We start from the raw sequence: 72,089 nt of genomic DNA, 5'->3' as shown, positions 1-72,089 counted from the left end.
AGCTGCGGAAGATGCAGCCGCAATCTCTGCCGCAAACCGCGCGACGCGCTGAGCTAGCAGACCGGTTGAAATGCGACTTGTGGTTCCGCTGGCCACCTCGCGGAACGCACCCTTGGCTTAATGCCTATTCGCTTTTGTTCTCTGCCTGTATATATTGGGAAAGAGAGGCTCGAGTTGGCGAGGAGGCGCTGTACAAACTTCGTCGAATGCATCGTTCCGGAATACCGTCTAGCAAGTTCGCTATAACGTTCAGAATGCTAGGGAGGTCAAAAGACCATAGTACGTGAATTCGGCGTCATTATACGGCAGTGTTGCGTAGCATTCCGTGTCCAGAAGCTCCGCCGCGCAAGACTGTGTCAAAAGCTTTTTGTTGCTGTTGTTGTTGTTGTTGTTGTTGTTGTTGTTGTTGTTGTTGTTGTTGTTGTTGTTGTTGTTGTTGTTGTTGTTGTTGTTGTTGTTGTTGTTGTTGTTGTTGTTGTTGTTGTTGTTTTCCTTCTTTCTTCTTTTGTAACCGACCTAAGAGCAAGTTGAAATAAGTCTGCAAACACTACGTGGCACCAAAATATCATGCCTCCAAACAAGACACAGTAGCAAAAATATTGGAATATTCCTAAAACCCAAAAAAAGTGAACATGTTCAACGACAGGGTAATTGTTGCTTTTATCTTTAAATATTATTTATTTGGGATATTGTAATTCTGGCATACATATATTTTTGATTACCTAGATGAATTTTCTCAACATTCCCACGCTTAACTTGTCTTTTTATATCTAAAGAAATGTAAACCTACTATAATATTTCATTTTCATCTGTAATATTCTTGTCTTCAGTGCCTGTTAGCAGCTTTTTTGTATACATTGTGATTAAGAAGCTCGTCATTCCTTCTCAATTATTCTAACACATTATTTCTTACTTCCTTTCTCTACGGATCATTTTCTGCCATACGGTTTTCTGGTTAACCTCCCTGCCTTCGCACTCTTTCCACTCTCTCTCTCTTACATATCTGCGGCCATTACAGCACAATTCATGCCTTATTTGCATGCATCAGCTCAGGATTCAATACGGGAGAAGCACGTGCTGTGTACTGCGATTAAGGGGCAGAACATTTGTCCACTGCTTGAAAAAAAAAATGCTTTCGAGCAGTTGCCCATTGCTGAAGTCTGCGATAAAAGTTTAGATTCTGCTATATTCGGGGTCTGACTTTATTGAGATGATATCAAAAATGTCATCCGCCAGGTTGCAGTCCTCAAAAACGGTGACCTAATGCCTGCAATCACCCCTGCCGTAATGCGATAACAACGAAAACTGCACGGGAGAGTAGGTTGGAGTGTGAAGGATAGTGTGTAAACTCTCTTTAAAGTTACTTGTCGATGTTATGGAATAGTTAAATTTTCTGTTATGAGTAACAATCATAAGCGAGAGCCCTCGCTCATCTATGCCAAATGGATCTTTCAGCCGATAACAAAGAAGCAACTGACTTATTTACTTTTTTCGGTTTCTTTCTTTTTTCGCTTCGGTTAGAGCCATGTTCAATGATCGTTTGAGAAAACAATCGTACTAAGAAACCAAGAAATGCGAAGTGGGAACAATTATCAGCCAAGCACGTCATGTTAAATCTGTGTGCTGCAACACATTAACCACCATATCGCCCTCGCACTGAGTGTAAAACATGTGGTTTACATACAAACTCGTCCTCACCATTAGACACGATGCGTTGAAAAAAATGGCCAGATAATGTTTCTCAATGTTAAAAGCATTTTCTACAATATTCTGCTTCCTTAACCGATGACGCCAGCCCCGTGGTCGCTGAATGAAGCAACGCGCATGACGTTTCTTACGTGGCCTTCCTGCAGACCGCGGCTGGCGACGTTCGCGTAAACAGTCTAACACGCGGCGGTGCCATCGCACTTAAGTCTTGCGTGGCGTGGCAGCTGCATGCAAACATTCAGGCAGCAATGTCGAGAACCTGCGGAAGTCAACGAGAGTCACGTCTCGTTTTCGCCGCTATATGGATGCAAGGCAGCGTGCCTCCGTTTGCTGAGCCCGGCCACAACAAACTTTTGAGCTGGAAGACGGTGCGAATCATCATGTTTCCCTCCTTCCAGAGCCGTTTCTTTTTTTCTTCTCTTGGCTCCCCAAGCCGGCAGCGCTGACATGCTCGCTGAACGTGACAACGCGAGAAGGCATCTCGGCGACAGCTATGAGTGCGTGCTTTCCTTCCACGACCTCTGCGACGAAACTTTTGTGCAGCGCTATGCTAGCTGCTCCTTGCTGTGGCCATGGCAGCGCGTGCAGAGAACAATGGCGAGTATGGGAAGCTATCATCGACAGCCACCATTCTAGGACGGCGTCGCACGTATGCGAACAGGCACGCATGCGCATGCATACAAAGAGAAAGAGAGCGCACACTAGTGAACTATATTTGCGCTGACAGCCAATTCTCTCTTGCATTTCTAAGTTGCTTTTCGCGAGTTACGACCGTTTTTCTTTCTTTTTCGGTATAGTCGCGCCGAACATGACAACGCCTCTCGCACGATAGCGAACACTTTTCGTGCAGAACGGGACAGGCTCACTAGATACAATGACATAAACAATGCATATCTAAACGCCAGAAGGATATACCCACTGCCGAATCCCAAATTGAACAGGAGGCAGGCCATCGCCTGGAGACAGCTCGAGACACCTTCCCTAACCCATTCTATCTGAAACGCATCTTCCCAGATAAGCATCAGGACGACATGTGCAAAATTGTGCCAGGAAGCACCAGCAACACTCAAACACGCGTTGTGGGAGTGCAATGTGATTATAGGAAGGATGGCAGTTGCTCCAGAGACGTTGTTGTAGAGGTGGGCCGCCACTCGGCGCCGCTCAGACCTCGGAATCCAGACGTGGACAGTCCAGCAAGTCCGTGAGGCGGAGTTGAGGCAAGGCCTTGACGTTCTCTCGCGGGAGACCTAAGCCTGGGTCGCGTTAAACCTTGCCGGATGTTCAATAAAGATGTATCCATCCATCCATAGTTTCACAACGTTTTGTGACTGCAAACGCTCACTTTTAAAAAAAAGCTACATTCCCGAACATTTTTGTTCCCCTTTGGACTAGTAAAACAGATCTCCACTATCTCTCGCAATTTTTGCTATAAAATTCGGCCATTGCAACGCCGGCTCTTTGCATCATGCTTACTTATTGTGTCTGTGCTTTGAGTCGCTTGTCTGTCTGTCTGTCTGTCTGTCTGTCTGTCTGTCTGTCTGTCTGTCTGTCTGTCTGTCTGTCTGTCTGTCTGTTCCTTTCTTCCTTTCTTTCTTTTTTTCTTTCTTTCTTTATTCCTTTCTTTCTTTTTTTTCTTTCTTTCTTTATTCCTTTCTTTCTTTCTTTCTTTCTTTCTTTCTTGTCTAATCTCTTCTATCTCACTACTCACGGCTACGTGCCTTCGTTCGGGACTGTCAACAGCAAGAATGCATGCCGGATTTCTGAGCCATATAATGGCCGCTTACACGGCGTTCAATGCTGCACTGTACGCGTGTCCTGTTATGCTGGCTGTAAGTGTTCGTACATGGGAGGAGCATTCCCAGCGCTTTCCCACTCGGGCTTCTACGATGAGCGCAAATGGAAGGATGATGCCGGTTCTGGCGCCGCCAGCTCCAGCTGGCGAGGGTCTGATGACGACATCCGTACGTGACCGACATTGACGAGCAGCACTGCGCTGAATGCGCGCCGTCATTTGTGTTTCCATTGCTTCGCGAGGGCGCATTCCGTCATACCCAACGAAGGTCACGACTACACGCCGCGATCTGCGCCGTATTTGGGCCCAGCATTCGTTCACGTTCGCTGCGACAAACATGAGCAATATCAAAGACAGGAGCCTTATATATATATATATATATATATATATATATATATATATATATATATATATATATATATATATATATATATATATATATATATAACAAACACTTTCTGCGTTACAAACATAGCGGTTCGAGCGACCCCTAGCGCTTTCTCATGGTCGTTCGCCACGTGGCATTGTCTAAGTGGCAGTGGGCAGTGCGTTTATACAACGAGCATTGGGCTTGGCGCGCAAGAAGGCGCGAATTGTGTGCAAGCTGGTAGACAGGTACATGACTTAGGGTTCCGCAGAGTTCTGTACGTACGCCTTCTGTACGTACGCCTTAAATGAGTATATATATATAGCTTCGAATTTATAGAAAACGAGCCAAATTCTTATCGAGGGTAAAATTATCACTCTATTCGGGAATGAACGTTTGGCAACGCCTACATGATCATTTAATTTGATACTAAAATTTTTGTCGAAATGCCGTAACTGGTGCCGTCGACACTACCATTACGTCACAACACATAACGTTATTTGCTGACGACATGTAGCAATAAGGCTGTACGTTTAATAGCGCCGCTCCTGAAAAAATAAACAAGAGTGGTACGCGTGCTTATTCTTCCTACGCTCGCGTATGATAGCGGCAGCGATCACAGGAACGAAGAGGGCCGCTGTACTGACACATCATGACACATCAACCTTTTGGCATACTGAAACCAAAACTGGCCCGTAGAACAAGTATGGTAGTAAATTATCTACGGCGTTCCAGACGCTTGTCAGTATCTTTTTCTACGGTCTAGAGCGTTGGTAGCTTTATTTAAAGCTAACAAGATAAAAGCCGAAACCATTATGTTAGTACTCCCTTAAAGTAAAGCTGTCTTTGCCTCTTGCCCCTACTTTGCGGTTACTGGCTGTTGTCTTGATGAGTTGACCCACTTACCAATAGGACATTTCGACTACTCGTGTCGTGTGCGGTTCGGAACAATTAAAGGCAAGAAGTGAAGTCGGCAACACGTCGGCGAGAAGGGTTGCTAGTCCGCAGTTCCATTGTGGCTACACTGACAAATACGTACAACACCTTTTTCCCGATGGCCCACGGCACAATACTGCGAGGCCAAGACTTGAAATTGATTTAACGTTGCTGCACAGTCGGCCATTCACTCTAAAAAAAGTAGTGCATAGATAAAGATCGAGTTACAGGAAGGAGCCCTTGTTATTTTTAAAAACTTCGTGCAAAATACAAAAAAAAAATATTAGGCTCATACTAAATGCTTGTGAATGATGCCAGTATATTTTATACCACAGCCCGTATATGTCAGCCCCATATGAACCCGTATATATGAGCCCCACCTATACATACTGTGGCGAGGAAAGCTTATGTCGCCTTGAAGGAGAAAAGTCTACCTGTCGAAACGCTGGCTCCTGATTTCACCTTGTTCTCGTTTTGCTCATCGTCTTGAATTTCCGTTTTCTGATTATGAGGCACGCTATAGTGGGGGACTCCGGAAATTTAGACTGTCTGCGGTTCTTTAATGTGCTCCTAAATCTGAGTACACGGGTGTTTTCGCATCGATTGCTGAGGCCCGACTTTACATCATGGAATTTACGAGGCTGAATCAGGAAGTATTTGCCCCAATTTTGTTTTAGTCAAATTACGGCTGTACATGCGAAGTCAACACATCCATTACCAGCGCTTCACCTTTCTTGGACCGGCCCTGCCTTATCTGCGGGTAGCTCTGCGGCACGGCGCTGTTCCGAGTTGTTGTGGATGGCGGTTGTGCTTCACACGTCCATGGCGTACCAGCAACGAAGCGTGATTCGCTTTCTATGGAGCAAGAGGCGAACGTCCATCGAAATCCACAGGGAAATGCAGCACACGTATGGGGAAAGGTGTCTCGCTTTGAGAAGTGGGAAGTGGTGGTGTTGCGAGTTCGCAAAAGGCCGTGAATACTTGCATGGCAATGAGCGCTATCTTTCGTTGCTGTCTTTCGACAACATGGCATAGGGGCATCTCAAATTTTGTTCTGCGATGGGACAAATCTCTGAACCGGTGTGGGGACTATGTGCGGAAATAGTGTAAGGTACGTAGAATAGTATGTATGTTTGCAATTACTCTGTGTACCTTACTTTTAGGTAATAAAATATGGGGACAAAGACTTTCTGACGCGCCCTCGTACTTACCCATGCAGGAATTCTTGAGATATCTCGCACTTCTGTTTCTCTCGTAATGCGTAAATTTCATTAAAAATTGTTAGTCATTGTTCTGATGAGAAGAGAAATTACGCTACATGCAACTTGAGTGAGTGTTGTGACAAACTACTGATAATTCAAAGCCTGTCAACAAAAAAGCGTCAAAGTGTTCTGATGTCTACCCCGGTGGTAAGAACGAAGAACTCATTGTTTGCATTAGCCTTCATCACATGAAATGCACGTTTAGAGAGTTCATTGCCACTTTTATAGCAAGTGCGCCAGCTCTTATGGAACAAAAATGAGCTTCAAATGAAACGCACTAGACGGGAAAAAGTGTTGGGAAGTTTATGCAAGCCTTTGCTCCCAATCGCCTGTAACACCGTGGTGATTGTCGCGTGCGATTATGGACGAAGGCTATGAAAAGAGAAACTGCTTCTTTTTTATTTGGTATAGTTGTCAGTTACTTTCGTTTTCTTTTTCCTCTGTTGGTTTCTTTTTCTGTCCGTCTTGTTTTATTTCGTTTTAGATTTTCTAAATGGCGGCCGCTTGTTCGACAATGCGAGAGATAGTCGTCATCTTATTTATTGCCTCTTTATTCAGCTGCAACAGGAGCGGGAGCTATCACGGGCACAGCTGGCACCGAAGAGGGAAAACTCGGCAAATGCAACGCGCGGCACGGCGGCACCGAGTGATCACCGAAATATGGAAATTTAAAGAGCGCGCCCACGTGTTCCTGCCGAGCGGAATTATGCGCAAGATCGAACACGCATAGCTGGCACCCGAGTTTCTGCAATCGACCGTACGGTGCTAGAACAAGCAAGCACACACAAGCTCTTCACCATTTCGCACTATCGCGCCACGAGCTTCAATTCGCAGGGCGCATTTGCTACCACCGCTCCAAGCGGGTCCGTACGCGCCGTTTCATTTGTACATACCTGTTCGTAAATTGAGCGTGCTAAATGGGCGCCAATTTGCACGTGAAATGAGCAGAACACTGTCCGTGCTGTAGACAACTGTGAGGGCCTAGTATGACATCATAAACTAAGCAGCGAGGGACGGCGAATAGACCTTAATATTTCGTCATCGTCATCATCAGCATATTCCTTGCCCATAGTTAGGTGTAGCGCAAACGGGAGCAGAAGACACGACAATGGATGGGTACAATCGGTAGCTTTCACCTATAATGTATTCCAACACGTGTTCGCGTTACCTAGGCAGACAACTCTCGCTAAAAAAAATCGCATCTGTCGCTTCTTTTTTTTTTAGCGATAGCAATTGCGGCCATCCTGCGTCGCAATAGCCCATATTTAGAGCTTGTGTCCGTCCGCTCTATCTATCGTCTTGTTCTCCCGTCTGCGCTACGCCCAGCTATCGATTAATAACAACTGGTTCACTGGCATTGCTTGTTTATTTCATGCGCACATCACGAAGAAGGCCTCTGGCAGCGCTCTGCGATTATCCCTGTCTTCCGCAAGCCAACTCCATCGTATACGTATGCATTCAGGTTTTGTAATCTCTTGACCGCCTGTCTTTTTCCTTGCCACCCCATTAAGTTAATTAACAAGCAACCGGCTGTCCGCTGACGCATTACTTGACCTTCCAGCTCCATTTGTTCCTTCTCATCTTCACTCGAATACTCGCTGCATCCGTTTCCTTTCTAATTCATACTGCCCTCTTCCTACGTCTTGACGCTACAGCTATGCTTCTTGGTTTAATCGTTCGTACCACACTTTTTAGCTTTTCTTTTAGTTCCTTTGTCATCCTCCATGTTAGTATTGAATCTTCCATGTTAGTATGGGTAGAATGGTAGTCGATAAGACGTAATGCTCGTTGATACTTTAAAGCAGTTCGCGCCACCCCTTCCGAACTTTTTCCCTAGAATCCTATCGCAGCAAAAGTTGTCGCCCCACTAGGAATCCACTTTCACAAAGACGAATGAAAATGGATTGTTTATCAATGCGAAGCATTGTTTAGTACCTCCCTGTGCTTTCGGCATTTTTAGTCGTCGGCGTAGCCTCCACGCTGCAAATGTTGCTGTGAGCAAGTGTTTCGCCACAGCATCATACATTATCTCCTCTCGTACTCTACAGATAGCGCATCTAGCTTAGTGTTGTAGAATCGCTGTATATCTAAGCGTTTTGAATTCTACGCCAGATGGCTGGATTATTTTCTCAATTCAACGGGCTCACCACAAGCCGTCGTTCTATTGGTGAATTTCTAATTCGCACCCCCCCCCTAACAAAGCCTCAACGCCCCACCCTAGGCCACACATGCATGCATAATCATCTCGCGCCAGCATCAACTAGCCATGTGAGACGATATGCGCGTGCGTCACGCGGCATAATAACAATTTGCTTTAATGATGTTGCAGTTTCTGTTGAAAGGCAAATAATTTATAGCGATAGCAAAATATTACACAACTACACAAAGCAAGACTCGTAGTTTTACCCGACCTGCATATTGCAGTAAAAATTCGCTTAATATTTAAATCAGCACGCATGTTGTCATGCTCCCAGAGTCAAACATGAACTGGTCTCACTCGATGACCGCGGGCATTCGCTGTAACAACGCTGGTGTGATGAAGAGCGACGGCAGCGGGGAGCTAAAGCTTGGCGCTGCCTCTCCCTTCGCCGCGTCTCCAAAATTTGAGATTGCGGCAATCCCATCTCAAGACGCGCGGGAAGACGGCGCGCATAAAGCAGCCAGCGTTCTCGGCTAGCCACTAGTCCTTGCACCCGCTGAAGATTACCTCCGAGATAGGGCCGCGTGTGCGCTGTGCCGCGCGGACCTCAATGCGCAGCCATGACAGGGCTACAGGAAACGCCCGCTCTTCTGCCCTAGCGCGTGCGGGAACACAGCGAGAGTCAAGCCACCATCCTTATCGGCTCACACTCGCGCGCTTTCCCTCGCACCCAACGCACACGGCGCGCGAGGCGCGATCTTATCACACTTGGATTTTACGCGGAACATCGTGGCGATAACGGCGACGAAGTGTCGATGTCGTAACTGAGACCGAGAGAATGCGTCCCAGTTTTCATGAAGCCACAGATGCCGGAAGAAAATATTTAAATATCTATTGACTTTACCATAGTCCTTCACGTGAGTGACCACGCCAATTTCCCCCTATTCCACTTGGCAGCTAGAGTTATGAAACGCTATGTGGCATCGTACTGCCTTGATGATCAGGTCATAACGGAACCTGTTGCAGCGTTTCTTCTCCGGATGTAACCGTGGCATGCTATTGTATTCGCCTTGATGCCCAAATGCTAGCCTTACACAAACATGTTGATTCATTTTGTAACGCTCTTCAGAAGCACATACGTTGTTGGATAGCCAGTGACCTCTAAAAGTTACCGTAAAACACTGGCTCCCACAGTGTCTGGGTTCCACGCAGTTTCCTTACCGCAGAAACTGCCGCTTTATTGCTAGGTCTCCCGAAGGCTGCTTGTGCGCAAATAGTGCGGAAATGCGGCATAGTCCAACATTGCGGCACGCTTCAAGCCAAACGTATAGACCAGTCTGCTTCTTTCGCGGGAATGGAAGGTGTTATAAACATTCGGTACCATCTATCTATCTATCTATCTATCTATCTATCTATCTATCTATCTATCTATCTATCTATCTATCTATCTATCTATCTATCTATCTATCGATCTATCTATCTATCTATCCTCTTATCTTGGGCCAACCCAGTGGCCCAAGCTCTCCACTTTCTTGCGCCACTAGATATGTGCTCCTGGTCGTAATGCCTTCGTGTTCGTTTCCTTGTAGTCGCTCTAGCTTCGTGATCTTTTAGTCATGCCATCATCTTCACGCCGGCTCACTGACCCAGGCTGTCTAATAGCTTGGCCCACTAGGTATGGACTCGGAGTTGATGCCGTCATGGTCGTGATGCCGTCGTGGTCCTCGCATCGCCGTCATTCCAGCTTTGTCATCCGACGCTCGTCATGCCACCGCCGTAATGCCATCATCGTCATACAGCTAGTTGTCACACATTCATTGTCACACAGTCAGAATGATACCAATGTGGTCGTTTCATCTTCACTTTCCAGCTTCGTGATCTTGCTCTCGCCAAGCCGTCGTCGTCAAGCCCTTTACACCGACCCAGTGTTGCAAGTTGTCTAACAGCTTGGGACACTAGGTATGTGTTCAAGGTCATGATGACGTCGTGCTCATCTCATGGTCGTCATTCCAACTTTCTCATCTGACATTCGTCATGCCGTCATCGTCACACTATTTGATAACGTGTCCTAGCGCGAACTTTTTTTTCACACAAACACAGGAAGGGACACACACAAGCGTTAATTTTCAACAGAATCAACAGAGTTACGTTGGACCACTGTTATTTTTAATCGACATAGACGATAAATCGACTAACTTGCAGTCTTCTATGCGTGTTTTTGAAGATGACTGCATAATATATAAAGAAATAGCAAACCAGAACGACACTTTAACCCTGCAATCTGACTTAACGACTCTTTCAGAATGGTGCAGCAAATGGCAGATGAAAATTAACATCGAGAGAACTAAACACGCTAAATTTGGTCCTAGTTTCAATTTATCGCCTAACGAGCACCTAATTAACAATTCTGCAGCTTAAATAGTTTCGTCGAATAAATACTTAGAAGTCCTGTTCACTTACAATCTAAAATTGAATGATGATGTAGAACTAATCACTAGCAAAGTTTTTAGAAAGCTTGGCGTTCTAAAACGTCGCCTACGCATTGCCAATTCCGACACCAAACTTCAGGCAGTTGTTTCTATAATTAAATCATCATTAGGGTACGCTTCTAACCTATCGCATCCACATCAAGCTTACCTTACTGACATGCTGGAATCAATTCAAAGTAAAGCCGCTAGATTTATCTCGTCCTCATATTCTCGTTATCACAGGGTGTCACCCATGAAAAGAACACTTGGCATTTTACCTCTCGTAATACGCAGAAAATAGTGACGATTATCCTTTTTTCGCAGTGTTTATTACTGTGACAGTGCCTTTTCATGCAAATTCCTTCATCCAGCAGCCCACGTCTTCGCCCTTATTGACCACAAACTCAAGGTATACTCACCTATTGCACGAAGAAAAAAATATTTACACTTACATTTAGTCTTATGAATGAGTGGAACGCCCTTCTGCAATTCATTGCCAACATTAAGGAATGATCTTCTTTCCAATGAGCTTTACTAAACTACCTTAATGAGCAGAATGATAGAAAGATGGGCGAGTTGGTACGGCAACATATTCTTGGTTTGTGAAGAAGTGACACACACACAGACTGTGTTCGTCCTGTCTTCCTCTAGTCTCCGAGTGTGTCAGTTCGGGTTACAGACCAAGAATATGTTAATGAGCAAACCTGCCATACCAGGTGATCTCTAGTAAACAACCATGTTATCCTGCTTGAGCGCCTTATAACCATTGACCACTGTCATGCATTTGTTGCCTTTATCTAACAGTGTCGTAGTTCTATCTTGTGTTATTGCATTATGTAATCCTTATGTCATACTAATACTTAATCTCCTTAATGCTGTAAACAGTTATGATCTTAATTTTGTGTTTTGATCTTTTTTTTAAGTAAGTAAGCTTATTTTCCATGTTCAACTGGAGGGTTTTCTGGCAAAAAGCTGCATGAGCAGCTTGACTATGTCCAGAAAACCCCTACAAGCAGTAGCACACGAGTGGTACATAAATCAGACACACATACAATAGTTATAGTCAATAAAAAGAAAACATTCACCAGTTATACATACAGAGTATAACAATCTATTGCAAAAAAATATATACAATAAAATCGAAAATAGAGACGCTCAAACGGTCATACAAATGTTCAGAAAAAAATAGGAATAATCAAGCAAAACATAAAGGACATAAAATCACATTTCAACAAAATATTTCCGCAGCTCAGCTTTGGTATATCCTATTGTGTGTTCATATGTGTTTAGAACATGGGTTCATGCTCATAACCCCCTTCCGAAGTTTCTTGTTGTTGTTATCCCCCCCCCCCTTCGCAATGCTCAATTCTGAGCCCTTGGGGTAAATAAATGACATGAAAGGAAATCAAACATGTCGCACCAACAAGGCCAGAAGTCAATCCTTGTCACACATTCATCATGCATTCGTTGTCACACCGCCACAGTGAGGCTGTCATGGTCGTTCAGTCGTTGTCATTCCAGCTTCATGATCTGACTCTTGTCATGCTGTCGTCGTCACGATACCCACTCCGACTCAGAGGTCCAAGTTGTCGAATAGCTTGGACCGCGTTCAGGGTCGTGATCGCGTCGTGGTCGTTGTATGGTCGTCATTGCAACTTTGTCATCTGGCTCTCGCGATGTCGTCATCAAGCCATCGTCGTCGCACAGTCGTCGTTATGCGTCATAGTCACGCTGTTTTCTCATCGCCATCACTTCAGTAACGTCCTCCCATTGTCGGGATGCTGTCGTAATCATACCACCTTCTTTCTTTCTTCGAAATCAATCTTGCTTTGTCATTATTTTGTAATCATACTATTGTCATTCAATCGCGGTTTATGTCACCCTTGTCATGCCATCATCGTCAGACAGTCGCTATCATGCCTAAATGTCAAACAGTCGTCGTAATGTCATCGTGGTCGTGCCATCATCGTCACTCCAGCTTCGTCATCCGACTTTGGTCATGCCGTCGTCGCCACGCCATCGTCGACACGCAGCTTTTGTGATACATCGCCATCTTACACTCATCGTCATCCCATTCTCATCATGCCATTGCCATGCCATCGTCGTCACTGCATGGTCTTCCTACAGCCGTCGGCATGCATTTGTTGTCCGCTGCACGCTGTTGTTCCCCCATCGTCATCACTTCAGCATTGTCATCCCGTTGTCTTCATGCCGTCGTCGTTATACCGCCTTCGCCGACCCACCGACGTTACTCATTGTTCGTCGTTCTGTCGTAATTATGCTGGAGTCATTCAGTCGTGAATATGCTGCCATTGTCATGCCGTCGTCGTAATTGCGTCGTCGTCACACCAATGCTATCATGCATCTGCTGTCATACCGCCATCGTCATGCCGTCTTGATCGTGCCAACGTGGTCATTCCTGCTTCGTCATCTAGTTGTCGTCATACCACCATCCTCACTCTGTCGTTGTCATATAGTCGTCGTCATCACATTGTCTTAATGTCGTCGTCATTTTACACTTTTGTCGTTCGATCGATATCTTTGTTGTTCGATCGAAAGTCGCCCACAACATTAAGAAAGTGGCTGAAAGGCAAGGTGTAAGCGTTGTATTCTCCCCAATTTGCAAACTGGTTAGCCTGTTCCGAGAATTGGAAACGAGGGTAGAATGACAGGGGCTGGTAAAGTTAAGCACGTGGCACTCTTCATCGACTGCAAAACTGGTGTTGCTTACCACATTCCGTTGGCATGTGGTAAAAGCTATATAGGCAAGACAGGCAGCTGTTTTAATAAGCGCTTGCAAGAGCATAACAAATCCTTCAGCAGGGACCACGGAAGCAATTTCGCAGTTCATTGCCACGGCTGCAAGTAGTGCGAAAAACCTGTGCCAACTTTCGATCATGTGACCATTTTAGAGAGGGGAAAGACTGGATATGAGCGGTAAATTTTAGAAGCCTTTCACATTGGAAATCAGAGAGGAAACTGTGTCAGTGATAAATCTTTGAGTTTAACCAACAATGAACGTGCTTACCTAGCGGGTAGCTAAAAAAATTGGCAGTGGCTTACCTCTGCTATGCCAGTATATACGTAACGAAAGCTAAGACATAGAATGGTTAGCCTTGGTTTATCTTGATTGCAAGTCCAGGTTAGTCCGGTTGCCTAGCTATGTTGCAGCGTTTAGCCAGTCGTTCGGCGCGCTGTTCGTCTGTTTCCTGGGCGATTCGTTTCCTCTTAATATCGTTCCGATGTCGATTCCAGGCCTCCTCCTGCTTATCAGAATTGTCACCGTTCATACTGCCGCCTCAACTGTGGTTGCGGCGCACGCGAGCTCTCCTTTTCAATCCTCCCACATGTTATCAGGCATGCGACGCAGCTGGCGAAGCGAACGGAGGCGGGCGCAACGACGAAGAACGCGGTGTGACGTCATACCAAACGGCGGCGAGGGAAAGGCGCGGCGCTGCGCAGCGGCGGAACACCTGTGGCTCGGTGCTACTAGTGGCGCATGCGCAGTAGTGATTAGGGAGCGAGAGAAGGAGAAATATCCGCAGCGATGCGCGCGTTGGGACGTCATGTGCCTCCTCGGAGCACCGCCACGGCGAAATCGCAAGTTCGTGGCTAATAAAGCTTTCGGTTTAAATGTGATAAAACTGACATCGATGCGCGTGTCTTGGGGGGGAGGTGAACATGCGCATGCGTCGGAGGTTATGTGCGGCAATGTTAATTCCAATAAAGTACAGTTGAAAGTCCAGCGTCCGTCCGTGTGTAACGCCTTTTCCTTGTGTACGTGTCCTTGTGTATTCGCTGGTACCCACCTTTTTGAAGTTCATCATTCCTTCGTCATTCCATCGTCACTGCTTCGGCGTCATACAGTCGTCTTTAAGCCTTTATGCTCATGGGCGACCTTGGAAAGCGAGGGCTATGGTAGAGTGGGACGACGCCAGAGTATGGGGCGGAAGTAATGAAAGTCGCAGAATTATCACTACAAGTGTTAAATAAACGTGACTTTAGAATATTGTCTGTCGCTACATTGTTCGATTGCTATTCGCATTACCGTCGACAGTCATGGTGAGATGAGTTCTCCCGCGATTATTTTACACTGGTTCTCCACGTCGGGGCACGCAGCCCCCGATGTCGAAGACCCCGATGTCGATAACTCATAGGCGGCTCGCCACGTCACTGACAATAAAATTGTCGTGACTTCAGGCAACATGCGCCAGCACATGCTCTTCGTCATTCGTGGTACCTCGCTCCTTGAGTTTATAATGTTTATAGTTTTTGCAGTTTATAGTGTTTATAGACCGTTTATAGTGTCGCTGTGTATAGTATCCCTCCCACACGCATTCCGCGCTTACTCTCTCCCTTTTTTTCTCTTTCTATTCTCTTTTCCCTCACCTCCAGTGTAGGGTAGCAAACCGGGTGCTCTTCTGGTTGACCTCCCTGCCTTTCCTGTCCTTGCTTTCTGTCTCTCTCTGTCGCTCCTTGAGACGTACACAAACGTGTCAAAACGCTTAATTTGATGCAATAGTGCGAAAGGAAAGAAGCCATAAAGTCAGATGTCCCTCGTTGCACGCGCATTGTTCGACGCAGGCTATGTACTACAACCACCACAGGCTCTGGTGGTGTGCGGTTGACGTGTCTCTATATTCCTGCTTACTTCGCCCCATTGCATGAGTACTACTGCAAAGCGCTTGTAGAGGCAGACATGGCAGGCATACACGATGTTGACACTTTCGGCTTTCGTTTGCTCGCGTCTCGGGATGATTAAAGCGTTCCTTGACGTTCACAAACACATGAATGCGCCAGAGAGTTTTTATACATTATTCTCGGCTACTAAACACACCCTTGACATTCGGTATGGATCACGTTGGAGTTAGCGAAACTTCATGAGGTTTTCATATTAATTTAGTATTTCTGAGCCGTTGAGCAGCCCCTCGTTTGGTGGTGTTTCGCGACAACCTGCCACCCATCGGTTCGTCGTGAGAAAACGCTACATGACCATCAAAGAGCTCAACGGACTTAGTTACCTAGCACTGTCAGAGAAAGCGTCAGGCCCATGCCGAGGGCTTTTGAAGTGACGAGCAAGGATCTTGTGACCGCGCAACTTCCGCAGACTGGACCATCGCCAGCCACATGCTATTTCCACACTTATTTGTGATCACTTTCTTTGTTCCTGTAAAGCTCACTCCCCTGATTTTCTGAAGCTACCTAGTTCAGGGCAGAAATCAAATGACTCTTTGGTGTTTCCTTGTTTTCTTATTATTTTTTGTTTTTTGTTTTTATTTATTTGTTTGTTCGTTCGTTTTGTTCTAGGGACATCTCCCAACAAAATGCGATGGTGATGCATGCAACAACCTTCCTAAACGCTACTTGAAATATGCCTTGGAATTTATTGCCATAAAGCCATTCGCTAACGGGCACTATGTTTCGGTGGGGCTACACAGCATACTGAAAAGAAAAACAGGCCAACCAGAATTCCAGCAATGTTTCACAAATTTCATAGCTTTGTCGCTTGTCTAGTACAACAGAAAAATGAGACAGCATGGGACTAATGCTTCGAAAAGAATAATGATGCTAAATAAAAGGGAGCTTCTATTTCAAGTTTTGCTTACTTCGTTTATTTGATCAATGATCCGTGTTCCCCCGATCCGTCGGTGTGCTTACCGTTAAGCTGCTGCTCTCCAACGCTCGTAACAAGCAGCGGAAAGATCAGCAGTCCTGAGCTCTGCTGCAGAACTGCAGTAATTGGGCGGTCTGTCAAGAGCCTGCATTTTGCCCACTGCAAAAAAAGCATACGGACCTGCTTAGTGCACCTTTGCCGCTCGCACTCCTTGCGCACAAGAAAAAACACAAATACATATGATCTACTCAGAAGTTCGATTGCAAGAGGTATAACAATCTTTCCGAACATCACTGTATGTTTGTTTTTCTATTATTGCGGGCGGGCGATAATTGGATTACGCTTCATCTCCACAGCATAAATTGCGCACTGCAGCGCAGTGCATCTTCCATGCGCATCCTGTTTAACATATGAATGGAACGGGAGCTTGAATATATTCTACAAAAAAATGAAACCTTAGCCTGATACATCTCACAGCCCTGATGCTGCAATATATAAGTTTTGTACATGCATTATAGCGCGCAAGCTATTGCTCCATAGCATGTTGACGCGAACGCTACCACACAAAAAGACGCCCGTTGAGCCCCAAGCTTTCGGACACTTCGCCGTAAAGAATTTTACATCAACATCAACTTTCGGAGAGCTACAGCAGTCTCCATTCTAACAAGTCAAAGGTTCTGCAGGGAACTCGGTTACTGCAAGTAGTACTGCCACTTTGCAACAAGAGCTCATTATGTGAGAAATAGCTTTCTAATAAACTAAATGTATTGTTTGCTGGAATAGCTATTATTGAACCTAGGTTTTGGGGCAATCAGAGCAGTGGTACTACTGTGCACTTCCAGTTTATATATATATATATATATATGTGTATATATATATATATATATGTGTGTGTGTGTGTGTGTGTGTGTGTGTGTGTGTGTGTGTACGCTCGCTACGGAGGCATCCTGCATTTAGCGGCTCGTGCTATGTAAGTGATCCGGTGAAGCATCTAGTTCCTTGTTAAGCGGGTTCATCTTGGATTTGAGCTGGGTCTTAAGGGGATTCTCGAAAGTCTGCCCTGATCAATTTCCTTCTTTTGTCCTCCATTACTCCTTTCACTGGGTAGTTATTGCGCCTGTATGCTTAGCGTGATACATTGGTGCGTTGGAAACAGTGAGAGAAATTTTACAGGAATAATTAAAATATATAAAAACGAGAAAGGCTTGCCGTTTCAGCAAAGACGACTGTTACACCAGAGCCCTTCAAGTAGGAAAACTACTAGTTAGATTTGCTTTTCCGAATCCTTCGGAAGATTGGCGTCATTGACAAGCTTTACGATGATGTCATCACACCAATCTTGTTGTTTTGTGCGCTTATTTACCGTGGCGTGTCTTTCTTCTTCCATTTATTTTCCTTTCCCCATCCCCTCTTTCTTATAGATCATTTCTGTACCCGATCACTCTTCTTGCACGGAGTAGTCCGCACACGACTACACGAACGCCGCCAATTCATTAAACAACTTTCTCTCGAAAGGTCGACTTCAATCGGTCGGCGATCTCTTTCTGTCCTGTCAGGGAGCAAGCGATGAGACAAGCAAAGAATGGTGAGCAAGTACGGAGCGAAAGGCAGAGGGTCCCATTACGGGGGCCGCTTGTTGCCGCCGCGTCGAACGCGACCGCCGCTACGCCTAGGCGGCGCCACTGCTGCCAACACGGGCACGCCAGACACGCGTCGGCCGCGCGCTTCGAAGCCCGACTCGGGCGTCCCGAGCGAAGCCGCGGGCGCGCCGGAATCGAGGAGGGTCGGGCGAAGGGCTGCCTCCCGGTTTCCCCTTTCCCGACCAGAAGCGCTCCGATCCTCCTCCTCCCCCTCGCACCGAAAGGAAAAAAAGGGAAACGCCGCAGGGAAGAAGGGAAAATGCAGCCGCGGGGCGCCACGCGAGCGCTCCGACATCCGCTGGCTGCCCCATCACACACACGCCAGCAACGCGTTCGCGGCGGCACTGGGCAAGAAGTAGTGTGCGTGGTGCGCGCGATGATTGGAACGAACCCCGCCGCTGGGTCTTGCACCTCGAGGGCCCGCCGTCAGCGTGTGCCGTCGGGGGAATATCTCTGTTGTCGGTCCCTGCTGCTCTGGATAATCGCTCTTGTCGAAGGTGAGTCAGACGCAGACAAAGCGGCTGTCCAAAGGGACAGGTCTCTGCCTTCACGGCTAACTTTCTAGCTGACGACTTGTATTGGACCGCATAAGAGAAAAACGACGTGGCTAACCCAAAGATATTCGACCTTCTTTCTTGTCGGCAAGAGGTAAAATAATAGTGATTCAACGCTTGCGCGTGATTTCCCAGCGCCAGTTAACCGCATTAGCACATGCCGTGTATGTCGAATCGCTGGTCTTCTTTACCACAGCCTTCAGCAGCCATATGATAAAAGATAAAAGTCGAATGCTTGTTTTGTCTTGACAAAATCTGTAAACACGCGCATTTATGCTACTTCTGAGCAACAGCCCACAAGCCCAATGTCTCGCCAGCTGCAAAATGCTGTGTAGGCAATGTATTTAAATGCTATTTCTCCTGCGCAGCTCGGAAGCACTCGTCGTTCAGTCTTTGCTCTTGCGGCAAGTTAACAGCCGCTTATATTCCAGTGCGCGAGACACACTTTCCAACTTGCACGTACGATTAGGCATCGCAAGATTACTTTCAGTACAAAGTAAGCAATGTAACTTCCGTTCTTGTGCATTACAGTTTAAGCCTCTGTAGTATCACAGAAACCGGGTACTGTTTTCATTGCTGGCAATAATGAAGGAAACGAAAATACAAAACAAATATGTTCGTAATGAATGTACTTTTGTCTGTTATGAACAATAAATTGCTGAAAGCGCACATGTACAAGCGACAGAAATATTGAGAAACTTCTTTATTAATTTTTCATACTAGAAGTATAGCACATCGTTCCTGTTATATTATCTGAATCGGGTTCATATACAGTTTCGAGTACAACAAAGCTGACGCACAACCATGCAAATCGTCGTCTTGGCTTGGCACCGTAGGGTTTTCTTATGAACAGGCTGCACCCTTCGAACTGTCTCCGTCATATCTGACTCTCTACTCCTTCCACTTTTTGAAGCAATCACTCTAGTCAAAGGCGCACCGTTAGACAGGTGTGAATTATTTTAGTTGAAAATACTTATGAATCAATTTAATAAATAAATATTGACCTTAATAAAACAAAATAAATAAATAAAACGCCACCGTATAAAGAACATCGTAATTGAGCGCTCCGGATTATTTTTGACCAACTGGAGCTCTTAAACGTGCTCATTAATATAAGCACACAAGCGTTGTTGAATTTCGCCAACATTGAACTGCGACCGCTGCGGTTGAGAATCGAACCTGCGACCTCGTGCTCAGCAGCAAAACGCCAGAGCCACTGAACAACCACAGCAGGTATAATTAGAAGAGTCGTTTCGGCTTACTGGCGACGGCTACTTCTTTTAACTAGCTGATTATACAATATGAACGATAAGGGTGCGTATAAATTCTTTCAACAGGTAACATCTAAAATAAATAGAAAGAATGCGACAGCAAGCATGGAAATCTGTTTCGAAAAGTTTGAGTTGAAGCAAAGTGATTGCATCTTGAAGGTACACAAGTATGGTCCACGCAGACCCACAAGCTAGGCCCAATTCCACATGATGCCGAATCTTACAGCCTTGCTTCTGTTAAGGCCGCACAAGGCTGCAACGCTCAGTGTTGCATGAAATAAAATACTTAATGTGCCAGCTCATTCGAAAGTGCGTTGTTGCTGTGTTATATTATTTCGTTCTGTGCATATCCCGGCGCATATAGTGATTTGAATAAACTAATGTCATGACAGGAACGATCAGGAAGGAGTCGTGTCTCCCCGCTTCTCCCCCACCAGGGAGCGCCACCTACACAAACAATGACGACTCTAGCTAGAGGTATCACGGACTTCTCTTTCTAGAGGGGGTACGTTCCATTGAAACATAAGCCTTTAAATCTACATCTTCGCTGAAGAAGGCTGCCAAGCGTATGTGCAGATTTTCACTCCTACTGATAGCCTAAGAGACAAGGCAAAATTTACTGAGCATAACACTGCGCCGGCTGTCGTGACACTGCTTCGAAGTATCAACAAAACAGTAAACTAGAAATTAAAAGAAAATTCATTCTACCCTCATCGCAGCGCAGCTGCCAACTACCGAAAATTCAGTCCGAGGCTTTTTGCTCAACATCAGAAAGCCATGGCGTCTACACCACTTTGGGTAAGATGGCAAAATGGCGTATCTATACAATCAGTTGCCGCTGAATCGCGCAGCTTGGAAACCCGAAGACATGGGTGATAAGGCGAATTTCTTGCGCCGTATGAACGCTGAGCTTGTATTTACGTCTGTGTTTCGTTGGGTTTTCGCTTTTCTAAATAGAATTATTACGTGCTGTGGTTTGAGCATATGCTGCTTCTTACTTTTCAATTGCGTTCAGTAGTTTTATCAGAACATGAAGAAACAGTTTGGCAATACTACAGAAGTCCTTATTAAAGCGAAGCTTTCTTTGCATCTTCCTTCGACTTTCCCATTGCTGCTGCTGCTGCTGCTCCTGTCGCGCACACCGCGTCGGGGAGTGGTTCAAAGCGATGATAGGCGCCAGTAAGAAAGGAAAGGCGACGGGAGAATCTCGTTCTCCCCCCTCCGTGTTGAATGTGCACAATGCCCTCTGGAGCTCCCTGGCCGTCGCCACATTAGCAGCTTGACAGCTATAATTATCCGTGACTCCCCTCAGAAGCATTGCAGAAACTGCGGTGCTTCCTTTTCTACTAACATGCGAGGCCAGATGGGACGCATATAGAACTGTAGAGAGGAGAAGAGGAGAGGAAGGAGAAGAGGCAGCTCCCATATAAGAGGTGACGTGAGGAGGCAAGGAAACCTCACTGCTATACGATAGCAGTTGCCGGGAAACTGCATAAGCTTAAGTTCAAGGTACGGCACAGTACGTTGCTGCTATTTCTGAAAAAGAAGCGCCATGTATATGTCTGGCGGACAAATTACGCAGGGCATGCAGAAGCAGAGTCACATTAATTAAAGTGCACCGTAGAGTCCAGGAGACTGTACGGAAGCAGTCGACAGTCAAATCAACACTACTGCGCCCACCGCGTTATCATTGCGGCAAGGCATTGCTAGAGGTCGTGGATTTGACCTCAAGCGCGGCAGCCGCATTTCTACTGGGGCGAAATAGAAAGCGCACGTTCACTTAGATTTTGGGACGCGTTAAAGAACATCACGGTGTCAAAATTAATCCGGAGAACGCCACTATGGCTTGCCTCACAATCCGAGTGGGGTTTTTGCACGTACAGCCTCATAACCCAATTCAAATTTAATACTTCTGCCACAATGCGATGTGCCATGTGAGGAGATGACAACGCTCAACCCTCTCAGAAGTTATAAAATATGGCGCACAACAACACCTCAAGCAAACACCTCTCCCTGTGTGTCCTGTGTTCTACGCAGACAAACAGCAGTGGTGCACGCAAGGTAACGTTTAACATCAGCTCACCACTCTTATGTTAGCCTAAACATTGAATAAATTAAGTTTAGCCGTCAACGTTGTCGCTAATTAGCGTCAATCAAAACATCCAGCATAGAGAGTTTCACTTACATCGATTCCCACAGTACGTGGAATCTGCATATTTCTTTTCATCTCCGAAGCCGTCTAACAGTTTCAGTTCAAGTGTTTGTCGAAAAAAAAAGCGACGATCTGCAGATTGTGCCCTATATGTCCTTCAACTGCTTCAATCTGCATCTCATTTCAATGACCAAACATGATACTCTTCCACATGTGGGAAACCACAGTAATGCCGCAAAAAAGGAAAGAAGAAAGAATAGTAATATGAAGTATCTCGATTACTTATTCATTCAAATGTGGAAACGGGCTCTGTCCTCTTTTTTTGACAAATGTGTCTCGTCGTACATGACACGTTACAGGAATATTCTTTTAAATTCCTACCGTTATACAAAGATACATATATTCTCTCTTTGCTCCTCCCTGTGCACAACATGTGAACTTGGCGGAGTGCACAATCGCCTGCGCGCGATGACTGCGCCGTCAAACCTCTTACGGCGGCTTTCAAACACGGCTTCCTTTTTGCTTCAGATGGAGGCTTCGGACGTCAACATCAATCACAAACAATTTCTTTCACGAGAACTAGTCTGGCAACTAGACCTCGCTGGCGGGACTATACTCCGATGGCTATCTCAGTGAGTCTGCAACGCAACTAAAATAGGGAGAGGATAAATATTATCAAGAAAGATATGCTGCCTTGTTAACTGGATGAGCGTCGCCTCCGCTCTTCCCTATACAGACATGGAAGGAGGGAGGGTGTGAGGTTATATAGAGATAAAAGATCCGAGAATATGGGAACAGAAACCACGCAATTAAAACGTCACGTAGTCAAACACACAGGCTCGCACAGGCCAGTCGATATTTAAGAACGCAGAAGCCCGTTGGGAGCCTTCTGCGCCTGTGAACGCTGAGGTCAGCAGTGTCTTCCTCGTAGACAGTGATCAGATCACGCTACATCCATGGAGATGGATTGTCTTTGACATATTGACATGATTATATTGATGAAGTGAGTCGGCTGCCACACTACATGAGTCAGGAACGAACACCGTATACAATATGGGCCAAGGACTAAAAGGACAAACAGAGAGCTTATGCTGAGAAATTAGGAAGTTGAAAAGTCTGTTCATCTTGGGTGAAACATATGGGAAGGAACTGCAGCGCGTGAACAAAGAAGGGCCTGAGTGGCAGTCTTTCGCTTTTGTGTTTTGATCTATAGCCTTTCAGCCTGCCACCCTCGTCTATTTGTGCATTCGAGCACTGTACAGCCTCCAACATCTTGCACACGTCGACGAAGCGCGAAGATGTGCAGGTTGCACCATCAGCACCTCCAGTAGCCGCACTAGTACAATTCGTGCCTCGGTGAGCCGATAAGCCGACCACTGCCGCTGGGAATTGAACTCCAGGCTAATTGGTTTCCCTGGGGTTTTCGTGCGGTGCTGGCCGAACCGCGGGCACTTTGCTTTGCCAATACCATTCGCACGAAGCTGCAGCCTGACGCATTGTTCGACAGGCACCACTCAGACTGGCGAGGGCTTGGTCGCGTCCTTTGCTAACTAATTCGTAGGCGTTTATTTCCTTTTCTGTTCTTTTTTTTTTCTTTTTTTTTCCTTTATGTGAGTGTCTGTTTCAGTATCTCTGCTGCCTTATCTGCGCCTCGCGTGTCTGGAATTTCATCTCTTATACTGTCTTTCTTTGTTCCGCAGTACTTGCTAGGTATCTTATTACAGGAAAATGCTGCACTGCTTAAAGTATGTTTCCTTTTTTGTAACATCTTTTTTATATTATCTTTTATTCCCCTTACCCCCTTTCCTCAACACAGGGTAGCCAGCCGGTCTCCCTGTCTTTGCGTCTATTTCTCGTCCTCCTCCTCCTCCTTCTCCTCCTTAATGAAGTAAAAATTCACTTCGAGCCATGGTGGATGTGATCCTCAACTTGAGACGTTTTGCAAGCTCAAAAACTGCCTCGTAGGGCATTTTACCATATGTCATGGTACGCGAATTAAATTGCATGATGTCCTCAGACCGCGGTTATGTAGCCTCTCTACTTTGGGTGCTACGAAGGTGTTTCTAGTATTCGTGCAGGATGCAAGCCTTGGCAAACTCTGAAGTCCTCCTGACAGAAGTTGTTATTGTGTTTGTCGCTGTCTCCCGTCTAAGTGTGCGCCGATAAATAGTTTCCCTAACACTTGTAACCAGCTAGCCCATATGCTTGGCTTCATCTGAAATCATCTCGATGGCGCGTATGGGAATACGTGTCCTCTCTCTCGTTCACCACAACAATATACGTAAATATTGCATCCGGAATATCATACCGAAACTGTGGCTAAGCGACCCCCTCGGCTAGTATAAACCTTCTCTCTCCTTATTTATTTATTTGTTTTTTTTATTTACTTGCTTGCTTGCTTGCTTGCTTCCTTTTATCTCCTTATTTGAAAAGGTACGAAATGACGAAATGCTTTTATTGGTGATGGCTTAAAGCTATTTCACAATCATTTTGCTGCGTTTAAGAAAAATTCTTCTATAGTTCCTATAGGGCGGCATACCTTTCTATTTAGTCCCCCAATCTTTCTCAATATTCAAGAAGTTGCACGTGTTAATAAAAAAAATACTAATGAGAGGAATCATCAAGCTTACAGCTCTGTAAACTGCAGAATTACGAGTATCGAAAATCGGTAACCAGTTCCTGCTGGCCCGGCACATCCTAACATAGTAGCCATGGGATATGTGGCGACCGAAAATACTGCTATTCTGTGAAAAATCTCTTCGCAAAACTGCCATAAGCGTAACAGCAGTATCGCGTAAACTGTGAATTAGCACATTGGTTTTGTCAAATTTATTAGCTCTGAAAGGCGTGCAATGAAAGGCGTGAAATGAACAACCGACGGAACAACATCCAGTGCGAACGAGTATGTAAGAATTGGAAAAGAAGTTTTTCTGCATCTGGTCAAGCGAAAACTATGTTTTTGGAGAGCCTAGCAAGACAGGGCACTAGAATCGCAAGGGCGGTGCTCGTTACCGAGCGGTAATTTCTGAAAAAGTCGATGTCGTATAAAGCTCTGCTCCGGTGTTTTACACGTTTTAGCAGATAAACTTACACTTATGCTAACGAATGACTTAGTAATGATACACGCTTTTGCATATGAATGGGATGCCGTAAGAGGCTAACACGAAATTCATCAGCATTGCTGTCTGTATATTTGCCCGGCAGCCTAGTGCTACGATCGAAGTGAAATGTCGTGGAAAACGAATCGATGTGGCTCCTTTATTTTTTTCCCTTCCTTTCATTCTTTATCAAAACGGTGTACTGCACATTTCGTTGCCGTTCGTGCTATCTGTATAGTCATGCCTCCTTCAGACCCCACAAATTTGTTCCCCCAACGTCGTCGTGCGATGCGGGCAACGCCGTGCCAGTGTCAAAAGTGGCCTCCGAAGAAAAAGAGAAAAAAAAAACACGGGAACAAGGCGATGCCATTTATTGCCGGCAATTCAAGACCTCGCGGCACCGAGGGTCGGAGAGGAGATACGCGAACCGCCGAAGGGCCACCAGCCGGGTCCTTGCAATGCTTCATGTATGCGGTGCAGATTTGAAGGCGACCCATCCGCCCTAGCTGTATTGGCTCCAATGGAACGTTGCTTTGATGGTGGCCTCCATTTGCTCGTTGACAGCGATTTTCAGCCAGCCCGTTCTGCAACCTTTCTGTTTCTCTTACTTCGTTCGGATCCCTGATCCTGAAAGGGAAAAATTATCTGTTGGTACTTCTGACTAGCTCAATTAGCTTAGGTGGCAGCGCGACCACCCCGGAAAGGATTTGGTCAGTTGCCAGACCAAGAGAACGCTTTCTTATAAACTGTCCTACGTTTCAAAAACAAAGGTGTGCTTTGATAACAACAATGAATCGCAATCGTGATCGTCTTTCAAGCATATAAAGTTGCTTTGGCCATCGGGTAAAGCCTCATTGCTCATCTCATCTAAAGGCTGTAATAACCTTCTCTATTGGAATTGATATTGCACCTATGTAATGCTTAACATAGCTTTGCCTGGCTTGATTCTTTGCGATACTTGATTTATTAACTAGTCTAATTGCATAAAATGCAGAATGTGCCGTTTTGTGGCTGCTTATTTCTATATTGACTGTTTAATAACATTTACGAGATGTCCCTTATTATCATATAGAACGTTTTTTTTTTTTCATCTCACCTCATGTCATCCTCCTTTGATCATTGTAGAGTTCATTGTTTTGGAAGAAGCCGGAGACACAATAGTTGCCATCATTTCCACTTTCATTCATATAAACCACCCACTCAACAATTTATCTTCCACTGCGAAGCATTCTTTCTGTGAAGTTTGCACGAGTATTCTTGATAGCTTCGTTATATTGTGGAGTGGATGACAGTTTCATTAGATAATTTTTTTACTCAGATAAAAATAAAGGAAAGAGATGTAGTCACCAATGTATAAGGGTGACGGCTACCGCTATTTATGTAAGAGTAATAATATTAGGAAAAATATAAGTGATCTCACAGTAACGCGTAAAAGTAGCCTCACACTTTCGGCACATCTAGAGCGGAGTTAGAGTAATAAATGGAGTTCGATTATAACTATTTCTAATGACCAAATAATCAGCTAACCTGCGTGAACTAGTAGGGGCTTACTACATTGATTTTGCATCGATTGTTTTACATATCTCTAATTTACATTATTTCTTATCGTTAAAACGTCTATTTCTATATTGCACGTATGCCTGTAATAGTATGCATGTATAGTATAGCTATATATGCTTGCAACTACCCCGGTTTTCATCGGTGTTCTACCACCTCACGAATATCCACGGAACTGATTTGCCATCTCTGAACCTGACCACTGAAAAACTACGCTGAAGAAGTCTCAAGAAAGTGTACAGGTAATATAATAAAACATAGGTCATTTATGCAATTTCATGGCATGATTGCTATGTAACAACTAGCCGCATAGAAGCATACGGCGGCCATCTTGGTTCGATTTGGTCAACTTGAACATTCAGCTTGATGTAATTGGCTTTTAAGTGTTTGTCGCTTTTTAATTAACTACAATAATGTAATCACTTGGGCCGATGTTTTTTATGTGTGTTTGATAGCATTGACCTAACGTCCGAGTTAAATCCTGCTGATTTTAGAACTTCCAGAACTTCAAAATTAAGAAATCGCTCACAAAATGAATGCATATACTGAATGTTCCTACAAAAATATTTAGAATGTTTAGAATCACGCAAGCAGGGAAGATATAGGCCCATTTAATCAGTTATTATGAACTCAAAGATGAATTCGATTATTACTTTCTACTTGGTAAGCTTTTCCTCGCGGGTTATCAAACAGTTCCTGCCTGAATATATTAAGTTTACAAGAGTTGTTATAAGGCATAACACGATTTTGTGCCTTTGGTCACAACACGCGTTTCCAGAAACATATTCAGGTCGAACTCGTCTACTATATTGACTATATTGTAACATATTTCAATCAATTAGCTGCGTTAGGCCAGAGTTTACTAAACTATTTCATAAGGTATGATCGTAAACCACTTATGTAGATGTCATTGTGCTAATCGGCGGCTGTGCCCCGCTTATATTAAATAGACGTTCTCTAGCAAGCCTATTGAAAATATTTATTGTATGCTTGCACGCTAACAGCAAAACTCATCACTGACTCGAAGTTCACGTACTGTGCTAGTCAGTTTTCAGGCTGCTTTTTGTACTATTTCGCTATAAGAATTATAAATTTGTGCTATCTTCTGAGCTTCTCTGCAGCTTTAGATATCATATAGTCATTAAAGGCCTTCCAATTTGACACATTTGTGTGTTTTAAACCGTGATAATAATAAGTATTATTATAATAACCAATCATTTATTTAATGTGTTCAGGAACAACACTGAGATCTGAGAACTGGCGCACAGAGAAACAGAAAAAGAAGGTAGAAATGTCAAACAACTACTGCCAGAAGTTTTGAGGTAAAACACCAATTAGAACAAAGGGAGATAAAGATAACGAGATGATCAGCTACATAATGCTACATAATAAGCAACAATACAGCCGTAACGCATAAATGAGAGACTGAGTAGATATGCGACCGAAGAGAGAAACTACGAAAACCGTGGAACTCCAGACTATACTACAATTGTGGAAGTGAATATCAACAAATGCAGAGAAGTCTGCCCATCTATGATTACTGCTATTCTCCCTACTGTCCTAACAGCCCCTTGACTGCCGTGATCTAATATCAGGTTATGTATTCATGCGACAGTAGACCTAACTCTAACCCTTTATACTGTGCACATCATGAACAGTACTAATCAACCTATCGATTACTTTTGTCGCAACTCTCTTAAAGTCTCTTCTTGCTTACACTCGATTCTTTATGAAACGAACTCGCTTAAAACCACAAGACATGCCAGCATGTGACTCCGGTCGCAAACTTTAGTTTCTATTCCTCCCATGCTATCTTTTCACTGTCTTTTCACTAGCGTTCTCGACGTTCATGGCAAGCCGAACCGCGGCTTTCTGGCTTTTTTTCTTTTCTATCGTGCTCTAAGATAGATTACTTAACATGTTGTGCACACCTTGTGAAGCAAAGTAACTCAAAACTCAACGCGTCAAATTGTGCCGTCAGACATGACCTCTAATAAAGTAGACGCGCTGCCTTTTTTTTTCACACCCATTCGCGTGCAAAAGAAAACACACACACGAGTGCGCACACACACACCAAAACTACCCGCAACCACGCGAACGCGCGCACAGAAGGCACGCACGCGCCGTGGCACATCCGGTGGGGGAAAAGGCAAGTACAAAAAATAACGATGACTGAAGCCTAATAAGCTGCAGCAGCTAGCGCGACATGATGAATGGAACGATGGGGACAACGGCGCTGACTCATTCGTCGCGACCACCGCCGTTCCAGCATCGACCGCTTGGTGGCACGCGCCCGCGCAACCGTTTCAAATATATTCCCTGCAGCAATCTTTAAAGGCGCCCGTCTAGAAAGGCGAGACGAGGTACGCCCCGTTTTTCCCGATGGCTGCTCGCGACGGGACATATAGGGTCCGGAAGGAAGCAGGGATGACAGAGAAGGGAGGTGCTCCCCCGTGTCTGGATTAGCTTCGGGGGATTCGGCTCCACATAACTCCGAGAGGGAAGTTGTATCTGCATGAGTACACGTTCCAGCCGAACAGTGCAACGATTCGGGAAGTATATAGCGTGGATATCGACAGGCACGGAAAGAAACTGTCTGGACTCGATCTGACTTCGTCTGTGTAGGTGGCGACCTAAAATGCTGGTGGAAAGCAATGACACATAGATTGTCACATTGTTGACACAAATGGAGTGCTCTCAACTCCTTTTGGGACAGTGAGTGCTTGTCACATATTTAAATGTACCCCGTACTTGCACATATAGTTTACCCTCCTATGATGTACAGCCAACCTCTCTGTGCACATGTTCGAAAGAGTTCCAGATTATTTTCAAGTATTCACAGATGCGTATGTACACAGCGACAATCAAGACGCCTCTGCAGCTTTTTTCTGCCCCTTCGACTCAAGTACGACCTATATTTCATATGCCCCATCCAGTTTCGTCAACAACTGCGGAGCTAGCAGTGATTAATGTTTCACAGAAATACGTGCTAGAGGCGTTAATCGCATCGAAGATTGCCAAAACAGGCATAACAATAAGAAAGCTTGCTCTTCCTTTCTATGTCTATTTTACAGTCATGATTCTTATCGGCCCCTCTCCGGGGACATTATGAGTCCGTATTAGGTTGTGCAGAACACATTCGATTCAATTGAACGCATTGTTGTCTGCCCTAAGTTTACTAAGCATGAAAAGCAAGAGTTGTTGGGGAGGAACAGCGTCGGAAGCTTTATCAAAGTCGTCAGAACCAGAAGCTATAACAGAACACTGATCTAAAGCAGAAAACGAAATTCGACAGCATGTTACATTCCTGTAACACGTGAAGGCGAAATCCTGCTGCACACGTAGTAACGCATTAAGTTATACGATCGGAGCGGTCAGACTTCTTGCGCGACATAACGAGCCGCAATGGGAAGTAAACGGATGGCGCTGTATGTCGACCCCCTCAACGACACACGCGAACACCTAATGCCCTACCTAAAGCTTATGCCATTCGTTTGTTCTTTCTTTCGTTCGTTCGTTCGTTCGTTCTTTCGTCCTTTCTTTCCTTCGTTCTTTCTTTCTTTCATTTCTTCGTTAATATTCAGCCATTGCATCTTTGCTTGCTTACGGGGATACGAGCCGTTCCTGATTATGATACTTTTTGTAACACTGGACTAGACACTGCTTTTTTGGGTATGAGCCACTGCTTATGATATTTTTCGTTTCACTCGTCTACTTTTCTTTGTATTACTGAAGGAGACGCCACTTCTTTCTTTCTTTCTTTTTTTCTTGGGGGGGGGGGGGGCAGTATGAACCATTGCAGCGAGCCACTCAAGGCTTTCGCCTTAATATTCGTTAGCAAAAAAAGTACGCAGATCCTACGCACTGTGGCAATAGATGTTATGCGAAGGATTTCGCAGGTAGGTTGCTATCCAGCATCAAGATGGACAGACAGAATTGTTGGTATCTAGCATCGTTTGGAGTTCCGTAAACCGTTATCAGGTGGACCAACGTGTTTTTGTAAGGCGAGCATGTTGTGTGTGTGAGGCGAGCCAATGTTTGACAACAGCAACAGGACGACGACGATGGGGACGAAGATCGTATGACGGCGACAGTATGATTTCCGTTCCCGCCGTTCTACGCGACTTGACTACACGCTGATTATTGGGCGTTATGTATGTACTGGACGGAGGCGTGAGCTAGAGAAGCAGGGATTGGGACGTAATAGGATTGTACTTACGCCTATGTCACGCGGTCTATCGTAATATACGATAGCATTTTTACTCTGATGAATCAACTTTAAAACCTGTTCTACCTGGGTCGATCATGGAGACGGTACAATGTCGCACAGCTCCTAGGTATAGCGTTTGCTGCTACGTTGAAATGACTGGGATATTCGGGCCGGTCTTGACGCCGGTGTGAACTAACACAGCGGCTTTGTTCCAATACTCGCCGTAGACGGCAAAGTAGACGCCCAAGTGGTCAGCGGTCATCATAAGTTTCGTTCCCGTTCTCATGAAAATGTCAAAGAAGACAGCTTCGCGAAGAGAGCATCAAAGTAAAAAAAACGATGCAGGCTACGTTCCTGTCCAAACAAAATGGCGACTGAGCACGGTGCCTGGAAACGCGACAGTGTGGACTTCTAGGTCCACACCTCTATCTACGGTCCACACTCTATCGACGGGAAGGTAGTCTGCGCACAAGAAAACGTACACACTTTTATCTGCCTTGATCTAAGTCACATCATGTTTTTCATATGTTTTCAGGTGCAAAAACTTAAAATACATCAGCAACGTGTGCTCTTCTCAAGTTATCTAATGTCGAGGCGAGGTGGCATAACGTCGCAGAAGCGTCTTCCAGACGGCTCGAAACGCGTTTCGTTACTTGGCCTCGAAGCTGTCTCGGCTGCCTCCCCAGCTGTTTCTGTAGACTGTCTCCGATGATGGCCAGAAATGGAAAGCACCAAGCGTCTGAATGCGCTAGGTTCCAAGAGAGAGGAATGTGAGAAACTGGCACATCACGTGCGCACCAAGGTTCTCAAAGAGCAAGTTGCCTTTGGGACGAGAGAATTATGTTTGCGACCGTGGCCTCATGTTTAGAGCATGAGGCTGCTGCGTTGTAATCCAGATGTTGTATTTACCGTTGTTCACGCTTTTCTTTTAATTGAAGAGGCCCGAAATGAGGCGAGACAGGGACGTACCTACCTACATACCTACCCATGTACCAACCCACCACAAAGTTCCTGGAAGGAGGCAAGGAATGCTTCGCAATAAATATTGTATATGGGTTTCGTAAGAATAAAGTTCACGGAAACAGTGATCAAGAGAATAAAAGCAGTCGGCCTACACTAGATTACTTGCTGCATGAGTTTGCAGGGAAGTTATGTCAGTGACATGGGTCGTTAGTTCGCGGTGTAATGAGCGTCACCGGACTTATGTACTGAACCACACCACCTTCGTCGTTATCCGATGGCCTCGCATCACGCCTCGCCGCCATGACCGACTAAAATATATGACAAGATTGTTGATGAGTAGGCTTCTGTGTTCTTCAGGAACTTGTAATATATGCGATCTACACCAGCCAATGGTGATAATTTGTACTTGCGAATATCTTGGAAATTCCCAAACAGGCAATGGAAATAGGTTATTATTTAGAAGGAGTGCTAATTATAGACAGCGAGGACTTTCCCCCTTCCGGAGGAACAGCTGTTTCGAATTGAAGTGCAGTACCGAGTCTAAAAGTTGACACAGTGGATATTACAGCCGTAAATAACAAACAAAGAAAAACATGGCGTATTACCCGTTAAATTTAACCTTGCGATCATTGCATGAATGATGCACAGCTTAACACAGAATGAAACATCAGGCGCAGCATTCTATTTTGAACTCTTCGCGAAATAGCCAAGATTGGGCTGGTAGTGACACAAACCAAGACCGAAGCAGCCGAGACACTTCCATCGCTCAAAGGCAACGAGCATCCGTTACATCTCCTCGTTGTTGTGTGTTTTTTGAATTTTTTGGGCGGCGATGCGCGACGCCAAGCTGACATCAGAAAAGCCAGAGCACAAGCAAAAGAAAGCCCTTGAACTTCCCGGTTCAATGCTTCAGGATTAATGTCGTGTCTCTCTGGTGTCTCCGATTGCTCAGAAAGGAGAAACCTTCAATCTTTACCGTGTGTTCTGTGCCATCGCGTTAAGGACAAATGCTATGATCTACGCAGAAAGTGGTTTCCTGTCACTACGGCCTCCTTATTTAGAAATTGACGCACTGTCGAAGCAGATGTTATACACGTTAGAAGGTTGAATAGTCGGGCTATTTATCCCTTTTCTGCTCAGATGCAGGTCAACAACTAATTCCTACGACTGATGTTCCAGGGGACGTCCGCATTGTCATTGCGATCCCTTTATTTTCTTTTGTTTATGGTTTTCAGAAACACCAACCGCTGTCGCGAGGTTGGCAATCTCTTCTAGGTGGTTTGCGGAAGTCGGCGCGCACTGCACCAAACAAAAAACGGGTCCCATCTGGCGCCGCCGTTACAAATGGCTTCCAGCGAAGCCTCTTCCGCTTAGGAAATGGCAGCACGGGGACAGGGGAAGCCGCAGCATCGCCTGGACACTGTTATTCCTGGCAGTGCACTTCCCTTCACCCGCCTTATCTCATTTGTTCAGAACAAAACGAAGAAGAAAATATGAAACAAGCGTCCGCGACGTGCGGACCATGCCAACTCCTTTCCCCTCCAGCTGTTATTCTGACCCTGCTCAAACAATGATAGTAGGAGTGGGCTTTGTTCTTGTATCATGTTTCTTTCTATCATTGGAATTCCTTGTTTCTCTCCGGGCGGTGTCATGGTCAGCGCACGGCGATAGAGGCCAGGAACGGTGACCTCTTCGGGGCCGGTGGCAACGAGCATTAGAATGTTTTCTTTCCGAAGAGTTCAGCATATGGACGTAAAGTTACATATACATTCTTGCGCGCTCTTGTACCTTGATGGGACAGGTATGTGTCGGCACGTTCTCTTAAAGCCCAACAAATTTCTGTTCCAAGATACATACGCATTTTGGAACACAAATTTGGCACAAAAGCATGTCGCAAAATGTTGAACACATAGATACATATGTGTATGCGTATTTATTTAGACGATATTCTAATTGACATCAAGAGAAAACAATGGAGCTGAGCAGGTCATGTAATGCGCCGGTTAGATAACGGTTGGAGCATTATGGTTACAGAATGGGTACCAAGAGAAGGGAAACGCAGTCGAGGACGACAGAAAATTAGGTGGAGCGATGAAGTTAGGAAATTCGCGGGCGCTAGTTGGAATCGCTTGGCGCATGACAGGGGTAATTGGAGATTGCAGGGAGCCTTCGTCCTGCAGTGGACATAAAACAGGATGATGATGATATGATGATGACGATGAGGAGGAGGAGGAGGAGGAGGAGGAGGAGGAGGACGACGACGACGACGACTACGACGACGACGACGACGATGATGATGATGATGATGATGATGATGATGATGCGTATTTTATGTGTTCACAGGTATAGGATCTCGGAATCTGTAGTTTTCCTTGTGGGATGCTTGCACGGCTTCGTAAATATTCTTGTCTGAAGCCTTCCGTTTGTCATATGCGCCTTGGAGAAGTTTTGCTTCTCCAAGGCGCAAGACAAAACAAAGACAATAAAGATGGAAACAGACGGAAAGGTGCACCAACAGAACAGACGTCATTTGGCGAAAGAATGTTAGAAAATGGCGCCGAAATACCGCACCGCGAAAGATACCGCGACATCGCCGAGGCACGTAGCATTTGAGCCTTGCTCGCGCAAGTTCGTTAATGTGAACCTGATGCTGCGATTGATGAGCAAGACCAAGTACGTCAAAGCCACCGTGTGGAAAAACAAGAGCTCTTTACCTTAAGTCACTTTAGGCGCAGTTTTATGCAAGCCCTTATTTATGCGTATAGGCTATAACCTATTCGCACAATCATACTCAAACGCTATTTTTTACGAACACGTTCTGCTGTCATAAAGAACATTCAGGCACCGTCAACCTGTTTATTACGCCTTTTCGCCCACAACTAATCGCAGACTATTTGCTAGAAACAAAAAAAAACCTGGCCCTCTACCAGCTTATATTTAATGGGACGCGGAAGTTCTCACGACTGCGATTTGGTCCTTTCGCAGCTTCTGTCCAATACAAACCAACGAGAAACATTTTCCCATACACCACCTACAACAATGATTTCATATGAGCTACAATAATTACTGTAGAATACTGCCTAAACTTAAAAACATGACATTAGGGAGGCAGCCTCACACATGGCGGTCGCGTTGCCAACAGCCATGTGTCGTGTTGCCTCCTTCATGACCTATAGGTATATTTAGGTTGCGCGCTACAGCAACAATGCACAACGCTCGCGAACAGCACGCTTGCATGTGCTAATTTGTCTCTTTCATGGTTTGTGGCAAATATGAATTGCAATGAGCTAGTCCAAATTCGCATCCAAGTACATTAGACTCCAAGTCTTAGCATCAGGGCGTTCTCATACTATGACAGGCGCACCTGTCATAGCAATTCTGCTCACTGTGCTAGCATATAGTCAGCTTGGAATAAAAGATTGTGAGCCGCAGTTGGCTTTAAAGAGGAAAAGTGAGAGAAGTCGGGAATGCTGAATTCGGATAGTCACTTGTGCACTACAGCAGTTCAGAAAAAATAAAGATTTGCCTGCCAATTGGGACAGCAAGCACGGAAGCTGCCAGCCAGTGGCATTGAGCGTTTATTGCCTATAAGCTCTGTGAACATAGCTTCTGTGCCTAGGCATGCGGCACGATATTCATCCGTGCATTGTTCTTTTTCGTACGTGTAGTTATCACCACGCATCGGGATCCCAAGTTTCACTCTTATGCCACAAGAAAATTATGTTCCCTTCGTTAAAGCAACAATTTTGTACACATTTCCGATTTTATCATCTTTGCTTTTCTCATAGAAAGAAATTTGTTGGGTTGAACTTTCTGAGCTTTCAGTTCCGGAGAAATGTGTCATTATCAGACTGCCTCTGCTCATATTAAGAATATACGGTGCATAATATACTTAATAACCACTCTGCAGTGTAGAAATGTTATGGTGAATAGGGGCCTTACACTTTGTAACCTCTCTCACTGTATTATCTGAGAAGTGTGCCATCTACAAATGCTGCTTTTCCAAACGACGCTCTTGCAAATCAGCGCCTACTTCGTCTGGTCTACTTAGCCTTTGCCTTTTTTACATCTCCTACACTGCTTTTAGAGAATTCTGCATGTTCTTTTTGTTAAGTTCATTTTGGGAATCACCAAAAGCTAACGTGTTTAAAAGAGTTCTTTGCCTAAACCAAACTTAGCCATTTCTTCGCTATTTGCGACCGCTCTTATGCATCAGTGGTTTCGCATGCACAAAACGCTCGTCCACGCTGAAGCGTACCGTACGTCCTAACGCTATAGTGCACGTGACATAGAGTTTTGTTTTGTTCCTAGATCACTTTACTCGTTTCGAGACCGAGAGAGCAGCTTGCAGCGTCCATGTTGCCGGGCTGTGGTGTCGAAAACAGAACGCTCCCTATCACTATAGCGCGTTGACGAGCTTTTGATGGAAGCATATGCCCCATATGCAACAGCAGTCGACGCGTTGAGAAGAGAGGCAGCAGCAGAGGTCCTCGAGGGAAGGAAAGAACACCTTGGATGACGCTGTGTATATTCATCTGAAGAAAGGGGTCGGGGGTTAGAGAGGGGGAAAAAGAGTGGAGGGGGGAGGAGAATTGGGTGTACAGCTGGTGAGCGTAAGATGCGGGTAGCCGGATAGATTTGCTAGTGGTAGTAATTGCCTCATCTGACGCTCCGTGCACGACGTTGTTTTTCAAGGCCTGCTGACGCTGCGGCTTTCTGTTGTTATTTTATTACTTTGCGCGGGAGAAGCTTCGTAACGAACACAGAAAGAGCGAGAAGACGGATGAGCCGACACATGTCGTGGGGGCTTCGCAAGCGCCACCGCAGCAGGCGCGGCAGCGCCGATATGAAGCATAATTGAGGTCATTACTCTCTCGACGGTGGCTCTTTCCCTTATGTGACTTTTTTAAATGTGGCGCCTTGTACTTTCGTGTCACTCCGAACACTTCATTCACTTCGCTCGCGGCGAATTTCACGCGGCGCTGAGCACGTCCTCGAAGCACATTATCGGCGGACAGCGATGAATCGGGCTTCATCTGAGGATGCAACGTTCGTATATAGACAGCAGATAAAGAAGCTAGCAACTACGTGTACAGGTGAAGTTCGAATGATGTGGACGTCATCTCGATACTCTGAATACCGTAATTTCTGAGACAGCGTCGCTCTAAAATAAAACAGTTGCAAGATTACCTTTAACTGCGTTTTTGTTCTCTCTCACGTTAAACTCTGTGTACTCCTCACCTACCTGTATTGAACTAAACCAAATCAAATTAAAAAGGGGCAATTAATGTCGATACGACCTGCGTTGCATGCATCACGTGGCTTTCTGCGGTATACCGACGTAGATTTGCGAGAAGTAAATAATTAAGTAAGTGTGTTATTTTTAATGGCATTTGTGAAACATACACAAGCAAATGAACCACATTTAATTGTTTTAATCAGTACAGTTGAATTTGATTGTTCTATATTTGCTATACTTGGGTTCTTGGTAAAAAGATAAATAAGGCTATCAAACTTAGTTCGAGAATAGTTTCTTTCCCTTGGAGGATGGCAAGAATACTCAAGTAATATACCACATTGCATACGCAGAAAAGCGCAAGTCCAGATGTCAGATGTAGGCATACATGTTCTCGCAGTACAATCTATAACTATGGGCGCTATAACGTAAAACTATTCCAAACTTTTCTATTCCAATTCTGCTCTAAGCCCTCCGCGAATGGTTTAAAACTTTTTTGGACCACCCCACTTCACCTGTCTGCCACGCGATGTCGCCAAAACCGCGATACTTCCCCGTCTGATATGATGTATACACACTGATTATGCATGACTTGACCGAAAAAAAGAAAAATAGTTATTTCTGATTCGAGGCCTTTTCGCCATTAGACCCAGGGTATTGGTCAAAAGTTTTCGGACTGCATCCACTTCACCTGCCTGTAACGCGACGTCACAAAACCGCCAAAACTGACCGCGTCAAAGTGACGTGTACGCATTAAAGATGCATTAATATGCCGAACAAAACTGAATTTTCTTCCGAATAACCACAGGCTGCTCCATTCCGAAAGGAATAAAAGATGGCTGTCGCCGATCGCTCAGGCGCTGGCTACTCGCACCTGCCGGAGAGCATGGGTTTATTTGCGTATAATAAAACTTGCTGAGTGGTCGTGTAACGTTTTCTAGCACTTTCGGTACGTTTACGACCTCATTCTGCCAACTCTTCTTTGCTGAGGATCCGCTTCAGCGTCATTCTTAAGCTTCCGTTGCATGCCGCAGCGATTTTCGACCAGCCACCGCAAGCTAAGTAAGGGAAAGCGGACCAATCGCAGACGCCGGCGCCACCCTCTTCATCCGGTTATCGATTTTCAGTGCACTGGCTCTGCCCCATCGAATCCCTCTACACTTCAGCGTTCTCATCGCCTCTTGTCAGCCAACTAGATAAGACAAGCCGCTCAGTGTAGGCAATGCTATTCGTTTTTCAAGCAAACAAAAGTGACCTCATATGAATGAGGAGAGCGTTTGATCGGTCTGTTCAGACAACCCTGCGGATGACCGCCCGGTGCTTGAGTCGGTGGTTACGCAAATTTGACGTCAGGAGATTGAAATAAAACATATTGGAATAGTTTTACGTTATAGGGCCCTATATTGCCAAAAAAGTAACAGAAGTGGTTTAAGTTTTTCACACTAATGCCTATGAATGCGCAAAGTACGTTTAGGTGGTTGTGTCGGTGAAAAGAAAGAGCTCCGTGTAAGTTTGAGCTTTTTATTATTTATTTCTCATCTTTATAGGGGGGGCGTTTGTCTGGCTTGGGTCGATCACTGTTCCATATATCATGTAGTTTATACAGTATCACTGTAACTATTATTCTTGTGTAAGATGCCATCTTGTGCGATGTTTTAAGCGTAAATTAATTTATTTTACAGGCGTCAACAAATTGCTTGCTCTTTTTCGCACGTGTTCTCGAGCGCTTCCTCATAAACACTTGCTCATAAGCCTCGGGCATAAGCTTTTACTAACAGCGAATCCCTGGTGCCTGATACTTTTAACAAAGCCGGAACACAAACAGGGGACCTCTGGCGTCAAACGTAGCAAGCTGGCTCATCTGTAAACATTCTTTTTTTTTTGTTCTTCTTTCGAGCGCGAGCGCGTACCCATTAGTGGTAATCCCCTGAGGACACAAGATTCAAAATTTTGATAGGGTTTCGCAATACAGGCCCCAAGTTTTATTGTCTCTTGAAAACCTTCTCAGCCTTCCTTTTAGCGCTTATGAAATGACGGCGTACTCCAAACTTGCACCAACGCAGGCACGAATTGCGGGCAACGCTGGTTTCAAGAGTTTGACAGAGTACGAGAAGAAAGCAACTAAGTGAATGAGCAGCAGGCCGTAGAGTCTGCGCCCAAGCAAGCGTTTAGCAATGACTCAGAAAATCATAACTTTTTAAATACGTTTAAAGTGACTGTCCTAGTGAGATTAACTTATTTTGTCAGATATACGTAGCTCCTACTAAATAAATAAATTTATTATACTCCCGGTAAATTTATGCGGGAATAATTTGAACGCTACGTAGTTCTAGTGCACACGTGACAAAGCTCCTGAAGTTAGTTCTGTAGCCTCGGCAGCGTTCTTACAATCTGGAAAACAGAATTTCTTATACACCCCCCCTCCCCTTTCTGCAACACCCTATTATAATAAAATAGGACACAATATACACCACATTATGTTCTATTTAAATTGTATTTTTTCGGTTTACTCTCTCTGGAAAACGCTATAGTGTCCAGTTTTAAGCTATGCTGGTTCAGTACCTGTTCCCAAAAAAACGAAACGGACGCTAGCGCATAAGCAAGCACGGGGTGCCACAAACTAGCCTCTTTCCTAGCATACATGACTCAGTAACTAACGTGCAGAAGGAAATGAATACGAATTGGATATTGATTTGACTAGATATGAATTTACCTTCATTTCCACAGAATGTTGGCAGTTAGACCTGTTTTGCGCATCGCGCAGGCGTTAAGACAGGCGTGGCTTCTACCAGGGCACTGTTCCTGCTGCGCAGAAGAGTGGTCAGAAGAGTGGCTTGGAGCCATGTGGCGTCCGCGTATCGTTAAAAAAAACTAACTGTATCATAATAGTGACAGCGAAGCTTAGCGTTGCACAAGAACTAACTCCTAGGACGGCGTCCTGGCAATGCGCAGGTTTGGCCCAGTGCAATGAAGCATGCACTGTGCCCTTGCATGGAACAGTGCCCTTGAGTCTGCTTTGTATGGAACAGTGGCCTGGCAGCTACAGGGCGTTACACAAGGCTGTATTTGTGAGGAGCGCTGCCAGTGGCGGTGGAAGCCTTGCACTTTGATAGTGCAAGAGATTACACCGACGGGAAGCCATCAGCGGTAATATGCGCCGTGTGAAATGTTATATAACATTGACATCTACATGTATACGGCAAATAAGTTCTGCGAAATCCGGCAAGTTGAAGTAAGGTTCACAAAAGAAAAAATTGTCAAACTCGTAACTTCGCGCAACATTTGGAGCGGACGACACTTTTTCCTTTAATTGATATTTATTGTCCATTCCGCTCACACCAGTGCCACGCAGCAGTTCAGCAGGAGTGCCAGCAAGAACGCTAGCTCGGCAGGAAAGCAAGGACGTCGCAGCTAAGGAAAAGAAGAAAACGTTTGTTTGTTGAGATGCTTTATCGGCATCACCGTTTTACGAAGATCACAGCACACACCGTCAACACACCGTTCAATCAGCTCAGTGGCGGAGCCAGAACTGCGTTCTGCTAGAGTTCTGCCCCCCGCTGCTGCCATGAGCGTTGTGCGCACGCATTCTATAAGCCCATTAGCGTCCCTGTTTACCTGCTGCGTGCACTGCTCTGAGCGGTACGGACAGCAGGTGCCAGGTTAACGCTCCCTGATATTAAACCTCATGTGGTGCTTAGCAAGTTCGAGTGCAGAGTTCGAGACTTTGAGTTGATTAGTGGTGCAGCATTTCTCGTATTCTTAGGTTGTCATTGACTATATGTTTCTCACCGGTACGTACAACACCTCGTGTACAACACTTTGAGAGCTTTGGGTCCGAAAAGGCTATTTAGCCATTTAGCCGCATGCACATCAAATCAAGTGCTGAAGGATTGTGTGCTCTACGTATCATATGTATAATTAAAGCACAATATGTACGACGTGGGGCGCAGCGTACATATCCGCTGTGCATCAGTAAAGGAAGAATGTGTGTCCCCGTGTATAATCAATGCACATCGAGCAACTTCCGTAGTATTCGAGAACTTGCTAGATGCAAGACTTTGCGATAAACGGCACCACCGTTCGCTATTTTTCATTTTGAGCGCGCATGCGAACGAAAGAGAAATTAAGAGTAATGTTCATAGTGAAGACCTTCCTACAGCTATTTGCTCTGTTCGCCACAATTATGTGCGTTGTTTGAGCCGGCTGCCCATTGCTCTTCTTCTGTAGACGTTGAATCTTTGAATGAGACATCATGAGGAAAGAGAGCACAAGCCATTACATATTTTTTTCAAGATAGTCAGTACTATTCGCTCTGGCATGCACTGGCAAACTCGGCGACCTGCGGAAGCAATCACGTGAGCTTCATCCACTGTTAGTAGCACTAAGCAGACATAGGCAGACCCCCTTTCAAGGCCCGAACACTGAGGGAGATTAGGGGAGGCGTCGTCACGGGCAACGCTGTGTCCCTGGACAGCGTCAACCTTCATCTCACCGCTTGTCCTTCTTGTAACCGGGATGGCGGTTGCTGCTGTTGTCGTTGCTGTTGTTGTTTTTGTGGCCTTCTCCCCGCAACATCCGCAACACCGTATCGACAGCAGATTTTGACAGTGTGTAGGAGATTAGAGAAAGGCAAAGCCCTCATAGACCGAGATGCCTGTGTGTTTCTAGCCAAAAGTGGCCACAAAATTTGTAATATAAGACCGACATGTCTAGAATTACATGAAATCTTCTTGGTAAAGGCAATTTGCCTATGTCAAGAAGTTCCGATAATCACGACCGGCAACGCCCGTCAGGACGCAGTCTATGAATGAAGCAGGAGGGAGTTCATGCTTTCGTTATTTCGTTAAGTCATTATACACCGGATTTTCAATATTCACTCCACGGCGCTTAGCTTAAGTCTCGTTTGCTAGGTGCTTGATCTGTTTTGTTATAGATGAGTCACTGCAAAGAGACTGAGGTATAGAATACGTAGGTTCCTCCAAGTTCTCTATGCTAGCCGCAGTTTACTTTGTCGATAGTTCTCTCTGTTCGTCAGTCGTGAATTTCACGGTAGCTATTATTAATCCTTGACTCACTTGTGTCTGTCCTGAATTGCTGGCGCATGTCGTCATACGATCAATCTACTTACAGTTTTGCACTGATATGCCTACCAGTGTTTACACTACGCCTAAAGGCATACCAGAGCCTTGATACGCCTACCAGTGTCTGCCAAAAGCCTACGGGAGAAGCACCCACTTAGGGCGCAGTGCACCTTTAGACCCACTTTATGCCTCAATCAATCAATCCGTCAATGAATATATAATGAGGTTCCAAAAAAAACAAATAACAGCATACTATAGAAAAAATAACAGGTCACGCAGAATCATCGCATAGTGTATTCTTGAAGGCTTTGTGCAGCAGTGTGCCATTTAGCAAACACACGTGATTAACGACGCATGCGCACTTACCGAACAGGCAGGAGTTCACTCGCGTGAACTGTCTGTATGTGTCGCACAACCTACGCAGGCTTCTCAGGTTTCCTGCACTGCGCACCTACAATATAGCCTAGTCTTTAGGGGCCCCGTATTTCTGAGCGCTGATAATTCAAGAAATTAAATGAAGATGCAACAAGAGAGGTTCACATCGACAGGTCTGGGAGGTTACGCAAGGTATTTCGGTCCCTGCTTCGCGCATTGGGGGGGATTTGGAGTCCACTGCTTTTAGACGCAAATATTCGGCGCCATGCCAAGCTGCACCGGACTTTAAGTCGCCTCCTTCACACCGGTGAGCGAGAACCCGAATTGAGGTGCGAGAGTCAAGAGAAACACAGCTCTACGATCAGCTTGGCAGAGCGTGAAACAATGCCGTCAACTTCGAGAAAGGTGGCCATCGATTGCGTTAAAGGATTAAGTCAGCGGAGTTTTTCCTCGTCCTTCCCCATCCTACCCGTGCGCTTAGGATTTGATAAGTAGGTTGGCAGTCGGATTAGAAAACTGTCCACGTCGAGGCCTTATTAAGACACCCACGCTCTGCTTCCCAAGTTTCCACCGGCTTTCTTTCCCACGGGATTAGGCTATTTCCCTCTCTCACATTGTCCCTCTCTATCTCTTAACGTTTTTATCAAATTGGGCTCTTAGTGAGCTGTCTTAGCAAGTAGTGCTGCCGCTGCTTGCTTGCGTATGTGTGGCTTTAGACTCGACCTGCAAGCATTCGCTTCGAGTCCCAGATATAATCTCATTAAGATTGAAGACAAAGTAGCTGATCTCTTACGACTTGGTCCTAAATGAATGCCACGGTAAAAATCGGGGTTGCCGGTGAGGACAGGCAATCATCGACAACTTTGTCTTCTGCCTCGTAAGCATCTGCTAATATAAGGTTGCTAGGATTCTGCACTTCTACGTCCGTTCTTTCTGCTTCCATTCACAATTTCTTTTGTTGTTGATGTTCTTAAAAAGCTTGAAACAGACAGAATTTGTACACGTGTGATGTTCTTCGCTTATTATGCCTGAGGTCAACCTTTCGATTTAAGAATAAAAAGTGTCTTGTATAACCTTCGGTTGAAAGGACAAGCAGCACCGATGGGGTAAAGCACATAAAATTGTATTGCGAAAAACAGCGCGACTTGAAACAGAAGTGGCGTTTTTAGACAGATCATGATTTATTTTTCGTGGTTCTACTACACTTGTATGGTTTCCTTGGTACCGCATGGTAAGCTTTGAGCCGACGATACTTCTTTTTTCCTCCGTGCGCAAGTTATCAGTGTAAAGCGGTTCATCGTAGGCGTGCTGCTTATTTTCTTTCCTTACTTTTTTATTTGAGTTTTAATAACATCTGTATTAAGTTTAACTGTATTAACTAAGGCGTCAGTTGCGAGTGAGTGGTCGTCTCTGTGTTTCTTCTGTGCATCCATGTTCAAGTCGCGTTGCTTTTCACGATTAACGTAAGCCAATTTCCCCAACTCTAAGCCTTGTTACATAAACGTAAGAGTTGCCATATACCTGAAAGATATAGTGAACGAATTGTGATTTACGTGCCAAAACCACGATTTGTTTACTAGGCACGCCAGTGTGGGGGACTCGGGAATAATTTAGACGTGGCCCCAATGCACGGGACACGGTTTTGTTTGTTTTTTTCGCCCCCATCCAAATGCGGCCGCCACGGGGGGATTCGATCCCGCGACCTCGTGCTTAGCAGTACGACACCATAACCGCAAAGCCACCGTGGTGGGTCGAAAGTTAGTGCCACGAAGCTACAACAACAACAAAAAAAACACACACAGTTTTCTTGGAAAGAGACATTCGCCCTTGAAGAGTTCATCTTGGTCTGAGGATAGACTCAAGCATTGCTGCCGCCTACACCGTCTACAAAGTCAGGTGTATCCACGAGGCTAGCACGCGGGTGAATTATGCGACAGCTCGAAGCGCGTTAACATTGATTAAACAACGCTAGAGTGGATAGCAAATTTTATTGCACCTACGTCCAACTTGCGGCTTCTCTGCACCAGTGATTTTGTTAAAGAAAATGCAGATGAAACTTCCTCAATGCTATTTCTTCTTGCCATGATTCTGTCCTCGTCCCGTTGCAGAGCCTATTCTACCATGCTCGGTCGAAAGAGCTATAGCGTCGAATTTTGTTTAAATTGCGAGGGGCGACGCGAAAATCGATTGAGAACACGGTTGAAGATCGGACGTATCGGGCTGCAGAAGTTATTCGCCCATGGCTTGAGCCAAAGGGAAGAAAGTCGTGAGGGGGAAACGGCCGGTTCCCTTCGTGTCTTGATCGACTATATACGACGACGCCCCGATCTGATGAACACGGGAGAGCACAGCGGAGGGGCGGTGCGCACAGGAAGTAGGCTGTAGACAAAGTGGCCGTGGTAGCGACTCGCTCACTCACCCATGCTCGCGTTGTAGAAACACGCACATAAAGCGCGGAATGTCCCTTGGTTCGTAGTGATCGATGCAAAATGTGTGACCTATTTGTGTTTCTCCTCTTCTGAATGCTATAGAGTCTACTTGGGGGAGACATGTACAGCCGTCATATTTTACAGCCAAGCTGTAAAATATGACGGCGCATCCTTACGGAAATAAAGGATATTTGCAGCGATTAAAAAAAAAACCTTCAGCGATTGAAGCGAAAGGCGTGTACATTCATTGGAATCACGCGTACAACATACAGAACAGCATTCATTTTAGTAAAGAGCAAGCACAAAACAAACATCCAAATAACATTGATGATAAGGGGCTCCTTATTTAACTTGTCATTTAACTTTATTTAAATTACCATTACTACTATTACTCTAAATTACAGTTACTACTACGACTCTACAGCAATTAAGCATTGCATACCCCACTCAGCAGTATTAGCGATGGTTTTCGACAGCTTCACTGGAGATCCACTTTCGCGTAAATGTTGAGTATATCTTGTTATGCAAACAGCAGAGCAGCGATTGTGAACAGCTGATGAGAGGTTACGTAGCAGTACATATCTCTCGTTTTAAGACCCTGAGTTGGCAGGTATTCTCTGCTTTCATCTGCAGTCGACACATGCACGAGCACAGAGTGATGAAATTGATAAAGCTTAACTACGCACTTCCTTGTAGAAGAACTGGAACTGCTGTGGCGAAGAATAAGATCGGACAGTCTTGCAGCTAAATGTAGACGACTGCATTAGGTGTGCAGATTATCGCATAGAGGGTGCAGTACAAGATGGTAATTGCATGAAAAGAAACAGTTGACCGCATGCTCCCATGTGTTATATTGTAGCGCCTTAGTAAAATATGAGTATTGTCACAACTCTGCATCAGAAATAAAAAAAATGAAATCAGCAGTCAGCTTGGTCCTTCAAGTTTTAGCTTGGATTGCGGAAAGCGAACAGCGGCAGTGAAAATGGAGCTATGAAGTGATAAGCATCCACAGCCGCCATGTCGCCTCTGTCAGCAAATGTCAGCATAGAATACTCGTATTATACGTCTTTACTAACCTATCGGCACAAGGATACGCACTTTGTTTCTCTCTCTTAATCTAGAAATTAACCCGACTTTCTGCACAATAATGGTAAGGTTCTGTCACGCTGTCTGCGCGGTTTCATTATACCATGCAATTAAAATATGACATCTGTGTGTTTCCGTCGTCTCATAATTTTTACAAATAGACACGCACTGAGTCACGAATTGCGGATCATATATCGCATTATCCCCTGACAAACGCAAACCTTTTAAGTGACAGTGTGCATGCAGTACATAAATTTCGTAAAGAACGATGTTGTAAAGAACATTGTAAAGAAACTGGAACTTGCTAATTTTTTGCGTGCGTGCATGGGTGTGTGTTTGTGTGCGTGTGCGCGCGCGCGCGCGTGTGTTTGTGTGTGTGTGTGTGTGTGTGTGTGTGTGTGTGTGTGTGTGTGTGTGTGTGTGTGTGTGTGTGTGTGTGTGTGTGTGTGCATACTTGCGTGCCTGCGTGTGTGCGTGCCTGTGCGTGTGTGCGTGTGTGTGTGTGTGCGTGCGTGTGTGTGTGTGTGTGTGTGTGTGTGTGTGTGTGTGTGTGTGTGTGTGTGTGCATGCATGCGTGCGTGCCTGCGTGCGTGCCTGCGTGTGTGCGTGCCTGTGTGTGTGTGCGAGTGTGTGTGTGTGTGTGTGTGTGTGTGTGTGTGTGTGTGTGTGTGTGTGCCTGTGTGTGTGCGCGTGTGTGTCTGCGTGTGTGTGTGTGTGTGCATGCATGCGTGCGTGTGTGTGTGTGTGTGTGTGTGTGTGTGTGCGTGCTTGTGTGTGTGTGTGTGTGTGTGTGTGTGTGTGTGTGTGTGTGTGTGTGTGTGTGTGTGTGTGTGTGTGTGTGTGCGTGCCTGCGTGTGTGCGTGCCTGTGTGTGTGTGTGTGTGTGTGTGTGTGTGTGTGTGTGTGTGTGTGTGTGTGTGTGTGTGTGTGTGTGTGTGTGTGTGTGTGTGTGTGTCTGTGTGTGTGCGCGTGTGTGTGCGTGTGCGTGTGCGTGTGTGTGTGTGTGTGTGTGTGTGTGTGTGCGTGTGCGTGTGCGTGTGCGTGTGCGTGTGCGTGTGTGTGTGTGTGTGTGTGTGTGTGTGTGTGTGTGTGTGTGTGTGTGTGTGTGTGTGCGTGTGTGTGTGTGTAATGAAGCATTTGCGTTGCTATCTTATTTCTTTTTCTTTAAGAAGCAGCTTTCAACGCGTTCATATGTTTCGTTTCATTGTCGGAAATATATGCTGGCTGGCATGTCCGGGTTTATTAGTGGTAGCACATGACAGTGAGAAGAGTTTGTCGTGAAACTTTGCCGGCGTCATTTCTGAAATAACTAGTGCGGTGAGGAATACACGCTTTCCGTGCTTAACAAATCCTCTTATACAAGAGAGAAGTACGAAAAATAAGTTTCGGTTATTCCACATAAAACAGCGTCAGTTGTGCTGGACGGTCTGCAAGAAAGAGGCCTTTTGATTTCAAAAGAAAGGGCTCTGCTTTGGTGGTGGAGACCCAACAAAGCCGAGTCGTCCGCTCGGCGATCAATTCCACCGCTCCCAGAGAGTATTTCCTCTGCGAAGGCCGAAAAGCAAATGACGGTACGCACCAGTGGTCGCGTGCAGACCTTCCTCGCTGCGGCATAATTGATCGCGGCCGTAATGAAAACGGATCATTACTCTTGCTCGTAACGATGTAGCGGGGCGATCATGGGCGTCATCATTTATGAAGATGTTTCTTCTTCGAAACACTCGGTACGCGCCCTGTGCTCTATTCGGTGTCGTATGCGTTGAGAAGAAACGGGACCCGTTCGGCCATTTGCAACGAGCAGCGCGACTTTCTAGTCTGAGCTCTCGACAAGTCGTATCTTAACTCGAGAAATATGGTAGACGTCTGTGTGTTGCTTTATGACTCGATTCACAGCAAAAGCCGAAAATTGATGTGCGATTAGAAAACATCTACAATCATGCGTTTGAAGAACTAGGCCTACGTTTGATGAAAAAGAACATGTACACAGACAATAAACAGCTTAATATCCTGTTCTGCTAAAGCTAGTTCGAGTTACATGCGCTATGCTTGGTTGAAACCTATCGAGTTTGACCTTATTTCCATCTTGAATGACAGACGACAGAGCGCGCTCAATGTTCTTTTTAGTTAGAGGTTCCCTGTCGCTTTATTCGTGTTTTTATTTTGTTTGTTTGTATTTGGTTTGTCAGTTGTATTGTTTTGTTTTGCTGTTTTGTAGTAGGGTGCACAATACTGAATGGCAATTGAGTACAACCGACCCACGGACATGCATGCCGCTTTGGGCATTGAGAAGTCTAAGCTTTGTATGTCCAGCGTATTTTCGCGTTCACATCGCAAATCAAATGATATCAAAGGCAAGTGACCCGTCAGTTCAGCCTGTAGTCTAAGCTGCCCCATGAAATGCGACACGAACACGGTGTCAAAATTGATTGAGGATTAATATTACGTTATAACTTACCGTCTCACGTCGGTGAAGAGCGTAGCTATATATAAATATATATAACATGACCTTATTTTTTACACACAGTAAGTGCACGTAATATCATCCGAATGAGAGACCGAACTGTGTTAGTTTTATCGATAACGCTAGTCACCAAGAATATTTTTCTATAAGTTTACAAAAATGTCTTTAACAGAATAACGCATTTTGTTGAAATCACTGGTGCTTGTAAAATAAATACGCGTATGTCGACTTACTTATCGTTTAATACTATTAAAAAGAAAATTTTAGGTGATAATTATGAAAGTAGCAGCAAACCTCAGAACAAATGGGCTATTGCAATGACGTATTATATTCCAGAACTACTAATTCATCTTCCGGGAATATCATTCAGTCATAGGCACTTAGGTAACCTTTGCAAGCGTGGCACGAGTAAAATGCGCAAGCTTTCCTCGCATACTTAACTAAATAATTACAGGTAATTGATTACCTATTTAACAAATAATTTATTAAGTAATTCACTTGCATGGCAGATGCTTTTTCACTTTCAATTTCGGTTTCTTATTATTATTATTTCCCGTTAACGCAGGCATATCGTGTCTTCGGCTACTGGAGATGTCGGCGCCATCCGTGGCGATCCACGGCCGCGGCATGTGGCTCAACTGCAGCTTCGACCTCGAGTCCGACGAGCTGTACTCGGTCAAGTGGTACAAGAACGACACCGAGTTCTACCGGTATATCCCCCGGGACAGACCGCCCGCGCAGAACTACGACCTGCCCGGTGTGGTGGTCGACGTGAGTGGGCGGTGCACCTCTGTAAATGCGGTAACACTTTATCGTCAGCATTTTCATCGCTATCGGGCAGGTACGTCAACTCACCGCAAGGAAAAGCTAGACTCCTCGAGGCCTCCAGTTGCACCCTGCCCTGTGTAAACCGAGGACAGCCTGTCCAGTGCTCGGTTGGTTTTATAGTGTTCGAATAATTGTCAACTTTTGGCGCCGGCTTTTCTTTGACGTTTTATTGACATATGCACAGATGACATAAATATGAGTATTAGTAAGATCTTGATGAGGGCTAGTTGGTTCATACTTGGAACTGAGGTGAAACAGCGCGAAAAAGACGAGGACACAAGGAAGCAAATACCACAGACAAGCGCTGTCTGTGGTATTTGTTTCCTTGTATAAATATGAGACTCAGTGAAAAGACACAAAAGGAAGGTGAAGGAAAAACAACAGCGTGTTACGAGAAGTAGCGGGTGCCGTCAAAGGCGCCAACCTTTCCTGTTACATTATGTCATTAAAGGAAAACGTATAACGACTGCAAATTTCCTCATCATTTCATCTACAAATATGATGCCAATGGCAACATGTTTCTATTCTTAGAATTCATAGGGTATTATAATAGTCCAGCTTTTTTCTAATGACACATTACACATCGAAATCCCCATATAATTATTTCTCTTAATCTCAATAATAACTTTGATGAAGTTTACCCGCCGTCTTGACATGGTGGCTTTGAGGTTGCCCTGATAAGCCTGAAGGCGCGGGATCAAATACCGGCCGCGGCGGTCGCACTTCAATGGGGCCGAAACGCAAAATGCGCCGGTATACCACGCATGGGGTGCACGTCAGAGAAACCCAGGCGGTCCCATTTGATCTGGAGCCCCCCACTACGGCATGTCTCATAATAATATTGTGGTTTGGGCACTTGAATGTCTAGAATTTAGTGTGAATTAATTTTTCAATCAACTTTGATATCTAGCCCGCAATTCTTTCCTTTTTTCTTACTGTAATTTTTTTTCACGAAGTCCTTATTCCGTTCAAGCTACCTTAGCCCTAATTCTTAGCGGGCCTGGGCCTACATACTCTCCCCAGTGTACTGGAACAGAAACAGCACGCTCGCATAAGAATTTTGATCGTACTCACAATATTGAAAACAATTACCAAAAACAAGAACTGAGTACGAGTTTCTTGCCTGTCTAGAGCCCTTTCCTCCTCTGTTGTCGCCCATGCAATCACATCCGAAAATCTCAATGGCCAAGTCCGACTGTGTGCTATGTAGAGCATCGCGCTATTCCATTAAATGTAGTTGCCGAAACATGCACTGAATGGGAAAACGTGAACAAAGACAGGGCGCGGTCACGCTAGAGCCAGAACGTGTGCGCGAGCCCTTTAAAAGTCTTCATGTCATTTAATATCCATACTTCATTGTTGTGTCCCTAAATCAATATTTCTACTATATGTCATTCCCGAAATGCAATGCAGAACTCCTGCCATAACAAAGATGAAAGTGTTTCACTTTCTTTCTTTCTTTCTTTCTTTCTTTCTTTCTTTCTTTCTTTCTTTCTTTCTTTCTTTCTTCCTTCCTTCCTTCCTTCCTTTCTTTCTTTCTTTCTTTCTTTCTCTTTCTTTCTTTCTTTCGTTTATAAATACGTATGTTTCAAAGACAGGTCGATAAAGTAAGGATCGTACTAATGTTTACATGTATGTTTTAGTCGAAGAAGGTGCACATCTGAGCCTTGATAACGATTGAGAAAAGATACACGAGGCAGATGATCGCGACCTCTAATATAAATGAGGCACCACCGATAACCTGCAACTAAGCAGCTGTGTTTGCAATCCTTCGCAGATGTCCCGCTCACGAGAAGGTCACGTGTTCATCTCATCCGTGAATTTGTCCAGCGAGGGTAACTACCGCTGCGAAGCTTCTGCCGAGGCGCCTTCCTTCCAGACCGTGGTTGGGGAGAAAGAGGTCAAGGTATTTGGTGAGCTCGCTATCTTTGTCTCAGCATGTACAAGGCGCTGAGTGGAAAAAACACCGAGGACGCGACTGAATATAGATAGAAGCTTTGTCAACAATGTCAGTAAAGGACCAGGTCATGTAATGGGAACGAGTAATTAGTTATTTTTACGTTTCGTTGGTCTAGCACGTCTGCAGAGTATGAAATCACGGTCGCTCGAGCAAAGCATCCAATGCAGCGACTGTGATCAAAGCATGACTGAAAACACAAAAATTAAAGAGGAAAGGGGGGGGGGTGCAAGTGAGTTTGAGTCTTACCCAGAGTCTCACTGATCTTGCTCGTTCGAGTCCAATTGGTTGTTCGAGTCCAATTGGTCGTTCGAGTTCAATCCTACGTAGACTTACTAACCGTATCATGGCTTTCAAATTTTCTTTCTAATCGCCAGCAGTTAACGGTGGTCGATAACATTTCTTCTCCTTATTCTGACGTTATTTCTTATGTGTCTCAAGGCAGTGTACTCGGGCCACTTCTTTCTTTTTAAGTTTACATCAACGACTTACCGAATAACATATCTTGTTGTTGCGTTTATTTGTCGGCGATTGTATTGTTTACCGTGCAATTAACAGCCAGGCGGACCACGTGGCACTCCAAAATGATCTTGAACGTTAGTGACCGATGTACTTCGTGGCTCATGTACCGTCGACCAAAAAAAAAGTTTGCGGACCATGATATCTCAGAAAACGTTGAATTTCTGAGTAGCCATGAGTAGCTTATATCAATAATTAGTAGAAGTGCTTATCAGAATGTTGTTCGCATATACCAGAAGAGGCTGGAAATGCGAATACCAGGCCGGGTCACGAGGCTGCAGATATATGCAGTTCTTTCTCAGATCTCATGGTCCGTAAACTTATTAGGTCGACAGTACTTGAACGTGTCGAAGTGCAAGGTAATTTCTATCACTCGAAAAATTGTTCACTTACAATTTTCCCACCATACTTTAATACGAACACATCTGTCCAACTCCAAGAATACAAACACTTAGGAGTTTTGGTTACCCCCAATCTTTCGTGGAATAATCACATCACCTTTATCTGCGCTAACGCTTCGAGGTCATTAGGGCTCCTGCGCCGTAATTTAAACACTGTCCCTTCCAAACTCTGAAAAGAAGCTTATTTAACAATCGCTCGGCCTCCACTTGAGTACGCCTCTGCTATGTGGTGTCCCCATAAAAATTTCGACCATCTGGAGGACATCTGAAATATAGCGAGCCGTTTCATTTCAAGCTATTATACTGACCATTCCAGCGTAACCTAAATAAAGCTTCACACTTCATTGCAGCTCTTAAAAGTATTCGCCGTGACATTACTCTTTTATCATTATTTCATCGATTCATTCGCACAGCTGATCTGTCCATGTCAAATCTGAAAGAATCATCCTGGACGTCACGAAGACGGCACAATCAGTTCAGCTACAGCTGCATTTATGCCACTGCAGTCGCTTTTAATTTTTCAGCTGTGCCTCGTGCTGCCAGTCTTTGGAACGCGCTCCCCGATAACACTGCTTCCCAGTCAAGCCACGACGCATTTCGTAGTCGACAGGCCGAAAAATTTGCCGTCTGAACTCTCTGGTGCTTCCGTGTCTTCATTTTTCTTTGTGTCTTTATTCCTTCCCTGTAAATTTCTACATCCTAATCAAGCATCTTCATTGATTTACAGCTACAAGAATTCCGTGCGTGTTTTATGTTCGTTACTTATTTTCCCGAACAAATTACGTACGAGTTCACGCGTTATACATAATCTGTGAACCTGCAGCCTTTCGTCAATGACAGTTTATTGTTGCATGCCGTTCTTTCTTCCTCAGTTTGCACTGCGGCAGTTCATCACTTGGCATGTCTGCCCTCGTGTTGTACGGTTATCCTGTAACTACAGTGATTGTCGTGTGATACATACACGTTTCATTATGCGTGTATTTGCACCTGTTTTAGTTTTCAGTTCAAATGAATTTTGGTATTGACTTATGAAGTTGCGTACTATTGTGTTGCGCGAGAAGTGCTCTCGTTGCGCTGATGCCTTATACGGCGAAGCTGTTTATGGCTAGGGTTTCGTGCATTTTTTGCTTTGCGTCAACAAAAATCTGGGCCGATCCTGTCGATGATGACGAAAAAGTCCAAGCGCAATGGCACATCCCCCTGTGGACTCCGGGTAGTGGGCTCCGGGACCTGTAACGCGCCCTTGAACTACCCTTGTCACACCTGGGACCCAAAGAGGTCCCTGGCACAAGGGTAAGAACAGATGTTATTCAAATGTTTATAGCACAAGTAACAGGGAGAAAAGTGTGAAAGTTTACAAGAAAATAAGGGTAATCAGAAAGAAATAAACATTGAAGTCTATGGAACGAGGGTGAAGCGCCAACAGTGGGTCACTCACGGTGAGCGACATGGCACTGGTAAACCTAGCCACGTCTAGGTTTATTATTATTATTATTATTATTATTATTATTATTATTATTATTATTATTATTATTATTATTATTATTATTATTATTATTATTATTATTATTATTATTATTATTATTATTATTATTATTAATATTATTATTATTATTATTATTATTGAAATGAATAACAGGAGAGGTTGGCGCCTTTGTGGCGGCACCGGCTACTCCTTGTCGCGTAGCAAAGGGAGCAAATATGCGCAAAAAAAGGAGAATAATGTCGCAAAATATGACACTCAGTAGAAGCCCAGATGAATAAAAACTGTACAGTCCAACAGTACAAGAATCGCAAAATATTGTGCATGAGTTCAGTACAAATAAGCATATATAAAGTCGAATATTTTTTATTGCCAAAACACAGAACACATGTAATTCCACTGAAAGCACCGAACACAAATAATTACACATTGCGTAAAAATTACGATCACCACATAAATCAATTTTGAACCCGGAACAACATTTATATCACTAATTTAACTGATTATGATAAACTGAAATTTAATATTTCCCCAAACTGTTGGTGTCCTCGAAAAACTTTTTCAAAGCAAGAAGTGCTCTTTTCTGAAGGCTCGCAGTTGGCCATGGACCAAGTGTTCTTTTTTTTTAGAGGGAATGGTCTTCTGTCTAAAAGAACAAATTTGCCTTCAGTACCCTTCGTTGTGAATCATTGTTAGTGCACTCGAGGAAGAGATTATGCACATCTTCGTCTGGATGGCCACAAGAACACTGCAGACTTGAGGCACGTTTTATTCTGTATAAAAAGTATCTCGTAATGCAGTACCAAGCCGCAGGCGGTGAACTAATGTTTCGAACTTTCTGTTCTCTCTTGGATTTGTTGGAATTGATAGATTTATACATGGCTCCGAGTATAACTCCGAGTTAGATCGCTGATCAAACCAGGTAGTTTTGCTGAAACAACAGGATACGTCACAGCAGCAGGAAAGGGAACAAAAGGGAAGGTTGATTGTCTCTGCGTTATTGTGCGCCTGATTCGCAGCTGAGTCCGCTGCAGTATTACCAGGAATATTGCAGTGCCAGGGTATACACTGAAATGGAATTACGTGATTTATTGCGCTTGTCTTTGTGTGTTCTTTGAGTGTCTCATACAATAGCAAAGTGTTCAAAGAATTTTTCTTATTGCTTTGTAGCAAGTGACAGTGGCCTGCAAATCGCTAAAACTGACCCATTTTGTGCTTTTTTTCTGATGCTATGAAACACAAAGCAGACAGGATCGCAAGCAGTTCTGCCACGGTGGAAGACGTCTCTTGGGATAATTTAAAAGTTTGCTCTAGCGCCAAATGAGGAATGACGAATGCGCAAGCCGAAAAATTTTTGTGACATGAACCGTCTGTATACACATGGATGTACTGGAGATATAATGCGTAAATTTGGAATAGCGCCATTTGCTGTGCGGCAACCATGAACATATCTCTCATGAATATAATCCCCTCGACCGATCATTCTATTCTGGGACTTGTTAACATCCAGGGAGGGTAACTAGCATCCACTTTGCATAATTCAAATCTTGCTAGTAAGGCTTTATGTTCTCGAACAAGATCGTGAATTTTACCCTTGTTTCTTTCGGTAAGCGCGAGGTTTAATGGATGATTCTCGTGTTGGGTTAAGATGCGATAAATATGTCGGCATGTTTCAGCCGTTCGTATGACTGGAAATGGTGGGTGACGAGCTTCAGCAATTATTAAAGAACGCGAGGTAGTCTGCGGAACCCCAGGACACACTCGCAGCCCCCTTGCCAGTAAACGTTGAAGACGTTCCTCAGAAGTTTGCGGTCAACCCTGGAGAATAGGTGACGAATAAGCAATTTTTTTTTATTTTGTGAGTGCGTTATGAACTTGCAATAGTGAAGAGACTGATCCCCCTCACGTTGTGCTAGCGAGTCGGCGAATTACGTTTACTATAGTATTGGTCTGCTTTTCAATTACGCGGATGTGTGACGCTCATGTCAACCGGCGGTCAAGAATACCCGCAAGAAACATGCTCTTCCACGAACATCAAACATTGCCCTTCAAGCATAAGTTGGAAATTATTCAGCCGTCGCCTAGTGAAAGGAAGTACGGCTGTCTTTGCGTATGAAAGACTAATGCCCCTTTGTTTTAAAAAGGTGTCGATAATATAAAGACCCTCTTGCATCCTTGTTTGAATGTTTTGTATATGAGATCTAGAGGCCCATATGCAGATGTAATCTGCGTACAGAGAGTACTGTAGGCCAGATGGTAGTTTTTGTGGTAAGGCTGCCATGACACAGTTCAATAAAAACAGACTGAGAACATTGTCTAGCGAAACGCCCTGTGTGATGCTGTGATAATTACTGTCTCTTGGAATTGTTTCCATAAATATATTTCTTTCGCTTATGAAATTTGATATCCATCGCAGTTTTCGCCCGTGTAGGCCAAGCTCTAACATATCAGCAAGGACGTGCATGTGACTTACAATGTCGAGTGCCATATGGGGGGGGGGGGGGGGGGGGGTGTAGGAAAGAGAAAAGCAGAAGGCAGGGAGGTTAACCAGAATAACGTCCTGTTGGCTACCCTACACGGGGGGAATGGGAAAGGGGTAAACAAAGATGACAGGGAGAGAGAGGACTCTGAATGTCTAAGAATGTTGCTATTGTCACATTTCCACACTTCGTTCATGTTCGACGCATGTGCCAATGTCTGCATCCATTGTACACCACTTTTCTCGAAGACCTGTCATGTAGTACATTTGTTTGTTCACACCACCATTGCCGTCGACTGTCTACCATCTTCTCTATTAGTTTACAAAAAAATATTGGGACACTAACGGGTCGGTAGCAGTCGAGAGAAAGGGGAGTCTTTCCTGGTCTCCGTGCTGAAATTACACGAGCTGATTTCCACGAATCTGGAAAACTTTCTTTTATCTAGATATTAATAAATATCTCCAGAAAAGCCATTCTACCGGCTGGATCGATGATCTTTAACATCACATACGTAACACTGCCTGGGGCCTGCGGTTGTCTTTGTACGGCGTAACGTAAGAAAAGCACAATTGAATTTACCTAAACTAAACTCACTGTCAAGTTAAGGGTGTTGTAACATAAAGCATGCACGAACCTTCTGTTCTGCTAGTTTTGTGGAACTTGTAAATTGTAGTCAAGTAAAAGAAATTCCTGGTCTGCATATAAGTTGACAGAATTCGTCAGCAACACATGTTGGCGGAGTGTTTCGAGCTACGACAAGGGCTCGGGAAGGATGACTCTGGGTAACTGGACCACTAAAAGATACGACAACTGACCATATTCTGGGAACTGGAGTGAAAGGAGACAACGACGTGTAATATTCTCGCCATCGTCTCGTACCTGATTTCTGTAAGCGTCTGCGTGATGCGTACTGAACTTTCTGTGTCATGCTGTAGTCATCCAGTATTTCGTTTTTCGGCAGTTTTCCGCAGTTTTCTTCTAGTTGCCTTAAACATTCGTATCCCCATCAACTGCAACGGATTCATTTGAGACAATGACTTGCTTTGTACAGATCTTGTAAGACTCGCACAATATATTTGCAAAACTTTGAAAGGTCGGATTTTCGCCCTACGAGTTACTTAAGCAGTGACGAAAATTTTGCAAATTGGCATATTTTGAGTAGCGCCGGGCCCATTCACTCTGTATGAGAAAATGTTTTACCGAACCGGAAGACGATCACTACCCTGCGTTTCTTTGTCCGTTGAGCAATCAACGACATCAAGAAGGTCATGTGAGTAGAGCTTTACAACTATAGAGCTGGAGTAGCAAAACCGCCGCAAAAACGTTGGAATGCTGTTGTTTAACACGGTCAAATTACATTTTTCTGCTGCGCACTCGATAATGTTTCCGCGGGAATCATTATGTTCACAGCCCCAGATGACGTTATGTGCGTTGAAGTCCCCAGAAACCAGCGCATGTGAGTTTGCAATACCAAAACATTCACGAAGCTGTCTACAGGTATTTTGCTAGAACCTTGTAGATAAAGGCTTATCACTGTGACGCATGTATTTCTAAAAGATATCTTGCATGCTACGAACTCCAGTATATGTGAATCACTCGGCTGTATTAAATAGGACGGCAAGTCTTTTCTCACGCATAACATCGCTCTGCTTTTTCCACAAATGCGCGATGATTCATATATCAAAGAGTTTGAAAGACGAAAGTCATCTCGTACGCCTGCCTCCTGTATACATAAAACAGGAAAGTTATTAATAAAAGCTTAGAGCGCTAAAAACACGAAAGACGTAGAGAAAGAAAGACACACGTTTCTCGACGTCTTTCGTGTTTTCAGCGCTCTAAGTATTTATGAATAGGAAAGTTATAGTGAGCTAGTAGTTTGCGAAAATCAGCTGACTTATTACGCTATGAGCGTTCCACTGAAATACAGAAACATCGTTGTACCGATTATTCTTTGTAAAGGTGCCGTCGAGCTGTTATTGGTTGTGGAAGCACCAACGACTCCATAGACAGCAGTGCTTTTACGTCTGGTAGGTTGTTTGCTTGTAGCATGACGCTGAAAATTGCACGCAGAGCTGCGAATAGCATGGGCAGGATCATTTGTGCCACGGGTATGCACGTGTAATCACCAAACGATGCTGAAGCTCCATTTGTGAACGGAGCAGATCACTGGAGAGCTGACTGGGATGGTCGCTGGGATGACTGGTATAGGGGCGAATGCTGAGGTAGTCTTTGAGATGTTAGATGAGGTTGCTGTGTCAATAGCAGAGGGCGTAGCTGAGAAAGTCGGCGAATTTCACGCGATGGGAGGGGGGGGGGGGGGAGAGCGTGGGCAAGATGAGCAGCATTCTCTAAAGATTGATCGGGTAACTCGCTGTCGGAACGTTGTCGACCTGAGTGCTTTAGAGCTGCAGAATAGCTTAAATTGTCCCCTTGCTCTTTTTCTTTGTTGGGAGTTGGAGGCGCATATCTTACGGCATCAAGGTTATGTTGGGGTGCATTATGAAGAGGCAGCCTTCCGTATATCAACTGGTGTCTATGTACCTTTGAGGCACTCCTGTTCTGAGAGCACCCAGAGTAGGGCGCTGTGTGGATTCCTCCACAGTTGGCACACTTTGACTGACACACACACTTACACTCTGAGTCGTTGTGGTCTTCTGAGCATATCTTGCAACGGCGTGGACTGCTGCGGTTCTTCGCTAAATGTCCAAACCTCTCGCAGTTGTAGCATCTCAGAGCAGGATCATGGTATTCTTCTACAGGATGACTCGTGAAGCGCAAGTGCACTCTTTGCGGCATTGATCTGTCTTCACTGAAACGGAGAATAATGGTTCTCAGAGGGCGTAATTCTATCGCTACGTTTTCTTGGTGGTTGTAGCTCGCCTGACGACGGGCAGATGTCACACCATGCAATATCCTTCAGGAACTCAACCAGTTTTGCGTATTCAAGTGGGGCATGGCGTATCTCGCCAACATTTTTGGTATAAGATGCCGGATGTCTACGTTCGCACCACCCTCTCTTTGTCGGCGTTTCAAGTGCTTGCGTATCTAGTTTCTTTTCCTTCCGCTCTCCCGCGGTGGCGGTGCCGTCGTTCACGCGAATGTATAAAAAAGCAGAAAAACAAGTTGGAGTTCCCCATTTTTCTTTTCATTTGTCTTCTGTCGTCGTATTGGAGAAGCCGCGTATAGTCGGGACTCCCAAAGAGCAACGCGCCTACGAAGACCGACGTCCAGCATGCGCTTGGCGTTTTGTGAACGATCTTCATCGGTGCTTTTAAAGGGTTAACAGCGCCCACAGACTGGGACAGAGTGAAGAACAACAGGTTTAGCGCTGTGTCCTGTTGCTCTTCTCTCTGTCCCTGTCTGTGTGCGCTGTTAACTCTTTGAGATGGCATACCAACTAGCCCACCAAGCCATCCTTGTGAGCTTCATCGGTGGTGTTTGCCGCCCGCCGGCGCCGATTGCATTCTCGTCTCTGTTCCTGCCGTCGCTCTTCGCAGGAGCATCGCTTTTCGGGAGTCCGGACTATACGCGAATATGGGGAACTTAATATAATAATAGCAGAGGTGATACGAGAATGTGCATGCGTACTTATCGTCACGATGACCACTGATCATGACAATAAGTGTGTTCATACTTTTGTTCAAAATTCTGTGTCACTTCTGTGTCGTGTATTAAACAGGTTCGCTGGTCATCCACTTTCACCGAGTGGAATGGCTCATGATTTTTATTGCTTTCAATAACGCTTCTATTGTGTTTCTTTAAGTGTAATCCAGCCTTACCTTCATAAAGGCCTGTAAGGTATCCCAAAATAAAAATTTTAAAAATTGTTCCTACCGCGACGTGGGAAAACGCAGAAGATTAGCGCAGAATTCGGCGTGTGCTACTACGTTGCCACTGATCCGCCGCCGTTGGGGACGATAGGCGTGAGAAATTCGACGAGCTATACGCACAAATCGCACGAAATATCAGATATCATGTACACGCATATTAAATGAAGAAAGGCAGTATCATGGAGGCGCGCAGAATTTGCTATCTGAGAAAATATTAATATTTCCTGTGTCTAGGCACCCTGCCTGGATTTCAATTGTGCTATGAGTACTGTATTAGTACAGTGCTCCTAATAATAATAATAATAATAATAATAATAATAATAATGATAATAATAATAATAATAATAATAATAATAATAATAATTTATATTAGTAGCATTAATAGTATCAGTAATTAATAAATAAATTAATTAATCATTACGTATTTAGTGCAGTCTTAGCATGCCACCAACATAGCGCGGAACCCGCATCCCGTATACTTTTGACCATGCTTGTACATGGGCAGTCAGGCAAGTTTGCTAGCACGGCTGTGGCGTCTTCCTGGACCGTGCTCGCGTATTGTACGATCACCCGGGGCGAATGATCCTGGCAAAACTCGCGTCTACACTTAAACTAGTCACCCTGGAGAAGTGGCTGCCTGACTCCTCCGACGACCACGTGCGAGCCATAAGCGAGCCGATTACGCAACTTGCTTTGGTCGAGAACAACTGAAACACAGTCGCTGAGCCCAGATGGTTTTCAGAAACAAGGACACCAAGTTCATTATTTAAGAATTCGGACCCCAAAATAACGTCACCTTGGCCCGAAGTATTATTGAAAACACATTAGCGGCAAGGACAAGATCTTCAGAGGTGTTAGGGTAAAATAACTGCGGACTTGGTTGACCTTGCAGAATCACAACCCAATTTCCATCCAAGCAGATTCTTTTGTGCAGCTGCAATAAAAATTTCAATTGCCCTATTACACCGCACACTGCGCCTATGTTACTGGTCCGTTTAAAACTTTCCCTCGTATAACGCATTCGGGTACTTGGTAAATTAATTTTACAAGTGAAATACTATAACCACATGCACTCCCCCATTTTGACCAGATGTCGTGATCTTGGAGTTTACAGTTCCATCAGAGCCGCGTGTTAAATTGTGCATTGTTCCTAAAACACAGCTATAACAGTCCCTATAACCTGAATACTTAATTTACTTGTAAGGCATGTAATTTGTCTGCACGTTTTGAACCTTATTTCTAATAACCCACCTCTAATATAAGCAAATATAAACATTGCGTATTTTGTAGTTCATCGAGTACACCGAAGAAACCTAGCACGAACTTCGTATAACAGAAAAAATAAGCGAAAGAAACGAGTTCAGTAACTATTTGCCACGCGCCTAATCTGACCAGGAAAGGGACTTTCGTAACCCGTTGTACTGAACGTGACCCCCGTTTCTAGAACACGAACATTTGGTATAAAATCGTTGTTTCGTGTTATTGGGAAGCTTAGCGGATAGCGGCGGTGTGACGTTTTCGAATTCTTGCTTAAATTTATAGCAAGGGCAGTATTATTTCACACGCATTTACCTTAGCAGAAATATTTGTCATAGCCTTTCTCCCGTTCTCGCTAAATTTAATCACGGTGGCTCGGTGGTTCAGCCAGGGAAACGGGCGAAATTCTTCGCACTCGTAAAACACTCATAACGTTCCGGAGTTCTTGCATACTTAATTTATTGCAAAAGCCGCAATAAACCCACCCACTTTGAGCTTTACCTCCCCGTGACACATTACGTGGCCCTTACTTTCACCAAACAGAAACAAGGTGTCTCCTTTAGTTCACAGAGGACAGCTGGCGAACGTCGTATAACGCATGAAGACACCCAAAAAAAATGAGGGTTCATTAATTTTTTGTAATTCTTCAAACTGGGGGGGGGGGGGGGGGGGACAGCTAGCGTTAGAATTTTAGGACACATATCACTTAGGATGGCGTTCATTTGTGTTAAATATGAAGATTCTGTAAGGCAGAGTTCTTTCCGGGAATTGGGAAATGTAGTTAATAACGGCAGAGTGATATTTGGAAACACCTTTTTCAGAAGTTGTTTGCGAAACCTGCATTGATCTAAACGCATTTAAATTCGAACAAAGATTTTCCTTAGTGGTCCATTTATTGTTGGTAAGATCAATCTTGGTGAAATTAGTAGTTATGTAACAGCTGCTTGAAAAATATTGCGTTGCTCGTAAAGGTCAATCATATAGGCTCTGGAGCTCTTCGTTACGCGATTCATTGCAGAGGACGTAATCGACCGGAACACTGTCAGTTTTGCATACACACGACCCATAGCGCGTGCCTTATTTAAACCAAATGTGAACTTTGTGTAACGCAGAATTCCCTCGGCAGAGTGAGAAACATAGCGTAAAAAGTTTAAATAACACTTTCGAAAACATGTTTAAGAATTTTTTTTTAAGGAAAGGGTGTAATTATTTTACAGGCACATCATTTAGCGCTCTAATCTCTCACAGTTTTTTCATAGTAACGTGCAAGTCACTGTATAGTCATCTGGTAACTCAAGGACTATGTCTCCGAAAGAATGAATGCATATATTTTCATTTGCAGTTTTCTTTCAACATAGTTGATAGCATTTTAGGCTACGTTTATTCGTGTACACGGGATAGCTTGTCAGTCTTCTGGAGAACAATCATGGAAATTATGCCTGGGTACTTCACGAGTGTGTTCATTCGAGAGGCCAAGGTAAAATTCGTGCAGGACTTATGATGCCCGTTACCGTCGCTTTATGTTTGTTTAGTATCCGCAAATATTTTATAAATATTGATGTAAATGTGGGTACAGTGATCAGAGTCAATAAGCAGGCTGTGTAGAATCATGGGGTTCCCATGCTGCACTTCACAAGTTGCCTGCTCCAGAAGTGTTGGGTGCATTAGGTTGTAGAGTGCAGCATAGAGATGTAGCACTTTTGCAAGTATGCATTTTGAATTGTTGAATTTGTGTCTGGCTTTTGTATAAGATACACCGACGCAAGGTTAAAGCATTTAGTGCACAATTGCACGTAGAGCCTGCGTACTTTCGTTGAATAAGCGTCCCTTTGTTAGAAAGCAAATTGTTTTGCCTCGTGTGAGGGCTTCGGTGGAATCTATATTTGGATCAAACGAGCAAATAATGGCGGACACTTCTTGGTGTACAAAAGGCGCCTGTCTGTGAAAATAATGGGCATCGTATATTTGCCTTAACTTCATCCTTTTGGCTTGAGAAATTGATTTTGGGGAGCTAAATGTTCCTCAATAGATACACAATATGCAGGCATCACATAATGTTAACTGCCCCCCCCCCTTTCACTGTACAATTAATATTTGTACAATTCAAACTAAAGAACTAAAAACGTCAACAGAAACTAAAGAACTAGAAACTAAAAGCGTCAACAAAGATCCTTAGTGACCCTGCATGGTGCGAAGCAAGCGATAAGTCTACTTGGAGCAGTGTTTCGACGAAGACGTTTGTTCTTAATGAGTGCGTGCAGCATAGTCAATGTTAATGTTCTCTTTTTTCTTTCTCTCTTTCTTTCTTTCTTTCTTTCTTTCGTTTTTCTTTCTTTTTTCGCGTGACATCAGAACATCGCACTGCTATATGTAAATGGCCTTCTCAAAAATGTATGTATGAATTTTGTCTTCTTTGTAACAGTTATTCCCGAGCACCCACCCAAGATCCGAGGCACGCGAGCCAAGTACGAAGTCGGGGAACGTGTTGACGTGTCTTGCAGGGCCCCGTACTCGCTACCTGCTGCCAAGCTTGTCTGGCACGTCAACGACCAAGAGGTGCGCATTGTCCCCGAGATAATGTTGATTTTCGGGATCGGCTTACGGCGTAAAGGAATACGCTGTAACGTTTCGTCGCCGGTGTACAGTAAGTCGGTTGTCATGCCACCGTCATCGCTGTCGCCGTCGCCTTGCCGTTGCGTCAGAAACACAAGTTCCAGCCTTTTACAAACATGTTGCTCACATTGATTCGCACAGAGCGTCGGCTCTTCATAATATATATATATATATATATATATATATATATATATATATATATATATATATATATATATACATATATATATTTGCTTTTACAGCGAAGCTGTATATGGGGTTAGGGCATTTCCGTCGTCAGTGGACACCCCGCGAACTAGCTCGTTGGGACCCTTCGGTGCTACAGCGCGAACGCGCTGGTGCCTGTGCTCACGCGTTCGTCGTTGTTGTCTTTTTGTATAGCTGGCTCCGTTGCCGCTCATCATCCCAGCGTAGAATTTCATTTCTTTTCGGTCGTCGTTATGGCGAGGCCGCGTTAAATTTTTTTGCAGCGAAGTTGTTAAGGGCTACCTTCCTGAGGATCGTGTCCCTGTATTAACACAAACTATCATCATCAAGATTGGTTCCAGCATTGTCGTCATATTCCACAACTGGCTCGTTGAGGCCCCTCGGTGCTACCGCGCTCGTGCCAGCACTCCGGCGTTCGTGGTCGTCATTAAATAAATGAATAATTCATTTGTTAATTAATTCATAAACACAAAGACGTAACCAATTTTTCATCGAAGCTGTTATGGGCTAGTTCCCCCATGATCGTGTATGTGTGTGGACACAAAACTCCCCATACGTGGGCCGATTCCGAAGAAGGTACAATGCCGGGCCGCCCCCCGGCGGAGGTGAAGCAGGCTTTAAGCACTGTACATCGTGGGCCGATTCCGAAGATAGTGCAATGCCGGGCCGATCCGCAGCGGAGGCGCAGTTCGTCATTAAGAAGCCCACGTACACAGCTTCGCTGTTCGTCCTTCTTCACAGAGTGAAAGAGCACCGAGCTTTTTTTTAACGGTTGTATTAACAATTGCTTAAGGAGGTATGAGCCATTCATTGTCTTACGTGACCGTCCGTCACCTAAGACAATGAGGTAAGACATTTAATAGCAGAGTTGATACGAGAATGTGTGTGCATACCTATCGCCATTGTGACCGCCGATCAGTACAATAAATACGTTCGTACCTTTGTTCAAAATTCTATGTCACCTCTGTATCGTATGCTAAACAGCTTCGCTCGTCATCCACATTCACAGAGTGGAAAGGCTCATGACTTTTTCATTCAACCTTGCCATTTAAATATCCCGGGAAAGGACACGTGTGGAACACAAATAAATTTGATGTTTTTTTTTAGATGGAAGTCAATAATTTTATCATCTATGCACAATCACAAAATATGTTACATTTAAGAATATAGAGAGCCGTTCTTCAAAAAATGCTCTGTCATTGAAAAGTACGTGGAATGGGACCGCTCTTGCAATGCGTAAAATAGATAATCGGTTGACTATTCGAGGAACAAGTGGCGCTAAATAAAGAATACGCAGTTGAGGGCGACCACAGACTAGATTGAGTGAGGAGGTTAGAAAATCTCCACTCACAGCACAGGCTCGGATGACACAAGAAAGGGGTGATCGGAGATCTTTTGAAGTCATTTTCATCCTTTAGCCAACCTAAACCAGATGAATATGATAACGATGACTCACCTGATTAGCTAAACTTAACATAAATATCTTGAGCTAAGCGATGTGCCTGCAGACTCCGCTTTATCAGTTTTGCTCGCATTTATCAGCTCCGTATTTCTATTAAATATACGACTTATTTTATGTGGGATGCTATGCAAGGTTTCTTTTTTTTTCTTGCAGGTTCCGTTCAGCGATGTGCACGGCCTGGAGACCCTGTATGACTCTGAAGGGCTGCAGAGTTCAGGAGTCCTCCTATCATTCGTCCTGCAGCCCTACCACATGACTGGCAGCTCGCTGCGGCTCAAGTGTGTCAGCGTCATATCTGAGACGTTCCTGACATCCAGCGAAGAGCTTATTGTCGGCGACACGGTTCCTTCCATACCGTATCCAGGTGCGATTGGATAACCACCAAGAAAATGCGTAAAATTGTTCTCTGGCAGTGACGCAAATATAAGTAGGCCTTATTTCTAACAAGTACACTTGCCCTCTTAAAGGAACTCTAAAGATAAAAATTATCTCAGACGTATTATTGAATTAACTTTCTACAATACCAAAGAAGTCATTATTACCTTGACAAGAAGCTCACTAAGTCAGAAAAGACTCAAGGACTGGTGGCGCCGCCGCCTTGAAGTTTTCGCACCAGCTAGCCATGACGTCACGAATTTGATGGCGTCTGCTGGGACCTAGATAACTTTTTTTCCCGTAAACTGCAGTTTATTGTGTTCTAAAACGGCATAATATTAAACTTAGCAAGTGTCAGGAGCACTTATTTAGTCAGAAAACCCAAATACGTAAAAAGACCTCCGTTGAGGATTCGGTGTGAAATTAAAAAATTTAACTGTGAGCTTCATTTCTTGCTTCTAATAATTCTCCTATTACCACGAGCTTACTGAAAATAGAGATGATTTAAGATATTTTATCAGTCTAAACGAAGATGTTGTTTCTGTCGTTTGACTATCGCATTTCGAAAAGAAAGTAGCTAACTCCGCGCTTGCTCACAAGTCTCCAACTTGAAAAAAAAAATGGGAACATGGACATGTTTAATACGACACGTTTATCGACAATATTTCGCAAAATTAACCTATACGTCAGCTTTGCAGGTTTAAAATTTGCAGATCTTTTCGCCCGTCAAAAACCATTCTCAACACGTTTGCGCTCACGTTTATAAAGCAATATTATACCACAACAATTTGCCGCAGAGTAACAACATAGAAAGAAAGCCGGAGGGCAAGGGTAGTGAGAAATAAAAACTTCAAGCTGATTGAAAAGGCACCTGCCCGGTATCTGTTTTGGTAGAAAGTGAAACAATTGCGTGAAGTTGAGAAGGAGCACAAAGATCAAAGGAAGCAAATGCGTGCGCACACATGCACACGGCACAGGATAACTTGTGATTGCCTGGGAAATACATTCCTATTAGTGCTCCAAAGCATAAGTGGCGGAGCTTGAACCGTATTTACGTATGATATACCGACTCAATATGATCGTTCACCTCGCGTGCCGTTTACGAATGCAATTATTAGATTGCCACTTTCTCAAATTTATTACGACAGCGCTCACGGCGCGTGATGCTTGGAGTGGCTAAAAGAAGACGGGACAGAAAGAGGGAGCGAGACGTGAATAAAGACAACAGGGCCTAAATGTATTCGCAGTGCCTTTCTATACATAATTTAAGGAAAGTGTGCAACAGTGTAAACGCGCAACCTATGAAAGCAAGTTTTGCGCTTAGGTGCATTCTGGTGGCGGTTTGGTTAAATATCTGCGTAAAGCGGTGTATTTTACCTATATCGATGCATATAAGGATATCGTCGAGCTTAGCTTGCAAAGCCAGTCACTATGTTTTAGAAGTGTCATTCCATAGATATAACAATTAACATTCCGATTTCCTCCTTCATCAATATAGTTGTCATAAATACCCCATGCACAGATCAGCTGTACGCACGCAAGACCCCATGGGTCGCCCTCGTTTATCAAGCGTTGATAACATATATGTTTACAACTGAGCAACATTAAACGTCGTTGCTACTCCGTTATTAGCGCACCTCATGCGGTTATCTTCGATGTGTTACCTTTAGAGGCCAGTCCGCATAGTCCCAGAATCGACGGTGGTGCGCCAAAGTACCGGGTCAACGACCTTGTGAACCTGACCTGCAGATCTTCAGAGTACGACCGGCCTCCGGAGTTGAGGTGGTTCATTAACGACAAAGAGGTAAGGGGCCACATGCATATTTACTCTTGACGTCCGTTAATACTTAAGCGAAATTTACCTAGAGGATTGTGCTGATGTAAAGAACTATAAGACCTTACATGGAAGCAGTCATTTCTATTGTTTTCCCTTTAGTCTTGTTCTATAGCAAGTTTGTTGAATCGTAAACAGCGTGCAATCTCAATTCCTCCTGTGTCACAAAAGGTAATAAAACGTGGAGGTGTGACGTCATACTAGTGAACCTGCCACTGGTTGCGAAGTATAGTGTGACCAAAAACGCGAATAAATTCCTCTCAGATGGCGGTTTCCGGCTACGAGACTGCTTGGAGCCCAACGAAACCTCCTTAACAACTTTCTAACGCCTTTCGCAATGACATGCTCATACGAGAGCACAGCAACATCTCTTTCTTACATAGACCTCGACATTTCTGCAAATAAAGATAAAAAGTAGTACAACACAAAACGAGCACACTTCATTTACGAAGGCATCGTAGGTGACCTTCGCGAAAACCGGGAGAAGCTCGTGATTGTTGCCACTTGCAGGCCCGTCCCGAGTACCTGGTGAGGCACGAGCTGCAGAGATACCCGAGGTACGCTGCATCACTGGGCCTCCGATTCAGGGTGCGGCCCGAACACTTCGAGGATGAACGCATGCATCTGCGCTGCACGGTGACGCTGTCGAACGTCCTCAATACCAGCAGCGCAGAGGCGAGCATCAAAAACAAGCACCGAGCCATGTCGGGATTCAGAGCAGCCAGCAAAGACGGTGCGTTCGAGTGTCTAGATGTTTTCTGAATAACAGACTCTCACAACGCTTAAAAGTAAAATTAATTTGCGATAAATTGTGCAACTAATGAGCACATTTGCTCCTCGGCAATGCTTCAGTTAAAATAATGCTTACCGGAAAACTTATTTCGAGACAGGTCGTTTAATTCTCTCTTCGTTCTCTTTTTTAGCATCTTTGATGGCAAATGGCCGATCCCGGCGATAACGTCATTCATGCTGTGTCTGTAAAATGTTTATGGCGGGAAAATTAGTTCTTAAATCATCATTTTATGGATGTTTCAAAGATCCTCGCATCTTGGTTGACAGCAGACTCTTTTCTTTTGGTTACATGCTATTATGATAGGAATAAAACCGTGAATATATAAATAATGAAATCAGAGAATTCGCGGAAACAAAGAGAACATCCGCTCGTCATCATGTAGCTCAAGTTTGTTGTTCATTTGCCTGTTGTAGTTGTTGTTGTTCTTCTTCATTTGCTTGTTGTTGTTGTTGTTGTTGTTGTTGTTGTTGTTGTTGTTGTTGTTGTTGTTGTTGTTGTTGTTGTTGTTGTTGTTGTTGTTGTTGTTGTTGTTGTTGTTGTTGTTGTTGTTGTTGTTGTTGTTGTTGTTGTTGTTGTTGTTGTTGTTGTTGTTGTTGTTGTTGTTGTTGTTGTTGTTGTTGTTGTTGTTGTTGTTGTTGTTGTTGTTGTTTTACCTCTCAAACCTATGCAGTATCCAATGGAGCAACCTTCGTGTTGGTGCCGTTGCTGTCAAGTCTACTGGTTTTGATTGTACTGCCGAAGCTGTGAAAAGTTGCGCCAGTCATCACGCAAAACGCAAGCAATTGAGAATTCACTGCCTCACCAACAACCCTGCTTTTTATTCGTCTGAGGACTTGTGCGCTCTTCTACGACAGCATTTCTGACCACTCAGTTGGTGCCAAGGACACTCATACAAACCTGGCCTGGCGGCGAAGTTTCGGGTCTCGAAGGATGCTACAGTGGAAAATGTGGCTAACGCTGGCTGGACATGCTCGAGCGCCGTTTTCATTTACACCTCTACAACCTTGCGAATGTTTCGTGTACGTTGTGCTGGTGCCTTTGTTTTTGTGAACCGTCATAGCACCTGAATGTGAACACCTGAGTGTTCGTAAACCAGGACAAGAGTGCTGCGTTCAAGACAACAGTTTTTTTGTTATTAAAAGTGTTGATATCCTAACGTGACCGCGTTACCTCGCCAGAAACAAAGGCTGATGCGGCAGCTGCATTCTACACAAACCGGCAAAGCGAAATAGAAGTGCTACACGAAAAATAGGTCCCTGTGTTGATCACAAAATTTTTGTGATAATGCAATGACATGAAAGTGAGCTGTCGCTTGTGCTTGAAAAGTTAAATGCAGATGCGACGCACGCATCATCAGCAATCTGACTTAGCTTAAGGAATGACGTCGTGTGACAACACGATATCACACATGAACACCAAGACAGACACACTTTATAATGCGGGTGTAAAAAATGGTATTGTATTTTAATGCTTAAGGGGTTCTTTTAATCGCATCCATCCACAAATCCACAACCGGCGCCATACGGTACCCTTTACATCATCATAACACATACTACCATTGCCTCAGAGATTCGCTCCTTGTTTAACCCTTTAAAAAAAAACTTACCGCATTCACTTGCACCCGACAGCTGCTCCCTTCGGCGCCTAAAAATAAACACCATAGCACAGTGAACAACCCCAACGATTGCTCATAAATGTCAGCATCTATTACCACGACAACGGCACTAATTTAAAGTTGCGACGTTTTTTAAGAAGTGATAAGACGTTGTCAGAGGACTCGAAGGGAGAAACTGTATTCATTCCACTATCAGTAATGCGTGCGGCTAACATAAAGAAAAGGCGAAAGAGAGGAAAGGCAGGGCGGTTAACAAGCATAGAAAGTCGAGCTTGCGACGTGCACCCTGCACGGTGCAATAGGGAGAAGGGAACAAATGTGGTTGCATGGGCTAGTTAGCAATTCATGGTAACAACGACGTACAGCACGAACGACAAGGACAACGCAGTTTTGTCGTCTCTCTCAGTCCTTGTTCTTCGCGCTGTACATTACAAGGGTTTTTACAAGGGTGAAGGGGTTGAAGAGATAGCAAGGGACAAATATAGGCCGGAAAACAGAAATCGGCGCACAAGATAGCAAGGACGCATGCCGAGGATCATTTCTCGTAATTGCTTGTCAATCCTATTTTCCATTTTTATTGCTCTAAGCTACACTTCTGCCACGCGCGGGGAGGCCCTCCTACCACTCCTCCTAACATTTATTTTTTCTGAGGACGCAGATGCCCAGCATTGTTCTGCGACATACTGTCGTTCGATACATTTTGTACAATTTTCTAGGAAGAACTCTATTACAGTACATTTCGCATGTTCATTACGTGCAGTGTATGTTGCCTTTCTGCTGACTTGGCTTTACATAAGACATATAGATGTTGCCATGAGTCGGGCGTGTCAGCTACTCCTTAATACACGAGCGAGGTGAGGATATAAAATTATTGTCATTAAACAACGAGGAAGCTTGCTGGCGCAGCATTCACGCACCGTTGGTGCAGCCTAAACGAACCTCACAGTGCATGTAAAACACAAATGCAATGCAACACTTCGTGCTGCATTGTACAGATCGTACGTAAAACACCCAACAGAGAATTCAAGCCCTAGTGTAATTTTCGATTTTATTTTCTCGCTTAGAAACAGCATACGCCGGTAAGCAACGGGCAGCCATTTGAAGGCGCCAGCTGCGCGCTGGCGGGTCGCGCCATGGACGGAAGTGGTAGGAACACTGGCGTGCGATGCCGACGGCGAGGCGAAGGCACACAGGGAGTTTCGAATGATTTCGCACAGCGGTTTTGAAGGCCTGACGAACCGGAAAACGCATTTTCCTGCATCTGCTCTTCAGGAGGGCATTCGCTTGTGCGAAGCACGTAACATTTATGGAATCAGGTATAATATACGTGTAAAACTGAAAACGAGTGCAGATTGCTATGCACATGCGCCCCGCAGGCAAAGCTCACCGCGACAAGCCTAACCGTGTATCTCCAGCGGTTATATTGCGGATGATATTTTGCTGTGCACGTTAACATTGCCGTGTATTTAATCACGTATATTGGCGAAGCAGCACAATAATTATGGATAAAATGGAGACGTACAGCTGTCTCTTTTAATGCGTTAGCATTAGGAGTGTGAAAGTAGAAAAAAGTTTGAGAAATGTGGGAAGCCTCTCACGTGGGGGAGGTATATATATATATATATATATATATATATATATATATATATATATATATATATATATATATATATATATATATATATATATATATATATAGTAGTGAGCTGCTGAACAACACTTTTCGATCAATGGGGGCAACAACATGGTTTTATTCATGGATTCGGGACCTCAAAGAGGTGCGATGTAATGATAACGCATTTTTCTCGCATATATCGTTAAATCACCACTGAATTTCTTTTTGTTTAGTTTTTGTCATCTTCTCACCGATCGCGCAGGTGTGGATACTCTTCCATTCCCTGTCCGTGTTTTCTTTTTCCTTTTTTTTTTTTTGCTAACGCTTTTTCTGATGTTCCCCCAATCCTAATGTTTTAGAGACTAGCCCTATCTTCAGTCTTGGTGTGTATTTCACACAGCTTGGCGCGACAAGAATCGTTC

At 44.5% G+C, this 72,089-nt stretch overlaps 1 protein-coding gene across 1 annotated transcript; it reads left to right on the top strand.

Annotated features, from left to right (window-relative positions):
- Positions 1–18,237: 18,237 nt before the first annotated feature.
- LOC142582366 (uncharacterized) lies at positions 18,238–69,502 on the top strand. The gene is made up of 8 exons (XM_075692010.1): positions 18,238–18,423; positions 48,964–49,169; positions 51,004–51,139; positions 63,576–63,709; positions 65,589–65,799; positions 67,481–67,614; positions 68,155–68,377; positions 69,108–69,502. The coding sequence occupies exons 1-8, from the start codon at positions 18,303–18,305 to the stop codon at positions 69,182–69,184; spliced, it is 1,242 nt and encodes a 413-aa protein (XP_075548125.1). The 5' UTR covers positions 18,238–18,302; the 3' UTR covers positions 69,185–69,502.
- The last annotated feature ends 2,587 nt before the right edge of the window (positions 69,503–72,089 follow it).

Source organism: Dermacentor variabilis, chromosome 5, assembly GCF_050947875.1.
Source record: "Dermacentor variabilis isolate Ectoservices chromosome 5, ASM5094787v1, whole genome shotgun sequence".
Lineage (NCBI taxonomy): Eukaryota > Metazoa > Arthropoda > Arachnida > Ixodida > Ixodidae > Dermacentor > Dermacentor variabilis.
The sequence above is the reverse complement of the archived record's forward strand: the minus strand, read 5'-3'. Positions and strand labels throughout refer to the sequence as shown.

Coding starts and splice junctions, on each gene's coding strand:
- LOC142582366 (XM_075692010.1), top strand. CDS start 18,303: ATGATTGGAACGAACCCCGCCGCTGGGTCTTGCACCTCGAGGGCCCGC. Junction 63,710..65,588: donor GGCACGTCAACGACCAAGAG/GTGCGCATTGTC, acceptor TTTTTCTTGCAG/GTTCCGTTCAGCGATGTGCA. Junction 68,378..69,107: donor CAGAGCAGCCAGCAAAGACG/GTGCGTTCGAGT, acceptor AAACCTATGCAG/TATCCAATGGAGCAACCTTC.